At 40.1% G+C, this 72,089-nt stretch overlaps 1 protein-coding gene across 1 annotated transcript; it reads left to right on the top strand.

Annotated features, from left to right (window-relative positions):
* Window positions 1-34,029: 34,029 nt before the first annotated feature.
* On the top strand, window positions 34,030-66,747 carry BOD1L1 (biorientation of chromosomes in cell division 1 like 1). Its single transcript, XM_054391691.1, has 25 exons — window positions 34,030-34,233; window positions 34,729-34,853; window positions 36,095-36,285; window positions 37,400-38,014; window positions 38,505-38,654; window positions 39,787-39,956; window positions 41,015-41,138; window positions 41,503-41,647; window positions 42,299-42,374; window positions 42,715-48,796; window positions 49,437-49,504; window positions 50,938-51,010; window positions 53,663-53,706; window positions 54,602-54,689; window positions 55,630-55,709; window positions 56,310-56,394; window positions 57,361-57,434; window positions 58,281-58,356; window positions 58,440-58,474; window positions 60,335-60,377; window positions 62,082-62,116; window positions 62,230-62,314; window positions 62,753-62,906; window positions 64,583-64,726; window positions 65,927-66,747. Exons 1-25 carry the CDS (start codon window positions 34,030-34,032, stop codon window positions 66,033-66,035), a joined length of 9,075 nt encoding a protein of 3,024 aa, XP_054247666.1. The 3' UTR covers window positions 66,036-66,747.
* Window positions 66,748-72,089: the final 5,342 nt, after the last annotated feature.

Below are 72,089 nucleotides of genomic sequence, written 5' to 3'. Positions count from 1 at the left end.
ACACACACACACACACCCCCCAGCAACAAGCAGCCAGTTATTTATGAGGAAGAATCCACATGGTTATTATGGAGCCTGACTGCTCGTGCTTTTGAGATGTAAATATTAAAATTGCTTTTGGAAAAAAAGTAAAATGTAAAAGCAGTTAAAGTTCAGGAGTCCCTCTTTTCCTCTTCTTTTGATAAATGCATTTACATTTTAATTTTCAGTGTTTTCAATTTTCATCAGTGAAAGGCTGTATTTCTTTTTGAAAAGCACAATAATAAAATGTTCTCCAGTCCATAATTTTCTTGTAATTCACAGAAATTATCTGAGGGCATATAGCTTGTGACAATATATATTACAGTGTTCGGGGCTGCAATTTCAAACATATGTATATTAATGAACTGGCTCTGGCTTCATTAGAAATTCCTGCAGAGTTTTTTGCTGACACAGAGTCATCACTGCTGTAATCTTAAAAATCTGCAAAGATTGTCAGACCTGTGCCTGTTATTTCATTTATTCAATCAATATAAGTGTCAATGCCAATTACACTGCAGAAATCCATATAATAGTCCTTTTTTTTTTTTTCCCAAGTCCATATGGCACCACAGATTACGAAAGGATCAGAACAACACAACATGCTACAGCTTACATAATTTGGCAAAGCAGTTTGGCTGTATTTGTAAGAAGAGCATACTATCAATCCTTTCCTGCTTTTATTTTCATTTCTAATTTATTTATTTTATTTCAGTCAGCTCCCCTCCTGCACTGAAAACAGTAAAGCAGATTTTGCTAATGTTTAAAAAAAAAAGGCAACCAACAAACAAAGCAAACAAAAAAACAAACAACAAAACAAACAAAACCACAGACAAACAAACAAACAACTCTGGTCTTTATCCACAGCATGAGATAGATTTTAGCCACACATCTTAATCACTCTGGCTACTAGAAACTGAAGAAAAACTTATTGTAGCTTGCTGAAAAGACAACAGCATCTACAGTTAACAACCGTTCAACACAGTGCCCATTATAAAATGTAAGATTGATGTGCACAGCTATAAAACCCATACAGACTCTATTCTCCAGCAAAAATGGTAATCAATAAATAACATAACTTGGGAAACCAAAGGATAAGGCAAAGTACGTCAGAGGTCAACAAAAGTCTCCTAGATAAAGCTCAGAAGCGAGGCTGAAAACCGGCACAGAATGGAGAATGCAATCAGCATGCTGCTGAAGAATAGGGACAGGCTGCAAGTAATAACTTGGCTTCCTTGGGGGAGCTGCCATTTCATCTCAGCACAGGGAGCTTGCTGCTGTAGGGAAGTGTCCCTCTGCCCATGCTAAGGGAGCCCAGGGAGTCATTTGCAGGCTTGCCCTTTGGGGAGACTGCCGCATTCTTTATTGCAGATGCTGCAGCAGGGCAGGTTCTGCTTGCTGCAGACACCTTCCCCTGCTCATCTTCATGTCTTTTTCCCTCTCTAAAGCTTTATTTCTTTCTGTCTACATTTGCAGAAGCTCCCACCAACACTCCTTGCACTTAGTTTATTTAAGTCTTCTGATAAAGTTTCATTTTTCAGGTTTGGTCATCGTTCTCCATTCCACTTGGCTGTCAGGTTCATTAGCCTCATTCAGTGCAGAGAGATGGGACTAAGATGGACCTGTAGCCCTCTTTCCTTGAGCTCTGCTGCTGTTGAAGGCACTTCTCATAGATATTGTCCTCCACCTCCACACCATCCCCTCTGGGGAGAAGAGAATCTCTTTTAAAATAGAAGGTGAAGAGGTCTGGCCTTAGCAAGCCCATGAATAGGAGCTGGCTGCTTTCTGGAAATACGCCTAAGGACAAGCACCAGGAAAGTGTTTTTAAGCTGAAAGTTAGAACTGGCACTAACCTCATGGTTGTAAAGGAGGCATGAACCGTATTTTTTAAATAGGAATGAAGCATATTCACTTCTACAATAATTACTTCTCCTTATATTTACACATAGCTATTATTCTAAACACACTACCTGTGTAACCACTGACATAGTGACCCTGTCAGTATATTCTCCCTGAGAAAGTGTCTAGCAAATCAGTGCTGAAATCTGAGTCTTTCCGTGGCATTGAATACATTGCACTTGTTCACTCACAAGATCATGTCCTTCACATTTTGGAAACTTAGTCAAGATTGTTGTGTTCACTCATCCTAAATTTATTTGACCTTAATCCATGGTTGATGATGCACTGAGAAAGCCAAAAGGGACATAGCAGACATAATAAGAGATGTGCCTCACGGCAGGGAACAGTTTATTCTAATGATTATTTATAAACCCCTTCAGTTCCCTGAGATGTGCTTTAGCAGTTGATTATAGGGTTGTTTTTTTCAGCATTTTAGAAGCAGCTCCTAATAATGTGAAAGATTTTTCTAGCTATTAGAATTAAGTTTCTGCTTAGTTTTGTATCAGTTGTGATACAAAGAAAGTTGTGATAGCCAAAGAAAGGGAACTTCCCTGCAGAACACCCACCCCTAGTACAAGCAGGCAGTCAAGAGGTTCTCTAAGATAAAACTCCCTTTGATTTTTCCAGATACTTTTTTTTTCCCAAGTTAAGGCTGCAGGACTTGGCTGTGAGTTTGTTAAGTGCCAAGGAGCTGAACTGAGTTTTACTACTCCATTACTCATGTGTCTCTATTTTTCCCCAAACTCTTTATATAGCTGCCACAGTTCCTCTGCACCTTGCAAGAGATGGATGAGCCAAGAAACACCTCTTTAGCAATACCTGTAGCACTTTCCAAGTGCCAAGTCATCTATTTTCTGTAGGACATAAGCAGTAGCTCTTGAGTGCTAGACTGCAGGCCAACTGTCCTGTAAATAAATCCTGGTCTTTCCAAGTTGACCCTCTGCACACATTTAAACACTTCATCTTGCAGGACATAGGGCTGCACTGTGATGCACAGTGGCTGGAAGAAGGAGTTTGCAGGAAAGTACTTGGGAAAAGAGCAGAAATGGTTCCCAGAAAAGTTAATTACCAGAGTTACAATTAGAATTTGACCAATTCTGCCTCCATCCAGGAGATTGGTGCTCACTCCTCATGCCCAGGTTTGACTCTGGGATTACAGGAGCTGAGGTTTCCTTCACTGTGCTTCTAAGCAGCTAGCCACAATGGACAGAGAGTCCACAGTGGGACAAAAAAGGACAAGCAAAATAAATAGCAAGACAAGCTAAGGCTTGCTGTTACCTGCACATTGTATTCTCCACTACAAATGTTTGGCAGAGATATTTGTTTCTTAGGAACCACAGAAGCTATCTGCACACTGCTTGCACTGCAAAAGGACTGATTGTTCCTATTCATAGGGAGAGCTAATTTACCTTTCTGCCAAAGCAATTTTCATGGAAAACAGATTTTTAGACAACTGCAAAAAATACCTTCTTTAGAAAAAGACACAAGCAACAAGCAGTAACCTGCATGACCTTAGTCCAAGGACTCTGAAAAAAATCTATAATGGGTGAGGAGAGGGAAATCATGGCATCCTTTCAGGATTGATTTTTGCTCTTCCAACACCTACTACTCTGAGGAGCAGATCCTGCAGGATGACAGCAATTTCTGTAGTTGCGTGCTGCAGTGGCACTACTGGCCCAACAAGGTGAGATAAATTACAGGTCCCACATGAATGCTGTGGCCATTACATGCACAAAGACACTGAGTGTTTGCCTTGCAAAATCCTGGGGGATTTTATGGTATCGTTTCATTAGTGGCTGTGCAGTGTCTTTCTTCCAAGATCAAGTTCTCCCACACTTGGGCAAAGCTATGCCACAGCAAGCTGAAGGAATAGGCTTATAACGTGGAAACAGCTCCCACGATCAAAGTACAGTCCTGCTCTCACTGCAGCTGACTGCAAAACTACCTGACTTGAGCAGGATGGGCACTGTACTAAGCTCACTCTGTCTTCTGCAGCACTGTCACTTCTCCTGTACCTCCCCCTTCCCATTTAAGTGCAGACACAGAATATTCTTTCTCAGCTAAGGACGATCTCCTCAACCCACAGCCTGTTCAAAACATTTCAGCACATCTGAGCTGTGAATGTCTGCCCTCCCTGTGACCTTCTGCAGCCCATGCCCTGGCTTATCCCAGGAAGAATGTGAAGGAAAAAATACTTAGAGTGGTCTTGGGTTTTCTTAGTCTGTAGCTCCTGGATTTGGTGGGCTTTTTTGCTGGCAGTTCAGCTGACTTTCACAGCAAATAGCATAGATTAAGTTCTGTGCTCTGAGCAGGGATTTCTCATTTCATACATCATTTATGACTTTCTGCAGCGATTCCACAAAGTCAGTATCTCTCCATAACACAAAGATGAGAAGGATGGAAAATATAGCTGAAAAAGTGACAAACCTGCAAATTGCATTTGTGTAGAGTTCTGGTGCCACAAAGCTTCTACAGCAATTTTATGGAAACCTAGCAAGTTCAGTATAAATAAATGTACATTTTAGGAAAGTTATGCATTTATGGATTTTGGCACAGTGCCATATTACAGCTTAGAGATGCTAAATATCTCTCACACAAAATGGAAATTAAATCTGCTGTCCTATTCTGTCAGATCAGGTCTGTCCCTATGGTACACTGGGCATAGATTTCACTCCTTTTTCCCCTCACAGAAGCTGCAGTAGCAGTAAAAAAATCACACAAACAAAAGCCACTTTTGCAAAGGTTGCAGACACTGAGTACATCAGATGCTCTGTAACTGGCAAGTGATGTCTTTTCTCATTTTCTGCTTCTCTGGGACATTCCATCCATCACTCATTACCACAAAGTGCACAAAAGCTACTGCAGAAGAGCCTTGGTACATTTTGGTGACATCCTGATTCCAATGAAGAGGTTTTGTTAGAGCTACAAACTGCTCCTCTGTACTGAGTGCTTGTTTTTAAAGTCAGAGTCAGTAGTCAAACTGTCAGTCCTGAACCTGCTTTCATAGTTGCATAATCAGAATTTACTATGACCTTAGTGAAGTCAGGATGATGTAAATGACAGGGGAACTGGGGCCATCTGGCATGAATTTCCAGACACCAAAAAACAAGATGAAGAAGTGAGAGGTTTCCTTACCAGCCTTCAATTCCTAATGGGCAAAAATTCACAAAGAAAGTCCAGATGTGCCTGTTACCTGTATTTAACTGGATAGGAAATAATGCCAGTAGTGTACACAGACTCACAAGCACACATATGAAAACCTGAAATTGGATTCAGGCTGAAATGCTTTTTCTTTTCAGTACAGCATGTTGCCATCAGATAAAGAAAATATATATATTATTGTCTGTCTAGCTCTTCCAAAGGAAATAATACCAAAGGTTTAAGAACATGCATTGGCTTCCTTCCTGATAGGATTTAAAATGATCTTTTCCAATATAAGTGCAAAACTCAAGGTTGAAAACTTAAGGTTGAAAATCAAACACACAAGTCACGCACATTCAAAACTGATGTGAAAAACCTGGACCTGTTGAAGTCAGTGGCACAACTCCCACTGACTTCCACAGGGCCAAAATCCCATCCAGTGTTCCTAAGAGCACATTAAATTGGCCTCATTATGTATGTCAATTAATGGGCTACAGTAAGAGGCATGGTTTATTAAGATCTACATTCAACAAAGAAATCAACTAAAATGTGGAAAGCATTTAATGAATCTGTAACAATAGGACCTCGAAATTAGGCGGCATTCAAAATCTTAATTTTGGTACTGCCTGACTTCTTGCTTTCCAGAGAAGTATTGCAGTAAGGGAACGTTGAACTTTCTTTCCCTCTTTTCCTACAATAGAATCTCAAAGGTATCACTGAAAGAAAAGAAAGAAAGAAAAGAAAGAAAGAAAAGAAAGAAAGAAAGAAAGAAAGAAAGAAAGAAAGAAAGAAAGAAAGAAAGAAAGAAAGAAAGAAAGAAAGAAAGAAAGAAAGAAAGAAAGAAAGAAAGAAAGAAAGAAATAAAGAAAGAAAGAAAGAAAGAAAGAAAGAAAGAAAGAAAGAAAAGAAAGAAAGAAAGAAAGAAAGAAAGAAAGAAAGAAAGAAAGAAAGAAAGAAAGAAAGAAAGAAAGAGAGAAAGAAATAAAGAACGAAAGAAAGAGAGAGAGAAAGAGAGAAAGAGAGAAAGAGAGAAAGAAAGAAAGAAAGAAAGAAAGAAAGAAAGAAAGAAAGAAAGAAAGAAAGAGAAAGAAAGAAAGAAAGAAAGATTTTCAAATCAGAAGATATTCAAGAAGAAAATGTACAGATGTGAGTAAATTATTTTGTTCTTCTTTTTCTCAAACCAATTCCATGTTCATTTTTAACCCAAGTACAAGTCTACTGGCTGCAAGTAAAATTTGGATCCAAATCTTTCTGCTAACCAAGTGAAATTGTTTGGATAGTAAAGTCAAAAATTCTAATATCCTAATCAGGTTGCTTTCTGACCTTTTTAGTAATGAAAGTATTCAGGTACATTAAAACTGCAATTCTTTAAAGTCTAAGGCAAACACCATTATAAAATATCCATTTTTTTAGGATTTCATTGAAATTACTTCAAAAACCTATAGCAGTTAACAGATTGATCTACTTTCTGTAAGTTTTGCTGCATCTTAGGTAGGAGGATTGGAATTACATATTCTGTTATGCAGCCACTACACCTCCTAAAAGGTTATGAATTTCTTGTCACTTCACTGTGACCAGAACAGTCAAATACATCATTTAATTTGCTTTCCTATATTGCAAAGCTGGAACATTTTACTCATTTTGCTTTGTTCAGTACCATCATTTAGTCTCAGGCATCTCAGCAAGAGAGATACTAAGCTGTCATGCCCCACCAGTCACCCAAGGCTGGTCACATTCTCCTGCAGCCCTGCAAGAGTGGTGCATTGACAGGCAAGAGGTGGGCAGGCAATACCAGCACCCTTGGTGCTGCAAACCATGGGAGAAAAAGCTGAACCAGAGCACAAACTCAGCAGATTCCCAGTGTGGACAGCCATGGGTGCCATGCCATGCTGCAGGGCAGGTTGCTTCTGGGTGTCAGTAGGGGTTCAGACAAGAGCAGATCAGCCCCAAGTGCCGAGGCACAGCATGGAACATGAGCACCACAGTACCCAGGTGAGATGGGAACACCTTCCTCACCTCAAAAGTGACCATCAGGCAGACCCTGAATGCGTGGAAAGCCTGCACAAACCAACCGCTAAGAATGGTTTTAACTTACATGAGAAAAAAAATGCCACTCTTGTCCAGCCCCAAATAAAATATTCCCAAGCAAATCTGTACTGAAAGGAAAAAAAGTCTGACCACTGCAGGCAACTGTCAGAAACTTTAAATAATAAGATTGGGTTATAGGCATTTCTTAATGCAGAACAGCAGCAGCAATGAATATGCTAGGACAATGCAGTGAGGTTTATTCTCTTTCTGTGGAAGAAAATAAATGGAGAACTTCGTACATTCACTGGCTCCAAAGCCAAAAAAAAAATAATCATAACCATCCATTGCACAGGCAAGTTGTATAACTTCTTCTGAGTGCTTGATTAAATATTCTCCTCAAAGATGTGCTTTCCTTTTGCCATAAACACATCAAGAGATGCTGAATTTACCACATTGCTTGATAAATTATTTCTTTTCTCCCTGCTAAGAGACCACATCTTCTTTCAGGATTCATTTTATCTAACTTCAATTTGTAGCCATCTTGTTGTGCTTTTCTCAGCAAGATTGAAAAATCCTCAGCAAGAGCCTTGCTGAAGAACCATGCTGCATTTTTGCTGTGTGTTAAGCACCCTTCCTTCAAGCCATCTCTCAGCTTTCCCTTTGATAAGGAGTTCAATCTGTTTGCAGCTTCTCACATCATGACACTTGATGTCCAGCCACTGGATCTTGTTTGCAGCCCCTCTGCTTCATAGCCCTTGCAGTCCTGCTCTTGAAATAATGTTCCTGCCTTGTCTTGCATATGCTCTGTCCTTTGGGCTGCAAACTTCACAAACCAGGGGCATATTTCATCCAGCAAAGCTCTCACAGTAACTCATCTGTTAACCACTGAAACATGACCTTCTTCTGTGTCTCCCATGCCCTCTGAAGTGGCATGATAACAAGAAACTTTTATAGCAATTTCAGTATTCAGACCTATTTTAAACAGCATCAACTTGTTTTAAACCTCATCCTTGTGAACAGAGTGTGCCTTGGATCTCCTCTTGAAGCATCATGGGAGGTGCAGATCATCACCATCTGGATTCCCTTCTTTCCTTTCTGCTGCTTTTCCCAATCCTGACAGCTTCCCACCAGCATGATACAAGGGGAGGTTTGCTGATGAGGCTGGACAGGTACTGCCCTCCCTCACACACCTCTTCCCACCTGTCACAGATTCACCTGGCCACGGATATTTAATAACTCACACCCTCATTTTTCACAGAATCATATAGAATGGCTTGAGTTGAAAGGGACCTTAAGGATTACCTAGTTCCAGCCCCCCTGCCATTGGGCAGGGACACCTCCCACTAGACCATGTTGCTCAAACCCCCATCCAGCCTGGTCTTAAACACTTTCAAGGATAAGGCATTCACAGCTTCTATGGGCAACCTGTTCCAGTGTCTCACCACCCTCATAGTAAAGAACTTCTTCTTAATGTCCAATCTAAATCTACCCTGCTCTAGTTTAAAACCATTGCCCTTGTCTTATCACCACATGCCCTCATAGAAAGCATCTCTACAGCTTGCCTGTAGGCCCCCTGCAGGTACTGGGAGGCATCTTATAATGCCTTTTTTTATTCATCTGTGATTTTTTTTAAATGTTTTTTTTCACAGTGGAAAGAGAATGCAGTTTATTGGTTGGATCCTGTGGGGTATTTCTCAATATTACTAAAAAAAAAAGCCAATATTTTACCGACTAAAGGAAATTTATAAACAGCCAATTTCTAAATGAAACAGATGGCTTATTAAAAATGAGCAGTCACTTCTTTGGCATACAAAACCAGTTTTAACTCTTTTTGTATTATAATATTGCTGGCTTTGTGTATGTTACAAGGCAGGAAACTGACAGTTATCATAGACTCACCATGTTAGGCAACAAATAAAAAAAATGTCACTTACATGGTTTTGTTATAAATTGCAAAGATCTAATTACCTTCGCTTACATGCATGTAACAGAGCTAAGTAAAGAAATCAAGCTAGTACTGAACTGATGAACAACTGGTTTCATGTATTGTCAAACATTGGCAAAACTGACCCAAACCTGTTGGGCAGGAAAATCTCCATAATGGACTTCTGAAGTGACTGCTGACACCCTCGTGCCCCTTCTTCAACTGACTTAGGGTTAGATCATTCAGCCAGGATGTGAGTGATCTAAGGTAGCCTGAGACACAGAGAATTATGTTCTTAGACAGTGAGCAAAACCTCTTAGCACGTGAACAGAAACCTCAATAAGTCAGAGAGTCCAAACATGAAGCCTAACAAGCAATCATGTATGAGGCAATCTTAACTTCATACTTGCAAAAACAGATGAAGATGCATTTTCCTGCAGCACTGGACAAAAATCTGCAGGACTTTCACTTTTCATCAAAACTCTCCATGAAAAGTTTTGCATGAACTTCATCCATGTACATAGAACATTTATGTACTAGAAAGCTGTAGATGTGACATTAGCACACAGCTTTCATTTCTAAGTTAAGGAACTTGGTTTCTCTCTGTTTATTACACAGCAGAAGACTGGAAAGAGCACACTAGAATGAGTCAAAACCTCACAGGCCAAATATTTCCTAAGAGATAAAAATACATTAAAAGAAGACAAGCTTGCCTATTCCTCATCTAAAGATTGTGGCTGTTCCTCTGAACCAAACTCCTGAGCTATATCATGAAACTTGTGAGATTTCCTTTTATTCATCAGTGTAACGTAGGGGGAAGGAAATAAAAAAAGGCAGTTTTGAATAAATTTGTTTGAAACTGAAGAATATTACTGCCTGAGAATATTCATAAACTTAGAGAATATTCATACATCTATATCTAGGTGAAAGGTATGATAATTCACCAGGTGAAATCACTATTTGAGTTTTCTTCACAGATACAGAGCAAGCAAATGTTGACCTCTAAAATATTGTTGGCAGAAAAAGGAGGTCATTGCAAAAGCTACAAACATGCCAGCAAGCTATCATTTTTCATGGCCAGGGATTTGCATTTTTGTTGATTTTGAGGCATGTGCAGTTTCCAGAAACTTTAATCAAGAACTAGTCGTGGCAGAGGAAAAACTTACCACCTCAGTCACAGATATATTTCCATCATGGACAGCTTCCCCAGGCTTCCTGACTTAGCCTAAAATGTGCTTTTCTAGAGTGATGTTGCTGACACTATCATGAGGCATCAGTGCATTTAAAGTAAATCTGAAGATGTCAGAAGACTTTCAAAGAAACCTCATGACTTTCTACATCTGTGTCTCTGTCTTGATGCTATGAATAATGAATTTGCAGTAATTTCATTTAGAGAGAAGCAGAAAAAAAGGTCACTTCAAAGATGGGAAATTAGGCAATGTGATTCTATCAGAAATCATGTTGAAAGGACTCATTTCTTTAAAAAAAATTATAAAACAGCAGCTAAAAATATTAATCTTGTTCCATAGATCTTTGATAGAACAGAACACATGAAAGAAGCCCCCAGCCTGTAAAAGATACACTGCCACATCCAGTTTATGATTCAATTAGACCAAAAAGCCACATCTATGTAGGCTGCAGTTTTCTTCAGTTGTTGCCTCCCTTCCCTAGCACATAATGGTTTGGAAAAGCTGCAGCTGCTCAATGCCACACCAAAGGAAACAGTCTGGGCTCCCACTGCTGCAGGATTTTGTCCAGAATAGCTGAGGACACTGTGTCTTTATCTTGACACCTTTTCAAGCATTAGCAGAATAGTAGAGGGAAGCAGAGTACCAGAAGTCCTGACACATCACATGTATGGTGATCTGATTTTTTAAATGCCTTTAGCCAGCAGGACTGCAACTGAGGGCATTTCTAATGTGCTTTATCAGATCATCCTCTTTAAGCAGTAGCAGTTTTAGATGCTGATGTGTTTCTTCAGACCCTTCAGCAACTGGCCTCTTCTGTGATAAAACATGGTATTTTCTGTCTTGTAGCTGTTCTCCACCATACAAGGTTGACATTTTTGCATTGGCCATGCTGAATAACATTCATCCAGAGAAACAGGGATTGATATTTAAAAGTCCTAAAATACTAGCAACATTGCAAGCATCTAATTGCTGTATTTGGTCCAAAACCAGAAAGAATATCCAATCTGAGCTGAATTAAAAGCCAGACAGTGACAAAACCAAAAGGATGTGTGTGTGTGTGACAGTGCACTTGATTTATTGCCTCAGATTGCAAGAAGTAAAAGGTAGTGTCAGTACTCATTTTCAGGTGACAAAAGACATGAAGAGGTTATTATAAGGACTCCAACAGGTTTCTACAGGTCTGATCTGGGAGAAGATGGTAATGTTAGGTGTTACAAAGGGATGCAGCATTGACACAAGAGACTAACTGGCCACGGAGAAACTTCCCAGAAAGCAGCTGAGGTCTTCAACCCTTGAGAGCTGTATACACTCAAAATACAGATTTTTCAAAGCCTTTTTCTAGTTCTGAGGCATTTCAGCTGCTAACAAATAGTAAAGTTCCCAAGGCATGTAATGTTTTGCTTCTAGGAAAAAAAGCTATGCTCAGAAATGAAGAGCTCAGCCCTGAGCTCATGCCTTATGTCCAGCAGGACTGGCACAGTAAGCTCCCTTGTCTCCACTCCTGGTTCAGCCCCACAAGGTCACACATCCTGGGAATCTGTACCCCAAGCACAGCAGAGAGTGTACCCTTCAGGAGGGCTGTCAAGGGAAGCATTGACACTGGCACAACTCATTTCTCAGAGCAGGACCCCAGCATACAGCTCCAGAATACTCAGAGCTGAGACATTGGCAATAAAAATCAATGGCAAAATCTCAGCAGAGTCACATGTTTTACACTTGTCTCTTTTATGCTTTCAGTGGGCCCCTGAAAAACACAGGTAGTCAGTTAGGGTGGGTTTCACCTTATCTAATTTCAACTGTCTGAAAGTTAAGCACCTGTTCAAGGTGCTTAAGAGCAGTGTTACTCTCTTCAACACATCAGCAGATGTAAAACCCCTCCTCTTTGAAATAATCATTGTGTGCATGCTACATGGCACATACACATCAGCAGATGTAAGACCCCTCCTCTTTGCAACCATTGTGTGCATGCTACATGGCACATACACATCAGCAGATGTAAGACCCCTCCTCTTTGCAACCATTGTGTGCATGCTACATGGCACATACACATCAGCAGATGTAAGACCTCTCCTCTTTGCAACTATTGTGTGCATGCTACATGGCACATACACATCAGCAGATGTAAAACCTCTCCTCTTTGCAATAATCATTGTATGCATGCTCCATGGCACATAACACATCAGCAGATGTAAAACCTCTCCTCTTTGCAATCGTGTGCATGCTCCATGGCACATACACATCAGCAGATGTAAAACCTCTCCTCTTTGCAATCGTGTGCATGCTCCATGGCACATACACATCAGCAGATGTAAAACCTCTCCTCTTTGCAATCATTGTGTGCATGCTACATGGCACATACACACATAGCCTTGCCCAGGAGAAAAAGAGAAATCCACCTTCTGTGGAGCTGAGATCCTTAGAAAATACTGACTATGAAACAACCAAGTAGGAAGGGAACCAATCCTAGGGCTTAAGGAAAGAAGCATGAAGGTGCATATGCTGCCACTGCAGCTTTAAGAGAACATTTTCTCTTCTGGGGATGCAAACAGGACAGAGCCCCAAGGCCCACAGCTGGACTGACCCCACTATCTGTTCATCTCTTTGCACCTTTGTCACATGTTGTATGAAAAAAGAGGTCTGTACCACCTCCCTACAGCCTGTTCACTAGAGCGGTTCTGATTTACTGTGTCTGGTCAGTGAATGGTGCACTGAGCCAGGCAAGTCTTTGCAGCCAGGCAAGAAGCAGGACAGACAGGAACCTGGTGAGGCAGATCATTCTCAACAATAGTCTCTAATGCAGAATGAAGTGACAGAAACAGTACATTATGGATATTATGGTCATTATCTCTTGCTACCTCTAATAGGTTTTTATATCATTTTGCTCATTTTTATAGCTTGCTGGCTCAGAACTGACATTCTTCGTAATACAGTGGAAGAAATGCTTGATTTCAGCTCCCCTTGTTCTAACCATCCACAGAATGGATGAAATAAGGATGTGACCACTGGGGTAGAACAACCCTTTCTTGCATGATTCAGACTAAGACATTTCTAAAGAATGGTATTTTTTTTTACACACAAAGGGATAAAGGAAGCTTCCTTTTACATTTCTTTGGGGCTTTTTAAAATTTTATGTCATTTCTTTCTGCTGATGAAAAAAAAAAAAACACAGAAAGGTGCAAGCTGGGCAAAATGTGATCCTCATGAAGCTGCAAGGAGGGGTTCAGCAGTGAAAAAAAATCCCAGAAGACTATACCAAATGGCTGCACAACCCCCTGAACCAATATCTGTAGGGTTTTCCCAGAAGATACTGTCCTAACTGCCTCAGGACATGGAACAGAAAGATACCTCATTATGGAAATATAAATTATTCCAGCCCTTTTTATCATCTGAAAAAGAAACCCCTTGTGTGGGAAAGCTAACAACAGGTTAGCAATCTGTGTTATGATAGGAACATAAATACAAAATAATTTAAAATCACCACTGTCCTGCAGGATGTGCCAAGAGCCTGCATTGAGGCACTCTGGGGAGCGTGTGTGCTACCTCCTACCTCTTCCTTCAGCAGTTTATTGTTTTTCTCATCCATTTGCTGATATAAACAGTGCCCTGAGCTTCTATGTGCTCTGTAGGGACACAGACCCCGAGGAGGGGGCACAGGGAAAGCAGGAAAGTTCCAATTTGGGGACACTGAGGGGGAAAAGGGCCAATGAGCTATTGTAGAGCATTGGTAGGGGAAAGCAGAAGCACTGGGGCTGCAGAGTGGGAGCTGGACTGGGAGGAACATGGGAGCAGAGAGGACATGAGTGTGGGGCCCTGGGGGAGGAAAGTCAATCCTGGAAACACAGTGCAAACACAGGAGTTCAGTGGGAAAATGGCAATGTGCATTAAGTGCCTGAGGGGAATGAGGTGTGGGAACAGAGAGGATCTGCCATGGATAGAGGAGAAAGCTGGGATACAGCCACCAGCAAGCATACTGCAGTGCTAATGGACAGACAACTGCAGCCTGGGGATTAGCTGCTTGAAGAATTTTTACAAAATTTAGCTACCAAGTGTCATTACTGAAAGAGGCAGTTTCAGGTGTCTCATCCACTGCTGTTTCACACTGCTAAGCCTTCATTAGCCTGTCCACACATGTTCTTATTCCTGAGTTTCTGCTGGCCCTGCACTTATTACATTCAATCAGTATTTTTCAAAATGGTGGGCATTTGGTCTGCTGTGAGAAAGGAACCAAGAACTCCTTGGGGAGTGCAGGCACTGTATTCTTTTCCAGACCTCTTAATATCTTTTCTTATTTTTTTAAGGTAAGCACACTCAATTCCTTGCACTCTCACTTCTTTAGAGATTTCTCTTACGCTGTTTATTACTGACAGTGTTCTTTGCGAACCACCTCTAGCCCTACTTCCAGCTGGGCTGGGCCAGTATTGCTCCAGATGTTCTAGATGAGGTCCAACCAGAAGCATCCAGGGTGATGTGACATGACAGATGGCAGTCACACATACTGTACACACATCCATGTATATGTGTTCAGTGTCTAGTTTTGGCAGGAGTTTATGTATCATCTCTAAATGTTATTATGCAACTTAGACAAGCACAAAGACTTGCACTTGAGGAGGAAGATAGTAGGTTTGGGATTACCTTCATTTCTTGTGGGTGTTTGGTCTAATCTTAGACAGGCTGTCAAGAAATCTCTACTCCCAACATAGCCCAATGTAACCTTTATCTGTAGAGGGTCCTGTTGTGTCAGAGACATAGAAACCTTGAGCACAGTCTTTATCACAAAGCTTTAGCTAAGACTATATGTAAACTGAACCCCAGCCACTGGAGGTCTGAAGCGTGAGGTTCATAGCCTTGACTTTTCTTTGGGGCTCCACAGGTTGGTTTGAGGGAGAAAAAAGATACAGGTTGTGTGGGTTCAAGCTGTTTTCTGCAGCTTGCTGGAATGGCCAGAGTGCCAAGCCTTTCTATGCAGGTTTAGGGGATTGCCACTGCCTAGAGGAAAATGGAGTCCCAGAGAATGGGTTGATGTTTCTGAGATGGAGCAAGAGTCCCCAGGATAGCTGGAAATGATAGAAAGTTCCCTACTTGTACATTGTTATGCAAGAGCTTGTTTGAAGTCTATATATATGGCTGGCACTTGGGTGACTATTGTCTAACTTCTTGTTAAATAAGTTAAATAAGGCAGAGGGGGGGGAAATTTTGAAATCTCTATAATACCTATGAGAATACTGATTAATCCTATTAGTAAATCAATCAGATATAATTTTCAGCCTCAACAGTGGTACAGAATGATAGATACAATATGTTGCCAATCCAATTTCTTGATCATAGTTGACTGTCTTGGATAACACTGTAAGTAAGAAAACAGAATCACAGAATCACAGAATCAATAAGGTTGGAAAAGACCTCAAGGACCATCAAAGTCCAACCTGTCACTCAAGACCTCATGCTAAACCATGGCACCAAGTGCCACGTCCAATCCCCTCTTGACCACCTCCAGGGATGGTGACTCCACCACCTCCCTGGGCAGCACATTCCAACGGCTAACAACTCTCTCTGTGAAGAACTTTCTCCTCACCTCGAGCCTACACTTCCCCTGGTGCAGCACAAAGCATTCCTGTCTCATAGTAACGCCATGCTACTTTAATGCCAGTGAAGACTGTTGCTGAGAATCCTGATTTTAAAACTGACTGCATACAGCTCCATCCTAGGACACGTTTTTCAAGTTGTAATTATCTAATCATGCATTCATTCAACTTGAACTTTGTCTTCCCCTAAAAAGATACAATATGATACAGTTTGAAATAACACGTGGAGCTGTACCCATGTATTTCAGTTTTGCTTGCAATGCTAGAATACACACAGTCATGCTGGCTTTTGAGAGGCAGCACAAATTAAAAACTCACGTTATGAAATGCATTTCACGTGAATAACTGTCAAAGTGGCACGGTTTCACCTCTTGACTAAGCTAAAGAATTAATTGAATGCATTCAAATGAAGCTATGTAGATTACAATGAAGAAAATCTTAGCAGAGGATCAAATTCAGATTATTATTACCTGCCGTCCTACAGAGACTGTCTAAAAATTAAGGCTTCCATTTTCTTGTTTTTCTACTTCAACCCCCCAGCCATCCTGCTCACTTTAAGAAATCATACAGTTTGAGAAAGCTCTACTGGGTGGCAGATAGAGCCTGCACTTGCCTATGGGTGAGCTAGTAATGCAGAGTTGTTAAATCAAGAGAGCAGATCTTAGGAGCTACACTGCGCATTACAACCTCTGCATCACACAGCCCAGTGCCGTGACTGCAGGGGTACTGCAGACTGAGAGAACACCAGAGGTACAGCCCTGTTCACAAGCCCTTCACAGGACTTCACTAATAAAAATTATGGTTAGATAGGAAAGGAAAAAAAAATAGTAGAGTACCCCATGCCATGCTAACAAAATCTCCTACAGCAGGGATAAGCAGAATCTAAAATCTGCTGTGCTTTTTAAAGACAAGGAGAAAGAGCTAAGGCATCTGCACAGATACAGCAAGTAACTAATTTGGGAGTCTTTTTCCCTATCTGTATCTGGGAAAGACAAAAGTATTCACAGTAGAAGTCCCATTTTGGAAGCTTTTACCAGCAGAAAGATGTCCCAACACTATCTCATGGACACTAAAGGCACATATAAGATGAGAAGAAGCTAGATAAAATAGTTCAATTAATAGGAGAGCATACTGAGTTTAGCCATTCCCTTCATGAGCCTGAATCCCATTCAATCCATTAGGTAAAGGCACAAATAGATAAATAATAGCCCTTACTTAAGCCTCAGGTGCTCAGTTTGCTCAAGGGTGATAGAGAAGGAACTGTCTAGCCAACAGCCATTTATGCCTTCCTCCTGATCTACATACTGAAATGCATTTCCCACTATGTAGGCAGTCAGGGATGATTTTCCATGCACCTGCTTTGGGGACTTGCACAGCTCTGTAACCAGTTCAGCCAGAAAAGGGAAAGGCTATATGGAAGTTGGGTGTCATTGTTAAAGTTTTTAAAGCATTTATTAAGGTTACATGAGATCAGCTCTCATCTTAAAAGAGAATAAGACCAAACAATCATTGCTAAAAGATATGAGTATAGATATGAGTATTTTGGAGGGCAGGGGGGCGAAAGAGGCTTCTTCTTACAAAGAGCAAACAACAGAGACAGAAATTGCTTTCTGCTGAAAAAGAAAAAAAAAAAAAAGTACCACATATGCAAAACTGGAAGATGCCTAGGGGAAAAGACAAAGTTGGTATCAGTGTGAGTGGCATCTTGGGGAAAACCCCAGCTGACAGAAGGAGGCTGCATAGAGGGAAGAGTGCTGGGAACTACTAGACGACTGACTGGCACATATGTGGTTTCTGGTGATTAAAATAAGCCATTTAAAAACAGACCTGCTTGAAAAGCAAAAAAACTAAATGACATTATACTGGATGGAACAGCTACCAGATGGTCCAGTTACCAGCAGCTACTAGATTTTGGGTTTGTTTTTTTAAATCCACACATGCACTCACACGAGCAAACGCTCGTGGGCCAAACTGGACTGTAAAAGCCATCTGGCACTGTCTGTGTAAGTTTACTACACTGCAAAACCTCATTCTGCTTGACATTATTTGTGGTTAGAGGACTAATTCCAGTTTCAGCCAGGCAACTAGGCTGCAATCTGGAGCACGACAATCAGAGGGCATAGGAACAAAGCTGAGAGCCATAGGGTGGATTCTCAGCTGTGAAAAGAGAACTTCCAAAAGGAAAATGTGCTTCACTTTTTCTGGTCTTAGAGTAATGGGACAGTAAAAGGAAAATTCCCCTCATTCTTTGCTGTAAATCAAGACCTGTAAAAGCCTCCCCCCTCACCCTTTACACACAGCAGAGTTCCAATAAGGATTTATATTTTTACAGTCATTGCTGCTTTCTTCTGTCTTCTCCAACTCCTATCCATTATTAGGACATCACAGTATTTGATGACTTCCTATTCTCCATTCACTCATCTACTCCCAGTTCAGTTCCACTTCCCTGCTCTGGCACATTAAAGTCGTTGTGTCCAGGGAGGTGGTTGAAGCCCCTTTTCTGGAGATATCCAGGTGCCACCATGCAGAAATGATGCTTGATGTCATCACAAAACATTCATAAAATATGCTTATAGAACTCAATATATTAATATGTCCTGTACATCTTTTTCTTAAATGTAAGGAAGATCTTTAACAATGTCTTTTCCTAAAGGATCTCATTCTGGTAGTATATGGGCATTATTTTAATAAAATAATCAAAGCATTTAAAAAAAAAAAAAAAGTTGAATACCTATCATTGTACTAGAATATAGGAAGTTCCATCTAAACATGAGGAGGAACTTCTTTTCCTTGAGGGTAGCAGAGCACTGGAACAGGCTGCCCAGAGAGGCTGTGGGCTTTCCATCTCTGGAGTCATTCAGAATCCTCCTGGATGCCATCCTGTGCAACCTGCTCTGGATGAACGTGCTCTGGGAGGGGGATTGGACTTGATGATCTCCAGAGGATCTCTAGAGGTCCCTTCCAACCCCTATCATTCTGTGATTCTGTGATATGTGAGGCTCTTCCTAAGGAGGAGATAATCAGATGTGCCATAGCACTGCAGGCTCTGTTCCTGTGCTTCTGGGACCCCAGGTTACTTGATATGTCACCTCCTATTTAAAACTAAGTGCTCCCACCAAAAGAAAATACATTCATGGTTACCTCCACCATTCTGTAGGCATCTGCCTTGCCTTTTATGCTTGCAGTAGCAGGGCATTTTCTGGAGAGAGAAGAAAGGGTTAAAAGAAAAACAGTCTAATCTCCACTCACACATTTGTCACCTTCCCCAAAATAGCTGCAGAATTTGAGCCATTTTCCTCTTTGACAGGTTAATCCCTTTATTATTCATCCATTTAATGAAAATACTGTGTCTCCATGCTAAGAACAAAACCGAACCTCCAACAACACTGGTTCCCTTTAAATCATTTTCATAATATTGCACAATTTGATTTGTCTTTGAACCCAGCTTTATTTTTAACCATGAGTTGGAAGCAGGAAACCTATTTCTTCAGATTTCACATTGTTGCCTCTAGCCACATTTATGGAATGTTTTCTGGGTTTTGCAAAATTATCAGCATTTCATTACTGGCTTCTGCAACAGCCATGTACCTACTGTGAAAAAGGTCACTCAGAAGTTAATGAACCTCACACTTAGCCAAACTGCTCTTCTCCTGTGGGACAGAAATTTTCATGAAACTCTGCAAGGCTCATCTTGCAAACTTTCCTGAATGTACTCCAAAAAAAGAATAGTTAGTAAGTCATGGAGCAAATATGTCCCCTTTTCACTGGCTCTGTTAACCTTTCTGCAAAAACATGGGGCTTGACTTCTCAATGGCATGTTTTCTAAAGGAAAACCACAGCAGTGTTTTGAACCAGTCACAGAAGTATTACATCCATGTAGCTCTACAGAACAATCATATTCCCTTCCAGGCTTTAAATTCTTCTAGAAGATTCCCTATATCCACTGGAAGCACCTCTTTTGATGCACCACATATAGGGTTTTTTTCACAGATTCATCACATTAGAAGACTAGATTCATGATCCATTCAAGTAGTATGCCTAGATCTTTCTCCTCGGGCATTTCCTCAGGGTAACTATCTTGAATACAGAAGAATCATATAATATTGCATTGTGAACTACTGAATTTCAAACCACTCCTCTTACTCCAGTCATCATTTCCATCTTATATTCCAGGCTTTTTCTCTATGAACAGTGCCTCCCAACTGCAGCCTGCCAGCATGCTCCCCTGAGTTTCACAGATGGTATTAATCATAGAATGTTAGGGGTTGGAAGGGACCTTGAAAGATCATCTAGTCCAACACCCCTGCCAGAGCAGGATCATTAGAGTAGGTCACGCAGGAATGTATGGAAAAGGAAAAGGCTCATGAACAATATTTGATTGTTTCTCTGATTTTTTCCCTTGCCCAGCACTGACAACAGTTGTCATGTTCTCTGCCTTCCAGTTCCCTCACGTAGCCTCTACTCCAGCAGCTTCCACTCTGGGACCATACCAAGTATTTGCTTCTCTCAAGAAGTGACATCAGAGTAGTCCAGCAGAATCTTTTCTTCTCAGCCTGCTCTGTTATACCCCAATTCACCTTTCTTAGGTTCAGATATCAGAGAAAAATCTCTGACCACTCATTGCACTTTTAGCTGGAGGTCACAATATTCTTGAAACACTTTTGTGGAACCTGATGCTGTCTTGAAACACCACTTAGATTTTGAATCTGATCTACTGCTCAAACAGAATAACTGCATGAACAAATTGCTGAGAAAAGATTACTAGAATTTTATTTATTTACTTACTTTTTGAGGGAATGTTCTTGCACCAAGGAGTACATTCAAAATGAAAATATCATTAAAAAAAAAAAAAAGACAAGGGCATTTGGTTTGGGGTTCTTCTGCTCTGCATTACAGGCAAATCACTCCACAAAGAAAAAGTATGTTTTGTCTTTTTTACTCTTAGATGATATGATTGCAGTATTAAATGCCTATAGGTGAACTAGAAACAGAGAGCAAGACTTGGGTGTAACTGGAAAAGAAATCAGGGTGGGAAAACAGTTCTGTCTCCAGCTGCATTACCAAATCCTGATCTCCACCCTTGTGCAGGCCTCCCTGGGGCTTCATCCAGGGTCATGCTCTCCATGGTTTACCCAAAACTAATATGAGATAACAGCTCACAGAACTACTGTTGTCTGAAGCACACCTTGGAAATTAATAGTATGAGCAGAGGTGCAGCTCTTAGGGTCACAACTTGTAGATGCACAACGGGGCTTGACCACATTCAAGCCTTGAGGCATTGCAGCAGTTTGTGTGCACGATGACAACCACTCAGGATGGGAGGGACCTCCAGAGTGCTCTGGTCCAACCTTCATATTCAAAGCTGAGTCACCTGTGAGATCAGACCAGGTTGCTCAGGGGTTTATCTAGTTGAGTCATGAAAACCTCTGAGGATGGAGACTGCAGAACCTATCTAGCCAAAACATCTATTTTAAAACATCTGTTGATCAAGTGCTGCCTCAGAACAGCAGTTTCTCCAGGCCTGAATATCCCACTGGTTTTAAGTCAGCAACCGTTCCTACTTATCTGTCTTGACAGAAGTCGTCACCATGGTATCTAAGTACCTGGAACAATTACCTAAGGGACAATATGGAAATTGCAAGGCAGCTCCCAGCACAGCTAAAAGGACTCAAGTGCAACACAATGCCCAGTGTGTCTGCAGGCTGCCAGAGGCTAACAGCATGCTCTTGTTTCACCCCAAACCTGGGTGACTGTGCTCCAGCACTAAGCCTCCAGCTGCCTGCCTGCGGCAAGCATCAGGCACTTCCCAGGCAGCCAGCGGATGCTGGGGTGTCATCACAACCACAGAGACACTCAGGCACAGGCAGAGAGACAAGGCAGGTCATAAATGAAGTAGATGAGGTTCTTAAAAATAGCAACTCTCTTCAAGAGGTTAGGCTTGAAAAGGTAATGACTTGCACTTTTTTCTTTATCTGTTACTTTAACTACACAAACTCCAGAAAACCATCACTGTACTTCTTTAACTGAACAGAAATAAAGTTTCATACTCTGCTGTCAACATCATGAATCTGTGCAGGTTCATTTGTCCTGGTGGACTGCATGCCCTCAGCATAACTGTCTAACTTAGCTGTAACTTAACTTAGTTTCCTAATAAGCCTCATCACATTTCCTCAAGCTGTCATAATACAGTGTATATTTAAATAGAAGATTCTAGATATTAACAGTCCAGGGCAAATAGCAGTTAGGCAATGAAAAACTATTCTTTTTTTTTTCTTGCTAATGCCAATAGACAAGCAACCAGTAAGGCATTTTAGTTGGCTTGTGTCTCTCATAACAGCAAGGGTTAAATCAAAATACCTGCTGTAGAAAGACCCTCACACATCTCTCAGTTTCACAGAGAAATCCAAATTTCCCACAAAGCTTAGGCAAAAGGGGGAAAAATTAATATTTACTCCTTTTCATATGAAACTATGCACTGCTGCACATTTTGGTATGCAAAAGAGGTCTCAGAATGGGGCAGGGAGAGGGGATGCCAAGGCTGAAATAGCCTTAGAACTGCTATGCAAGACCTGGCACTTGCACAGCAGAGAGCTCAATGACTTGTTGACCTTGGGTATGCTACTGCGCAGTTGTTCCACAAGAAAAGGACATTAGATCTTTTGGACCTAATAAGCAAAGCAAACACTTAGCAACAGGCACGGAAGTACCTGTATTTTGTATCTCGTTCCATCATCTGCTCACAAGATTCATTTGAAATATTAGTAAGTGACATTAAGTCTGGATGCTAAAAGATGCAAGTTTATGAGGTCTAAGAACTGGCACGGTGATTAATGTCTGTGGTGATCACTCAAAGACTGGATACACACAACTCAGTTTCTGCAGCTCCTTGTGGTGTGGTGGGAGTTCCTGTCTGCGACTGAGAGCCAGAGTTGGGAACAACTCAGACTTGTAAAGCAATAGGATTTCCAAGCTCTGCTTTTAAAAATACTTTGATGACTAAGTAAGCGTTTAAATGTTAAGAGAGATTTGGAATGCGATCTCGCCCAGCTCCCAGGCAGAACACTAGATGAAAGCAGAAAGAGCTATTTGAATGGAGAATGTGTTGTGCACACACAACTTCGCCGAAGTTCAGACGAAAAGCAGAGATTGCCACCTGCTGCCCAAACGGAGAGTAGCAACTGGGACGGCAGGAAACGGACAAAATTAACGGGATTTCACCACTGGCTTCAGCACAGCCTGGATCTCACCCTTGCTCTTAACATGCCTCGCCAGCCACACCAAGACGTGTGCTCGTAACACCCCAAAGCTATCTACTTTATCTGCAAAAGACAACAGCTGACAGAACAAGACACATATTCAGCTCCCTGGTTCTGTCATACTCAGCTGATGAGCTCGTTTTTTCAGTCATAGGATCTCGTAGGGGTTTGGGTTAGAAAGGATATTAAAGTTCACCTAATCCCAACTGCCATACTATAGACAGGGAGATCTTTCACTAGATCAGGTTAGCCCCATCCAACCAAACTTTGAACACCTCCAAGAAGAGAGAATCCACAACTTCTCCGGGCAACCTGCTCCAGTGCCTCCCCACTCTCATCATAACAAATGTCTTCCTTAAGTCCAACCTAAACCTACCCTCTTTCGGTTTAAAATCACTGCCCTTTGTCCTGTCATTACAGGTCTTTGTAAAAAGTCTTTCTCTGCTTTTCTTGTAAGTGTTCTTCCTTCCTGCTTCCCTTTAGAATTCCTTCCTTCTGAATTCTTTCCTTCCTCCCATCCTTCCACCCTTCCTTCCTTCCTTCCAAATTGCTTCTGAATTCCTTCCAAATTCCTTCCTTCCTTCCTTCCTCCCTCCCTTTCTCCTTCCTTCCTTTGTATTAGCACAGGAGCGAGCTAGGAAAATGTAAACAGTGCATTAAATGAACAGAGATTTTGGATAAATGAAAAATACTAATTTTATGCTATTTTGGATCCCTTTGTTCATGGGCAGACAAAGGAAACTCACATTATGGCTACTAAAATTATTCCATATACTCATGTAGGCTTATTCTTCCATTCTTCAAACCAGCTCCCTGCAGACACATTTATATAAACAGAAGCAAGCTAATTAAAATTGCCAGGGAGACAGCATCTATTTAAAGTCTCAAAGCACAGTTTTACTTCTAGACTTCATATTGTGATCATGTAAAAGAGCAAAGTTTCTCCTCAAGGTTTAAATATAATGAAGTCCAAATTTTTGTTAAGTATGTGCTGTTTGGCTGCACGCTGCTCTTATCTCCTCTAACATGCACCTGATTTCTTTTCTATCTTGCCTTTGTTCGTTGTTAAATCTCCAGCGGTCTTTCATGTTTTTTAAAGGACTGCAAAACTCATTAAAACTTTGCAATTGTTTATTTCCTTCTGCTTTCTCATTTAACCCTCCTTTCACAGTTCCCTTGGTGTGACATGAAGTTACAAACTTTAAACAGTTTAGCTATACCACTGTCTACACTGGCAGTATCTACAGGTCTATTTCTTGCTATTTTACTTTCTTCTGCCAACATATATGCATGCATTTAATTCTTTTTTTTTCAACCTAATATCTTAATTTTCCACACAAGGATCATACAATTCCACATATTCTGGTCTGTAATAGTGGTCAGCACATTTTTTTCCCCAGGATGACAGTTCCATTAGTTTTTTTTTAATTTTGTTTTCTCCAAGATGCTGTGTCTAAGTCCCACCTTGGGGACAGCTGTGCAATTCAATAGCTAAGAATATTTGAACCTAACTTCTTGGGTCATCAGAGGAAGAAGCTTAACCATGCCAGGTGAATTTGCAGCCCTCTTTCTGGTGCAGCCTCCATGTTTGTCTGAGACAAAGCAGCGACATGCCCTTGACTGTGATCCAGTGCTGTCTCCCTCCGTCAGCCCCCTGGTATGGGGCCCTCATGGCAATATGGGATCCCAGTAATAAGATGTTTCCCCTCACTTGATCAGTTGGTAGATTAAAAATGGTTAGAAGCCATCAAGAAGCACTTGCAGCCCAAAAAGCCAACCATACCCAGAGCTTTATGAGAAGAAGCATGGCCGGTTCGGGAAGGGAAGGGAAGGGAAGGGAAGGGAAGGGAAGGGAAGGGAAGGGAAGGGAAGGGAAGGGAAGGGAAGGGAAGGGAAGGGAAGGGAAGGGAAGGGAAGGGAAGGGAAGGGAAGGGAAGGGAAGGGAAGGGAAGGGAAGGGAAGGGAAGGGAAGGGAAGGGAAGGGAAGGGAAGGGAAGGGAAGGGAAGGGAAGAGAAATATTTGAAATCCTTAGTCAGAAGAGTCTCTTTTTGGTACTTTAATCAAAAGAGTCTGAGGAGATTCTGAGAATATGTAGAGAATTTGAGAAGAGAGGAAAAAGGTGTGGGAGCCCCACCCCTTCCCATTTAATATCAGACCAGCAGTCTATAATAGACATCCCAGGAGAATCTAGAAATACTTTCACCTGCCCCAGAGATTTGAATTACTTGTCTAATAAATTATTTTAATCCATCCCTCAGGCAAACTGAGAAATTTGGCATATGAAAACTTTGCCTTTCCCTCCTCTGCGCTATATAAGGTAAAACCCCACTGCAATTCACACCTAACACTATACAATGGAACTGCAGCAGGGAAAGCCAAGGCTTAATCTAGTGCTATAGATGGGTTTCAGGAAGGGTAGATTTCATAAACTTCCACTATTACTTGCCTTTATTGAGTTCTGAAAGTTCATGTAGCTCTCTCCTGACTCCCTTCCTCTCTGGAGCTATTTTATTGCAGGCTTGTAAAGAAAGTTCTGTTATCCTGTATAGAATTTTAGTTTATGGGGAATGGGTGTACATCACATTTGTGATAACCTTGTCTCTTCAGACTCTTTTCAAGAAGCAGTAAATCACAAATTTGGCTGAAACAAGCAAGTACAGAAGGATATGGAAGACCTTTGGTTTACTTTTCAGATGGGGCTGATTGTAACAATCACTTAGTAGTCAAAGCTGAAGAAAATACCTCCAAGCTCATGGCAGGAGAGAGACACAGACCAGGATACAGAGAGTTCTTCTGTTTGTATCAATAGACAGATAGCGGGACAATCTAACAGACTGGTTTGGAAGAAGGACTTTGTAGCACTGCTCCTGAGAAGCTCCTTTCCTGTTTAAAATTCCAACAGATACACAGCTTCATGGTTTCTCTCCTTGTGACTTCAGAAAGCAAGAAAAAAGAGACTAAAGTATCTTTGTCCAGTGTGGGCAATTATTCATTCTGTCTCAGCAGAGGGAGAGTTGAAAGTTGATGCTTTTCTCATTAATGGACAGAAGTAGATGCAATCAAAACTCTGGAAAATTTCAGGCTCTGTTTTTTCACAAGAGAAATCAAACAGTCCTGGGAAAGGACTTCAGACTTATGGAAAGCTAAAGAAATAAATTCCCATCTACAGCCAACAGTCAGATTGAGAAAACTGTAACCACTCTATATCATTTCCTTCGATGTCGGCAGCTTTGGCAGGACTGGAATACTTTGCTATCAGTGATAAACACTGCATTTGTCACTTGAGGGCAGCAGTCTGAGGGCCAAGGAGAGTTTTCAGTGTTTCTCAAGCTAGGTGCCCCAGCTACCAGTCTCTGAACCTCACACACGTTTTCAGCATGACAAAAAACACCTTGACACTTGCCACATGCAGAAGCACTTCCTCCCCTCTATATAAACATCAAATAGACTAGCTGGAAACAGAGATGTTACTGTAATGGTGACAGAGAGATGGTGAGAGGGATTCTGCTCAGAAGTCCTTAGGACAGATAAAGTAGAGCTTAGGCTGTGGAGGAGAGCAGAGGGTCTATTTTAGTTCTCTAAGCCTTTCATTGTTTTTCCAAGCCTGCTGTCTTGAAGTCTGAACTGCTAAGACATTTTGGAGAACCAGAGCAAGCAAGTACTTTAGATGATCAGGTTTCCTTTGGTTGATCCACCATCACACAATAGCATACAGGAGAGAGGGGCATTGCCCAAAATTTTCCCAGCACCTCACTGATAAAAGTGAGGAACATGCCTTTTGAGTCGGTGCACAAGGAGAAAGAAATTAGCCCTGGCTTTATGTAAAGTGAATCATACAGCTGGTTAAAAGAGCCTGCAGCAAACAGAGAAAACTTTTATGTTTTTAACCACAAAAATAAATCCACTGAGTGCAATGTTGCTTTCTTAAGAATTACTTTTACAAAACAAGCTATATGGCATTACCAAAGCCAGTCAGGTGATGAGCATTAACACACAGTGACAAAGACCATGAAGTAAAATTAAAAAAAAAAAAAAAAGGACAGGTTTGTGATACCTGAGGCAAAGTCTGCAGAAGAGGCTGCAGGCAAAGCAGTTCTGCCCTCTGTGCTTTGAAGGGGCTGCAGACAAGCTGGTCGGATCCAGCAGCTTTTTGACAGTTGTGCTGTGCTTCAGCTGCCTGACCTCCTTCCAGCCAGCATACTCTTAAAACAGAAGAAAAAGTCTCTTGCAAAGTTTTTTTCTTGTGCTTTTTTTTTCTCCAGCTCCTTTTTTTCTGAGCACAAGAAAATTTTCAGTATTTTTTTACTAATCCCATGGCTGGAGCAAACATCATACTTATCCATTTCAGGAAGGTTTCAAACCTTGCTAGGAGCAAATAAAAGCTAAAAAACCCAACAGATTCAGATTTCTTACTCTCATACACATTCATGAGAATTAATTTTTAAAATGCTCTCTTTCTACTGTGAGATCAAACTCAGGATGCCCAAATGTTCAGTGTTAGCATTGGTAATATTGTTCATACTTTTCCCTGGCTTTCCATTTTCCTCTGGTTAAACAAATGAAATAGAAAATCTTGCATTTCTCACACTCCCCAGCATGAGTGAGTGAGCACGCTCATCTGGGATTGTTTCCCCTTGTCTGACTCCTACATCAGTTCCTATTCAGAAGGCAGCTGGTCTCTGAATATATTCAGAGCTGGTTATCTCCATATACAATATATCCTAGCAGAACTAGGCTTCTACTCTTTTTTTATCTCCCCAGGAAACAATTATTTCACTATTTGTCAGTCTTTCTTCAACCCCTGTCCCATAACTTTTGAAATGGTTGGCCAATTTTAATGAAATCTGGCAGAAAAGCAAGGCTCTTAAAGACATTAAATTTCTATCATCTTTGTGCAAATCAATAGGTGAGGAGGAAAGACTTGGAGCAAGCATTATTATTTCTGCTGTTTCACTGAAGATTTTTTTTTTTCCTCTCATGTTCCACCTTCTTTAGAATGAGTCTCAAGGGCTGCCCTTGGCCTTGAAGTACAATAGTCTGGGTATCCTATCTGGGTAGATAGGAAATCTCCAGGGTCCAGTTCAGGCATACCACCTGAATTTACAGTGGGAGCAGCCTCACGTGGGCAACAGTCTCCTCCTCTCTCCCCACTCAATGGACAGCCAGGAAAATACGCTAGGCATGCTGCTGGAGTATCCAATGGGATCTGCAGCAGACTAGGAATGAAGGAACATCCTTGACTGCACCCAACCCACAGCCTTGATTCGAAGCCAGACCAAACATGTGGTGTGTTTGACCTGTGGCTCCTTCACACCAGCCCTTGCTCTGCATGCTCCTGCCTCACCAATGACTTCAGCAAGAGCTCTCTTAATTGTCCTCTGTACAGGGAACCAAGCATGGAAAGTAGGTCAACAGCAACAAAATGACCCATGTCATTCCCACCCTCCACCCCACCTCTCCTAGAAGAATGCTGTTGAAAGTTGACTCACCATTCCATTTCCTCTGAAGGTGTGGCACTCCCAACACAAAAGAACAAGTCAAAAGCCCAAATAATTTCTTTTTTTTTTAAATTATTTTCCTAAACATTTCCAAAATTTTCCCCAGAACATACTATCTTTTACTAGATAAAATAACTCTAATTTTTACTTGAGAATTACAACCAAGGTTGCCAAAATGACAGCACGAGCAATTTTGAGCACCCTCTTATTTAGTGGCAAAGTCCTGCTTTGAGCTTTGATCCATCTCCCTGCTGACTTCAATGGAACTACACAAGGTATAAATTAAAGCAATATTCAGTCCATCAGCTCTACTTTAGGCTTCATGCATCCCATTTAAGCAATGCCCCCACCTTGATTTCACCTTGCTGCAGTCAGCAAAGAATACTGATATAAAAGGTGTCGTGCTCTCATGTATCCACTCATTCTGCTTTCATGTTTAAGCTGTACCATTTCACCTTACCATTAAAATCACATTTAGGCAAAAGTGGGAGAGGGTAGAAAGAGTGTATAGTCTCTTGTGCTCTCCAGAGAACAAGCCTCCATTAAGTTTTTCTCTGTCTCCCTGTACACAAATAGAAAAAACCATGCATTTTCCAGTCAAAAACAAACATCAAAGTAAAAAGTCTATTAAAGAGAGCACAGTCACTCACTCCAGCATTTTTCATCTGAATGGAGAAATAAAGTGGTATTTCTCCAGCAGACAGGAACCTACCTTTCAAAAAAAAAAAAAAAAAAAAAAGTGATGGTGAGATTGTCAGTCATATTACCAGAAATTAGATGTCCAATCCCTTAGCTGCCAATAACAATCATGTCAGCCATATTGCATCAATTAGCCATTGATTGCTTGTGATGAGGTAAAAAAGCTTTAGTGCTTCTCTCCCTTCTTTCATTACCATGGAAGAGTGCAGCACAAAGAACTGTACCAGGAGTTATACAGCCATAGCCACATGGGTGGCCTTTTTTCTCACTGGCATGTCAAGGCTCCATCTGCCATTGAAGATTTCTTCCTGGTTACAGAAAAAAAAAAAAAAAAAAAAAAAGTCTGTGGATTAAAGCTATTTGTGACCATATTTTTTTTTTTCTCTCAGAAGTCATCCTTTAAGCAGGCTCTACTTATCTTCTTGCAAAACTCAGGGATCCAGGAACTTATTCCTTGGCCTTCACAGACATAAAATGAGGAAAAGGGAGAAGAGGTATGGCTATGCCTTCAAAATAATGTATTTTAAAAGCATCATGTGCAAACTGAAGTTCTGAAACTGGAAAAAGTAACCTTTCAGAAAGAGTTACACTCAGAAGTGTAACTTCAAATCGTTTCTACATGTTAAAGCTAGGAAAATAAAGATGGGTTCATTTCTCTGAACATCAGTGAAAAAGCACTTTGTTGAAATGTGGTTTAGAAGATTTTACAAGGTTATTTTTCAAACCTTAACCAATCTTCCCAGTAAATACAAGTAGGAACATGAAAACCTTAGTATTTTTAAACAGCACCCCAGTCTATTTGATTAGACACTTTGAGCTGCCACCACGTGCTGTCTCCATTGAAGACAAGTGTCAGAGACAACAATCACCCTGCTCAGATACAGTGGGAGAACCAGCATCTTACAGTCACTTTTGTTTTGCTCAAGGAATCTCTTTAGAAGTGACCAAAAAGTTCTAGAGGTGTCAGCACAAGGTCTTGACAGGCTAGTTTAAATAAAAGTTTTCCTTTCATCACTTTAAAATGTGCTGTCCAGTCACTGATTTCATTTCTGCCAAGTCTTTACCTTGCCAAAGACTTGTCTGTGGAAAACACTCAGGACAGGCAGCCTCCTACTGAAACGGAACATATTTGCAATCCCACTGGATAATACCCTTAAGCCATCAAGCATCACCTTTTACACAGGTCCTATTTGCCAGTGCCAGATAAAAAACCTCTATGTATGTATATGTGTGCTTCAACAAATAAAAATACTACTAACAACCGGAAGAAAACATGGTTATAAAGACAGAAAGAGCACTCTTCAGAATGCAAGCTTCATTAAACAGCAAACAGTTTATCCAAATGTTCGTTATTAAAAAAAAAAAAAAAAATTATATCCTCCAGTCTTGGAGGTCCAAGAGCTTTTCACCCACCATGGCTATTGCCATATAAGAATGTGGATATCACTTTAATCACAACACAGATGAAAGTATATTCTGTACCTTGGCTACATTTTAGCCTTGCAACTAGAGCATTTCATGCCACAGCTCAGCTGAAGCCACATCTGTTGTTATGGACAAAGCATAAAACCTCAGCAATGCTGGCACCATTTCTCTGCTGTTTCAAAACAGTGTGGACTAGATAGTGATTACTGGTGATGCTCCTAGGAATAATAATTTTGCCTTTTTTGGAAAACTCATATCAGAAAACATCAGAAAATCTGAGAATTTCTTTAACTAGAGACAATCATAAAGTACACCATCCACGCACATGGAGAAGCAAATGTGAAACACGCATCAGGAAGTGCACACTTATACAACAGATCATCCCATCTATAATGGTTCTGAGTTTTATTGTGCAACAATAAACAACACATAAGCTGCACACCAAAAGAAAATAAGCCTCAGAGAATGGAGCAACAGTGCCAGATGGTGCAAGGCACAGATGTGTTACCACATAAGCAGAGGAAGAAGCGAGCAATGTACCCAGGACAGATCTCTAGCTGGTGTTGGGCAGCTTCAGAGTTTTTACTATCCACGAATCTGCTCAGGCATTTCATTGAAACCACAGAATCATAAAGGTTGGAAAAGATCTCTAAGATCATCAAGTCCAACCATCAACCCAACACTACCATGACCACTAAACCATTTCCTGAAGTGTCATGTTTACACGCTTTCTGACCACCTCCAGGAATGCTGCTTCATTTCAGTCATTCCTGCTGAAAAGTCATTCTTTTTCCTGGACAACTTGAATTGCTTCTAAATAGCTCCCTTTTCTATGTACTCTCATTAGTAAAGGTCTACAAAGATTTTATAGGAACATTATTCTGGTGAGCTATTCAGCCCTCTAACTCAACACTGCCAGCAACCTTTTATCTTTAGAGAGCATAGAACTCTCTAAAAGTGATATGTGCGCAAATTCAAGCCATAACAAAAATATAAGTTAGGAAAATCAGCTGAGACTATGAAAGTAAACAAAAGATTACTCAGCACAGAACAACAAAATACTGGGGGAAAAAATTATATATTCACTCCAAATTGTTAATTACCAGCTAAGTCTTTTCCAAACTGTTATCTCACAAATAAAACCATTTTACTAGCACAAGATACTAGGCATCACTGACTACATCAAATGACAGTAACAACCACAGTAAACTACAAAGGTAAATACTGAGTACAAAGTAAACAAGGACTGAATAGATTGAAATGATTGCACTTAAATATGTACATCCATTTGTGAACTCACTGTAAACACCAAGATGGCTAAACATTGAGTTGCACATTCATGATTCTTTGCATGGCTGTAGTATAATGCAACCAACAGATCATGTATCTTCTCATTGGCATACAAGATTTGATGTAATGCATCTCAACTGATGTAAGACTGCAAGACATCCTTAAACCAAACAGATAAAAAAAAGGGCTGATTTCATCATTCGAAATTCATTTTTATTTTCAGAAGGATTCCAGTTTCCTTTACAGCATCTCCCTGTAGGATAACTTACAGTTAGACCCAGACAACAAAAATGCCATTTTCAGACAACAGAAATGCCATTTTCAGACAATATATAAGGTAGAGATATTTGATGAATAAGGTATCAGTCAATCCTGCAACACTAAGTTGCATGACATATGGGATGATAGATAATTTAGAACACAGAACAATCTTTTACATTCAGCTGTTGAATCAGAGTATGGAGTTTCACTTCACTAGGCAGAACTGATTCCTGAGAGCCCTTAAATTTCCAAATCTCATTAATGGATTCCCACTCCCTACTTTGCATCCTTGACCCTGCATTCATTAAAAGCCACAGATATTCTAGGTTGTTCACAACATCTTTTATGTGTATGGTGTCTTAATCTGTGAGGCAGGTATCTTGATCATGCTGTTAAAAGAGGAATTATTTATTTTTTCTCATTTTCTTCACAACCCTTGATTTGGGGACACAGCCCAAACCAAACAAACATTTTAAAAAATCAAAAACCCAGGAACTTGCAGTGCCTTTTACTAACACAAAATTTTGAAAATATTAACTTCCTAGTAAAATCTTGGATTTTCATCATCACAGTACATCACACACTATTTCTGAAATAGTAGATGCATTTATTAATATGACAACCTTCAATTATGCCCTTCCTTGCTTACTGCTGCATGATCTTTAACTGGCAGTGAAGAAACTTTTTGTCAGTTTGGACACGTTTGGATTTACCATTAGGGCCTATACGAGGCTATGAGCTGCAGATTCCCGGCTCTTCACTTAGACTTGAGCAGTCTTTTAATACTTCTAGATCGTGCTGAGGGCCATGGTTTAGCACCAGACTCGGTAGAGTTAAATAATGGTTGGGATGTATTATCTTAAAGGTCTTTTCCGATCAAAAGGATTCTACGGGATTCCATACAAAGGCCCAAGCCTTCACTTAGGATCACGGCAGCAGCGACTCCTGAAGCTGAAAAGGGAAGACCGAGAAGGAAATAGGAAGTGTGCCCGTAGCGTTCGCTAGCAGCAAGTAACAACTCCCGGGCACCCTGAGGAGACAAAGCGTCCCACCAAAACCCTCCTACCACGCACCCACTAGCACGGGCAGCAGCGGCCAGCAGGCCCCAACTCTGCCGGCACCCAACCCCGTCCCAAGGCCCCGCCCACCGCCGCCGCGGCCCCGCCCCGCGCCTCAGGGAGGAAGCGCGCGGCACTGCCCCCATCGTGATGGCGGCCAGCGCAGGAAGGGGCGGGCCGCGGGGCGGAGCTGCGGGGGCACCGCCGGAGAGTGCGGCAGCGGCGCGGCGCTGCGCCGGGCGGCCGGGGCGGCCGCGAGCCCCTGGGAGCCCCCGCGCGCCCCCGCACTGCCCGCAGCGCCCCGCCGGGGCCGCGCTGCGCGGAGGAAAGGGCGGGGGGGGGGGCGGGCTGCCGGTGAGGCGGGTAGGGGCCAACGATTCGCGGCGGTTGCCCCTTGCCGCGCCGCGCTCCCCCCCCCACCTCCCCTTCCACTAGCTTCCCCCCCCACACCCCCTCTCCGCCGCCGGGTCGGGTCCCTACTGAAGCGGGCCGCGAGCGGCTCCACCCCCTCCGTGTCCTTAAAGGGCCCGCGGCTGCTGCGCGCGGCTCCGCCAGTGCCCGCCTGGCGCCGATGGCGCCGCTCTTGGCGGCGGCGTCCCTGCTTCCCTTCTGGCAGCCCGCCGCTTCCTCCCTCCGTTCCCTTTCGCTTCCGGGGTCAGTGCTGCCGCGGCCGCTGCTCGGTAACAAGCCCCGTCCCGGGGTCCGGCCGGGAGAGCCGGCAGCCGCGCGCAGCGCAGGCTGCGCTGTTTCGCTGCCTCCATGGCCACCAATCCCCAGCAGCAACCACCGCCGCCGCCCCCGCCGCCGCCCCCTCAGCAGCCTCCGCCGCTGCCGGGTGCTGGGGCCGCCGTGGGGGGCGGTGCGGCCGAGCCCGAGCTAGTCTCCATGATCGTCAACCACCTCAAGAGCCAGGGGCTTTTCGACCAGTTCCGCCGCGACTGCCTGGCCGACGTGGACACCAAGGTGGGGGCGGGCGGGCCCAGCGGCCGGCGCCTCAGGGGAGTCCGGGCGCCCCGCCGGTGGCTCTCCGCGGGCTCCGGGGTGTTGGGGAAGGCTGGGCCTGCCCCGGATCGGCGAGGCCCGGTCCGGGCCCAAGAGTGGCGATCTACTGTGGGGGAGCGCGTCCCGCGTTCGGGGGCGGGGAGCGGTCGTTTGGGCCCGCGCAGGGCTCCGGCTGGGCCCGCGGTCCGAGGACGCTTCTCGGCGTCCCTGGGGGTAAAGCTGGAGCCCCTGTTTTCAAAGGGAAGCGTGGGCTGGCTGGCAGTACAAACATGCCTGGTTTTATGGAGTGTTTCGTGTGACACAGGCGTGTTTAACATGCTGTGATCTCTGCAAGCGAGAGGGAGCAGATGCACCTTCAGTGAGTTACGGGGTGCAACGGGTCCTCCAGCTCGGCCTCCGGGAGGGTAACGGCTTATGGAAACCCTCCTGTCCAACCTCTCCGTTGTTGCTTTGTAGCCCGCCTACCAGAATCTGAGACAACGCGTTGACAACTTTGTTTCCAATCATTTGGCCACTCATACCTGGAGTCCTCATCTCAACAAGAACCAGCTGAGAAATAACATTAGGCAGCAGGTTCTCAAGTAAGTGACAGTTCTGGGGTTTCTCTGAACGTTGTCACATACCACAACAGGTGATGGAGGCTTTTTAGGTCAGTTGTAAAGCATATATTCGCTTCAAAGAAACTTTTGAAGAAGCTTGCTTGATTGGTTTTTTAGTGTTTAAAACATGGTATTATTTCAGATTGCAAGCTGCCATCAGAATTTGACAGCAAATACTATTTTGTCTGATCCAAGCTCATGCAGCGTTGAAAGCTCATTTCTAACTGGGGATGTAACATCCTTGCTAAAGTCTATTTTTGCAGTTTCTTTTAAGGGAGATACTAATAAGATTGTGCGTATCATTAATTTTTGAGCTACGGAAGATCAAAAGAATTTGACAGGCAAAGCTCTGCAGTGTTCAAAGCCAAATTCACAAACTGATTGTCCATCTGGCTAGACAAAAATGACATTTTTCAGAACTGCTGTTACATCAAAATTATGTCAGACACCCGATGTTATATTATTTCGTGGGGATTTTTCTAGTTTTTCCTTTTTCAAAACTTCATCATAAGAAATATTAGAAAGTTTCTTCAAAGTAGCATAAGTTTGAGTTAACTGGGTCAAACAAGGCATTTAGGAACAAACTTATTCTGTAGTGGTACTATTAACTGAGGAGCTATTTTGTTTTGGAGCAGGGGACTGGTTGTTTTCTGGGGATTTTTTTAGTTCTTTTTAAAGAAGCACTGAGGTTGAGAGAAAATGTGTGTTCCACAAAAGATTACAAAGGTCTAGACAAAGCCCATAGATATAAAGCTCTTTATGCTGTTCATTTGAATTTACTTTGGTGTTCTGTAAAGTTGCAGAACTCTGATCTGTATTGGTTGGTAGTCATTTGTTCCTCATGCCTTCTGCAATTCATCTGTTTTATGCCATGGGAATTGGTATCATCAAGTTGTTGAATATTTCACCAAGTGTTGCTTTTGCAGTTAGATAACACTTCTAGGCATAACCAAGAATGACATAACAGGCTGTTTGTTGTGTTAATTGCATGTGTGGGATTGCTTTCTTACTCTGGCATTTTTTTCTTAGCTGATAAGCATAGAGCAAGCTATTGATATACAGGCAGCTGGTTAAATTTGTAGCTGCAGTGATGCCCAGAAAATGCTTATGCTTTCACTGATGGTTCTTAAGACTGTTTATGTCACACCTAAATGAGAATGTTTCATTAAGATGTTCTTGAAAAGTAATTTTTCTTATGAAATATTCATGTAACTTTGTTCCAGGTCTGGAATGTTGGAGTCTGGAATTGAGAGAATAATTTCTCAGGTTGTGGATCCAAAGATCAACCACACATTTCGACCTCAGGTGGAAAAAGCTGTCCATGAATTTTTAGCCACATTGAATCACAAAGAGGTGGCAGGCCCCAGTACAGCTTCAAGTGAGGAGAAAACAGATGCTTCTATTACAGTACAAGGTACTGTACTATTCTACCATTTCTCTGAGCAGACAGTTTGCCACTGGCACAAAATTGTTAGCATCAATATGAACAAGCTGAGCCCAGGGCAGCATGCCATGACACTTGTTTCTTACTATAGGTATAAAGGTAAAAGGCAAGAGAAACCATGTCACACTGTTACTTCTGCTTGAGATTACAAGGGATTGGTTTACTGTAGGGAAAAATGTTGGTCTCAGGCTTTGGTCTTTTAAGTACTAGAAGATCAGATAAGACATAGCAGCAAAATAAGCCTGAATCAAATTTTTTATGAATAAGTAGATCAGAAGGAAAATTCCCTATGACACAGACAGTTACCTGTCTTAATGCATCTGCTGTGTGCCATAAAGTTTGAATGGCCACAGTCCTCTCAGGAGCTTAAACTGGCCTGTGAATCATCTGTCTTTGGTTTGTTTACAAACACAGTATTTTTTCTTCATGGTTTTCATTTTTGTTGCCTGATACCAACTTTTAAACACTCCTGCAGGTGATTGTCCATTCTTTCTCTTCCTGAGAAACCCCACAGCAGTCCATCTATTTGTAACCAGACCCTTTATTTAAATTCTAGCCCTTTTCCTGTGAGGCCCACTTCCTTTAAAGTAAGTGGGTTAACAAGCCAGCTGCAGTTCTTAGTGCTACTCCAGTTAACCCTTTCTCATCCCCCTTGAGAGCTGCTTCTGAGAGGATAGTGAAGTGATAAGGTATTTCTGATAGTCCTATTATTTTATAACTAATATGCTGACTCCAGTTTCTGTGTCATTTATGGAGATACCAGAGGGGTGAAATACAGACTTTCTGCTGCAGTAATTTGTATTGTGATTCTTCAGATTTGTCATCTCACTTGGGATGATGGTGAAATTAAACAAAGATTGTGTTCAGAACAGCCTTTCCATAGGCAATCCCTAGTTTTTCCAGGTTGATCTCAGGAACGGTGGTGTGTGGCAGAGCAAAATGCATCTCCAGAAATGAGACTAGAGTTACTGCAGGAATGCAACTTCTTCGTTATTCTTTTTCCTTTCACTTGCTTAACATTCTGTCTGAACAGAATTACAGAAACTAAGATGAACTAAAACCATTTTCTTTCTTACTATTCAAGGTGTCTCTGGTACAGCTCCTAGTGGGAACGTAGCTAATGATGCAATGTCCATTTTGGAAACAATAACTTCTCTTAACCAAGAAGCAAGTGCTGCCCGGGCTTCAACAGAGAACTCAAATACCAAGAACAATGACAGAGTTGCAAAAAGACTCTCATCTCAGCACAGTGTGGATGGTAGCACTGATAGAGAGAAAAATGTGGAGGACTTGTCAGACAGAGAGAGAGCAATGTATGATCCTTCTGGAGAAGGGGCTGAAACATTTGCAAGGTGTGAAGATTTAAATGAACTTTCTTGCCAAAGCGAGGAAATAAAAAATTCAGCAAAGGATACTAATAATTTGACTTTTATAAGTAAAGAAAATCATCAGGAAAGTGATGATCAAAAGAGTAAATTATTATTAGATAAATGGGACAAGAAAATAGAAAGCAGTGAAAAAGGTGAAAGAAGAAAAGAAAAGAAGGAAAGACTTGACAGGAAGTCTGACCATTCAAAGAAAAGTGATGATACTACAAAGTCAAAAGAAGAAAAGCAATCAAGAGAGTTGGAACCAGTGAAGCAGTTAGCTCCTGAGAGAAACAGCAATAAACATAGAACAACTGAAAGCATGAAAGAAGGTATGGTGTGGGCAATGCTCTTCCTTAAAATACTGATTTGAGGGGTTTAAGTGTATTCATGGGTTGAATCAGGAGTATGTTTGGAATGTAGATTCTCTGCTTATTCCTGCAGTTGCTGGTAAAATATGTTCAGCTAGCCAGAGATAGGTCTTGGTTCATCTCCCTTACTTACTCACACTGGGATATGATGTGTTGGTTCCTCAAGTGTGTGATTGATCATCTGCCTCACTCTGGCAAGTTCTGTCAACGATCCCAGTTTGCATTTAAAGTTTCTAGTTGTACTTCAGGGAGGGGATTTTATTGAGTAAACCAAAACTAGCCTAAGAACATTTCATTAGTGTTACATTTATTTTTTATTTTTCTTTCATGTTTCTTGTTCTTAATGATCATTTTGGTTTTGAGTGGCAAAATTACTGATTTTTTTTTTTAAGAAAAGTTTTTCAAATTCAGTATGTTGTATTACAGCTTTTCCTTTTTTTCCCTTTGCAAGAAAATACATCAATAGATTCAGATATGGATGTACTCAGTGACATCACTGTCAGCTCTGTCCATACCAGTGACCTTTCTTCCTTTGAAGAGGAGAGTGAAGAGGAGACTGTAATTTCTGACAGTACTGAAGAGGGAGAGATCACGTCAGATGGTAAAATAATTAGATTAAGTTGCAAGAAAGACTACACAACACTTTTGAGTGCATCATCATGGATTTGAGGTTTTGCAGTGTGTTCTGTTGTACTATTGTAATGGTTTATATTCTAAATATTTTATTTTGTACTGCAGTATTTCATAGGTGAGAAAAACACTCGTGTGTGAAGAATATGTCACTTTTCCATATTTTTTTTTCCCCTTCCCTTCTGCCATGAATTTGGTGTAACATTGGAGTGCTTTGTGACCCCAGGGTAGTGGTTGTTAGTTGAGTTTGCAAATTAGTTTGGTTTTGTTGATTGCAGGAATTTCCAACTGCTACCTAGCCATGGTAGAAGGAGTAGAAATGGATTTAGCTTTACATGTGGAATCACCAAATCTCTTCACTGTCTGGGCTATTTTTTTGTGTTCTTCTGACAGCAAACTTTGGATAAGGTGGCTTTTGCAGTTAATAAGATTTTCCACTTCATAATACACAGAGCCTTAGTACTTGAATGTGTTATCTCTGATGTGCTGTGATCTTATCTTTTCTGCTCTAAGAGTATTATTTGGAAGCACTGAATTACTTGTGTATTCTGTCTTTGGTGTTACCTCTAAGCAGGACAAATTGTGTTCAGTTATGACTAAATATTTGTAAAGTGAAAAGGAGCCTTAGGTATATTTCAGAGCTACAAGTAATTTGTATAGTATGGAGCACAAGTGGCTTTGTTTCTAACAATATTGATAAAACTGAAATATTTATTCTTACTTGAATAAGACATGAGTATAAACAATGTGTTTTGTGTGTGTATTTCAGTAAGCCTGTCTAGTTATTACATACTCAAATGTTGTATAAAAGCTTTTGGTCTAGGGAAGAAGCTTAATTACTACATAGCAGAAATTAGACTCTGACTTCTTACATGATGGTAACTACCAAGTACTATATGTAAAAAAGGCAGTGTGATCCCATTTGATTCTGGGGTTTTTATCATGTAATTTTTTGACTGAATGGTGTCTAGTGATATTTTGATCTTAAAAGGTTTGGTTTTGTTTTTAGAGTAAATAGTAATCCCTTTTGAGTCACTTTGCCTCCTCAGAAGTACTGCCCTAATTTATCAATACATCTCTACACTTCACTAACCTTTCTGCAGATGAGGAGGAGAAGAACAGTCACAGTAAGACAAAGCCTCATGGTAATGATCTGAGTGATGGGAAAGCCAAGCCCGTTCGTCACGCGTACGTTCGCAAGCCTTTCCTGTACTCCAAATACTTCAGCGATTCTGATGATGAACGAACTGTAGAGCAGCGCCGTCAGTCCATTGTAAGTGTGGGGTTTGTTACTGCTCACATTCTGGCTTCTTACAATTTTTCAGCACAGAAATTCTACATCTTATTTGGTGCTGGTTTGTGTGAGGAGGAGTGTTCTGTTTCTTCTCGCTTCATTCGCTGTAGTTTTTTTCCTTCCTTTGCGTTACATCTGCCCTTTCCTCAGACATCCACCAATATTGCATGATCTGCTCTCTAGCAATGCACACTGCTTGTGGTGAAACAACACTCTTTTCCCCCTCAGTCTAAAATGAACAGTCTTTTGGTGTTGACAGAACATTCACAAATTACATGCAGTGTCTTCACAGAATCACAGCAATAAGCAGATTCTTTCTCAAATGAGTGATTTGACAAGGAGAGTAAGAACTACTGCGTATACCAGAAACCTGGTCTTCAGTGGATTTCGAGTACATATTGACAATTTGGGTGGGAGAAGTAGTGTCTGTCTACTTGCAGCTTGTCTTCAGTGGGCTTTTGTGTATTTAAGGCTTGCCTTGACTGCTGCAGGCTGCTTCATCAGGTCATGTCTTTACAGATATAGTTCATGCTGCCCATGCTGTTGGTTTGTAGTATGTCTGCAACCACTGAGAATGGAAAGAGTTTTAAGTATATTCCCTGTGTTCTGTGGAAGAAGGACCAGCACACAGAAGAGGGAGCAGCAATTCTTTCATATCTTCTTTCTTCGGTTAAATATATGGGGGATTATATTTTTACATATATATGTGTGTATATATATATATATGTAAAATATATTAATATGTAGTAAGTGTATATTATGTAAATTTATTTATGTACATAAAATATGTATGTTCTTTGACAAGGTCTCATAGTCTCAATCTGTGCTGTTAAGGGACAATGAAATTGTGAAATTCAGCTAGTTTCACCTCATGGAAGTTTGGGAGGATTCCATTAACCTTCATATAATGATTTCTGGGGACTATTTCTTAGTTTGCTTCAAGCTACAGTGTTGCGCTTTCTGTGGGTTTTAAACGTACACTTATAGTCAAAAAATACTCTTTGTCCTAGTTGTTTTCTTTATTTTTGTATCTCAAGGCCAAAGAAAAAGAAGAGAGACTCCTACGAAGACAGATTAACAGAGAGAGGCTTGAAGAAAAACGTAAACAGAAGGCTGCAGAAAAAACAAAGTCCCTAAAAAATGGAAATCAGAATGCTAAAGGTATGTGAAGTTTAACATCAGCCCCCGATGTCCTGCTCTCGCTTGCTCATTCTGGGAAAAAAACAATTGAGCTTAAAATAATGGTAGTAGATCTCTAGTCATTTCCCTTAAAACCTTACTATTTCAACAGTGAAGTAACAAAATATTACAATGCAAATTATTAATACAAAATTCCATAGCTTCATTTTTTCGTACATCCTTTCATGTATCCTTACATTGCTTAAATGCAGTGAATACCTGTACACAGTAGTATTCTGTGCCATGTATTAGTACTCTTTGTACTGCTTCCAGTCATGTTTATACCTGAAACAGTGATAAAATGACATGCTTATGTATTATGTGTTTCATCATTTATATATTTTAGGAAAGAGCGGCTTAAACTTAGAAGAACTTTCATCAAGAAGCCTTGAGTCAAAAGCTACTGGCACCAGCATTAAGGACGTACTCAAAGAACAGAAATTTTTAGAAAAAAAAGTAGCCTTGAGCAGAAAAAGAAAAAGAGATTCAAGGTATTACTGGTTGCTCAAAAGGAATTAAGTTTTTGAATATTAATTTTTGCAGACTGAAAAGGTTCTCTTCAACTTTGCATTAGCCTTATCCATGTTAACAATTTCCTCTTAAAATATTCCAGTAATTTTTATTACTACTAAGCATGAAGTTCAGGCAGAAAATCAAATTATAGCTGCTTAAATTATTGCAGCTCAGACTGCAGTAGCAGCTTTTATGTGGCTTTTCACACACAGAATGGTAATAAATGCATGAGAAGGAAAGCTTTCAGATCTTTGTGCATCTAATATATCAGTCAGCTTGGCTTGGTCTTTAAAGTAATATTTTACATTGATACCCACACATGAACATGTATGTCTACACATGGATATATATAGGATAAAGAGATCTCTAGTCCATTTTACTGGGACAGCTGCATACTAATATTCTCTGCTTTAAAGCAATGATGTCTGGAGGATAGCCTAGAAGCCAGTACATTTTTCAAAGAGAAAAAAGCTTGGACAAATTGGCTAGTCAAAAGTTGTATGCTGATGTTCTATTTCAGTATTTTTAGTGTACATTTCTCTCAGTTCTTCAACTTTAAAAGCAGGAAGTTTACAAATTGATGTTAGGCTAATGTTTTCTTTTTTTAATTGTCAAAATACCTGTTTCAGGCATGCTGAAGACAGCTGCAAAAAGAAATATGAGCCATCTGAAGAAGATTCTAAAGAAATGAAGAAGGCAAATGAGGTATGTGTCTTGCAAATAGAAATCTTATGCTCTTCCTCTTGAATTGTAATAGTACTTGTTCACGTGTCCAGACCAGACCAGTTCAAACATACTGCTTAAGGTTAGCTTCCCAGTTTGGGTTTTTGGTTTTTCTTTTTAATTTTCCCACAATAGCAGATGAAATTAAAATGGCAAGTCTAATTTTCTTACTGAATATACTTTAAGTGAATTTTGATTACACTGTTAAGTGTATTCTCTGGTGTATTTTTTCATGGAGAGTTTGTGCTTTAACAATTCTCTTCAGTCATGTAGTGAAGGAACTGTGCAACATTTGCTTATGTATAAAAAATTTCTTTTGTAGACTTGTGAGAAAAATTCTTCCAAAGAACTGAAGCATAATCATGGGAAAAGTGAAACCTCCAAACAGCTTAGAAGACTTTCAGAGTCGGTGCATTCAACAGAGGAAAGCAAAAGTGATTTGAAGGCAGAAAAAGAACATAAAAGAAAAACCTCCACCTCTCTTCAGGGTGAAGGAGCCCAGCAGGACAGTGAAACAAGGGATCCAAAAAGACAACCGGATAGAGTAGAAGTCAATAGTGAAGAACTACAGAAGCAGAAATCCATATTTAAAAGTGAAAAACACCCTAAAAAAGATAGTGATGCAGAAATTCAACATGTGAGAAATGCTGCCAAAAAAGAATCCAAGTCTTACAGAGATAAAAATGATAAGGAAAGAACTGCTTCAGAAGATAAACTTTCTTTAAAGCACAAACATAAAGGAGATGGTCTTCACAAATCAAGTGAAGATGCTGAACTCCATTCATTTGAGAAGAGTTTGAAAGGTGAGGATAGTGGTCAGAAACATAATCAACAAATAAAGGTTTCAGATGACAAATCTGAAAGAAAAAGTAAACACCGAAGCGAACGGAAAATATCAGTAACAGGAAAAGATGGGAAAAATATTTCTGAATCAACCCTAAAAGCTGAAGAATTGCTGCGTAAGGAAACAAAAAAAGACAGACATCTCTCAACAGAAAAATCAAGATCAGAATATAAGTCCAAAAGATCCCTGAGTGATTCTAGGCCTCAAAAGGATTCCCTAAGTGCCTCAAAGCAGCTTGCTTCTGCATCACACAGAAGAAGCGAAAGCTACTCAGAAGATAAACATGAAATAGAATCAACTAACTCTGATAGTAATTTGAAACAAGAAGATGGTGTTCATAAAGATAGACGAAGATCTAAGAGCCTTATAGAAGACAAGATTTTGTTGAAGTCTAAGTCAAAGAGTCATAGTAAACAAGTCAAAGCATCTGAAACAGAATTACAGGAAAAAATAACAAAACAAGAGACTGGTCAGAAACTAGACAAAGATAAGAGCGTGGAGGAGAATGATTCCGATAAGCAACACAAATCCAAGAGTGAAGACAAGGTTGTTGAGGAGAGTAGTGCTGAGTTTGAGATTGTAAGTGGCACACAGTCAACTCAGGGATCACAAAAAGACTTCAGTCACAAAGTTAAGTTACATTCTAGCGAAAAAGGATCTGTAAAAGAGAAATACAGAGGAGGCAAAGATTCAGGTAATTCCAAACTTGAAAGAAGGTTCTCTGCTGAAGGTCACAAAAGCAGAAACTTAAAGCACAGCAACAAGGAAATCAAGAAGAAGGAAGAGCATGTCAAATCAGAAAATAAAGGTATTAAAGAAATTGACAGTGGGCATGAAAAGGTATTGAGCATTCCAGTGGCAGTGGATAAAAAGCAAAGTAAGAAGATACCCTGTGAAAATAGAAAAGGCAGCATGTCGAACCAAGCTTTACTTGGAGAGGAAAAGCAGTCAGCTAGCACAGCTACTAACAGCCGTGCTCCACCCCCTCAAAGGTCAAGTATGAATAATGATGACTTGCATTCTGTTCATGAGGAAGAGCTGATGGAGCTTGATTTGAAACGAACAAAAGTACAGGTAGCACCTAACATCGAAAGGAAGAACATTCAAAACTCAGTCCCAGCCACAGACGCCAAGTTTGCAGCAAATTCAAATAAGAAGTTAAAACACAGCTTGGCAGATGCTGAAGGTTGTGAATCACAATTTCCACCTACAGCTAAAAAAACTGTTAAACAAGAAGATATCTCTTATAAACAAGTTGGTGCCTTAAACGTTTTGTCCAAGCAAGCTTCCATGGATCAAGGATCCAATAAACAAGGGGCTTACAAAGCAAGCATTGCATACGAAACAAATGATAGATTCTTACGGAATGTTCCCAGTAAGGATCAAGCTCCACAAAATAGCAGAAGACCAAAGAATTTAAAAACTGTGATAAATTCTAATTCAGATGATGTTCCTTTAGCAATTAATTCTTCCAGAGAAGATGCTGCTGATGCAAAGTCTGTGGATATGGATATCTCAGATTTTACAGATTCTTTTGATAGTATGTCTAAAGAATACCATAATTCAGATGGGACTTCTCCATTGGAAGATACTTGCATTTTGAAGAGTGATGCAGTGCAGGTTGCATACATGGCACAGCAAGAGAGTGTGGTGCTGAATTCTATCATGAAAGATGATGGTGGCAGCACCTCTACGACACACAGTATAGAAAAAGATAATGAGGTGCCTCAACCTGATGAACAAGCAATGGAAGACAGTCAAGAAGATTACAATGAAGCAGCAAAGTCAGAAAGCACTCAGGGAAGAGATTTGAAAATAAAAGACTTGATGACTGACGTAACTGAAGATTGTGGAGATGTTACAACAAAAGAACTTCTAAAAAAAAGAGGGTGTTTGAATACTAATCCTTCCACAAAGGAAGAAAAGTGCACAATGGTGGATAATGTGGAAAAGAGTGAGGGGCATGATATTGATGATATGATAGAGTCTTCCTCTGTCTTAGTGCCTGAAAGAATTCCTGAGGAAACAGTTGAAGGCTCTTTTGTAGCCAGTGGGCAAGAAGGGAATGCTGTGCTTGGCATGGACGATAAAAATGAAAGCAATGCAGTAGGCACCAGTGCAGGAAATAGTAAACCTAGTTTGTCATGCAGCAGCCTGCAAACAAGTCCAGCCACTGTGATAGGAACTAGCATGGAAAAGATCATTGAGAGCACTGTAATAGCCACTAGCACAGGAGGAGAAAGAGCTGAGGGTGCTTCACATTCTGAAAAGGACAGTGATGCTACAACCACTTGCTCAGAAGAAGAAAGTGAGGTGACTGTATTCTGCACAAGCATAGAAGCTGATGAAGGTTACACAACAGGCATATGGGTAAAAAGCAGCGAGGGTGGCAGTTGCATCACAGGTACAGATGTTGGTGAATGTACTGTTGCTGCAGCTGAAGAAAGTGGGGGTGGTGGTGTCGTCACTGAAGGATTAGCAGAAAGTGAAAGTTTCCTAACAAGTACAAAAGGAGAAGAAAATGGTGACTGTGCCATGGTTGATGCAGAAGAAAGTGGTAAGGATTCAGTCAATGCAAGTGGAGTAGAAACTGAAGACAGTGTCAACAGTGCTGGAGCAGAAGAAAAAGACGATGCTGTGACTAGTGCAGGCTCTGAAGAAAAGCGAAAGACCTTAGCTTGTGTAGATGCAGGCAAATTTGAAAGTCCTGTATCCTGCTTGGGTGAAGTGGAGAGCGATGGAGCTGTAACTAGTGCAGGGACAGAAACAGGTGAAGGGTCAACAAGTGGTGACAGTCCAGGTGAATTTAGGGGCAGTGTGAGAGCTGGCCGGGTTAAGGAACATGAAAGTACTGTGACTTGCACAGGTGCAGAAGAAAGAGGTCATAACTTCATCATCTGCTCAGTGACTGGTACTGATGCCCAAGGAGAAAGCACTGTAACTGGTGCATGTATTGCAATGGTAGCAAACAATAGTGCCACAACTGGAACTAGTGGGGACAAATCTGAGGATACTGTCAATGGTGAAAGTGCAGTGACCAGCACAGGCATAAGCCCAGAAGATGATGCTGAAATTTCAGTTGTCTGCACAGGTCTAGAAGACAGCAATGAGGGGTTTGCAGTTTGTTTACAAGCTGAAAAATGTGAAAGTCTTATGGACAGTAGAAGGGCAGAAGAAGAAGCCAGTATCACTACGGTCAGTGTAGGCCTGTATGATGATGAAGGTTTTGTGACTAGTACAGGTTCAAAAGAAGAGGATGAAGAAGGTGAGGGCATTGTGACCAGTACAGGAAGAGGAAATGAAGAAAATGAGCATGCTTCTACTTGTACAGCAGCGGAAAGTGAAAATGCACTGATTTGTATAGGTGCAGAAGACAGTGAAAGTTCTGTTATCTGCATAGTTGCTGAACAAATGGAAGCTGAGTCAGGAGTGGCTGGCACAAACCCAAATAAGCTTACTGTGGACAGTATGACGAGTGCAGAGCAAGAAGCTAATTGTGGCACAAACCACAAAAGTGATAAAGGGATTGTTGAAAGCAGCGTAACCAGTGCAAGTGCTGCAGATGAGGGTGCCTTCACTGCCTGTGTAGGAACACATGAAGGTACCTTGATTGCCTTAGACGCTGAGGAATGTGAGGGTCCCATGACTAGTGCTATGGCTTTGCAAGAGAAGAGTCAGTCTGGTGCTGAGGGTGAACATGAGAACTCCATGACTTCCTTTGACAGCAGAGAATCTGATGCTTCTATAAGCAGTGCAGTTCCAAAGGAAAACGATTCTCTTATTCCTGTTGACGGAGAAGAAAAAGTAAAAGGTGATATCATCTCCACCAGCACAGCAGAAGAAAGTGATGCTCCCCTACATTCAGCCATGGATGCTGAAGAAGGTCCACTTGCTGCTGCAAGAGCAGGTGAAAGTGGGGAAAGCTCTATGATTTTAATGGACACTGAAGACACAGAGGTGCCTATGCCCAGTACGGCCGCAGAGTTTAAAGAATGTGTACATACTTTCAGCAGTAAGCAAGAGAAAGATGAGTGCACTATGATTTCCACCAGTATTGTGGAAGAGTTTGAGGCTCCTATGTCAAGTGCAGCTATTGAATATGATGGTCAGCTCCACTCCGTGAAAGCAGAAGAAATAAATGAGAATGCTATGGTTTCTGTAGATATGGAAGTGTATGAGGTCCCCATGCCTAGTGAATCCAGTGCAGGAGGAGATGATAATGATGATGAAAGTCACCCAACCGCTAGCGGTAAGGAAGAAAAAGATGAGTGTGCTATGATTTCCACAAGTGTTACGGAAGAACAAGTGATCCTAATGGCAGGAGGAGTCACAGAGGAGGTGATTCAACATGTGTCAGACACAGAGTCAAAAAATGAGACAGTAATGATCTCTACAAGTACAGCAGAATGTTCTGAAGCTCCAATGTCCAGCGTAGCTATGCAAGATGAAAACAAACTCCCTGCTGCAGAAACAGAAGGAAGATACGAAGGTGCTATGATCACCACAAGCATGACAGAAGAATGTGAGATAGTTTTGATCAGTGCAGAACCACAAGCTGAAAGTCAGCTTGTTGTAGCAGGAGATGAAGATGCTGTTGCCGCTCCAAACGCATCAGAGGAATGTAAGATTGTAGAGACCACTGCCACTGTAGATGAACAGTTTGGACTAGCTGCTTTCAATGCAGATGCAAAAAGCAAAGATTCTGTGATTTTTGTGGGAGAATGTGGAACTCCTGTGCTGAGAGTTGCCACCAACAGTGAAGATGAACACACTGCTTCAAGTATAGAAGATAAGGAGGGAGCAGTGATCACTCTGAGTACAATGGAAGAATGTGATAGTCTCTTCACCTTTACAGTCATAGAAGAAAGTCAGCTTGCTGCTGAGAGTACAGAAGTAAAAGACAAAAATGAGGAAATGTTTGATACTGCTAACCAAGTTGAATGTATCCTATCAACTACAGGCCCAGCAAAAAGCAGTAATTCTTTGGTTGTCATTGATGGAGAGAGCGAGACCCATGGCAGTGGAGTAAGGGAAGAACCAGCAGCATCTCAGACCACAGCAGACAGTGAAATCACAGAAACAGATGACAATTCAGTGAACCTCATGAGTGTAGATGAAGCCCTTTGTGTGGAGATTAGTACAGAGACTGCTATGAGTCCAAGTCCTTCCTCAGAGGCCAACGAGGATGATCAGCAAGCTGAAGATGTTTTGCGTGAGAATGTTACATCAGAACTCTCTTCTGTAGTCTCAGAAGCAGCAGTGGAGAGTGAAACTCTAAGGAACGTAAACCGTAAATTTAACTCAGACTTGCTTTTAGAAAGTGACTTTTCTGAACGAAGGACTCCCTTGCCTAGCACACAGGCTCTTGCCTTAGTTTCTGCAACTGAAGGGACTGTAAATACCAACCATGGTGAAGTGACAACAGAGGCAGAATTAGGCGAAAAAAGTGACTTGCCTTTGCATGTAGAAGAGCTATATGGCAGCAAAGACAAAACGAACTTGGTCAAAGTAGATGATAGTAGAGTTACTTTTCAAAAAAGTAACGCAGCCTTGAATTCAGGTGAGGATTTCTTTCTGTTAACTCTTCAATTTATAACCTGTCATAATTTCAGTAGTTACAATAGAATCATAGGAAGGGACCTTAGAGGTAATGTAGTTCCAACCCCTGTGCCATGGGCAGGGACACTTTCCACTAGACCAGGTTTCTCAAGATCCTGTCCAACCTGGCCTTGAATACCTTCAGGGGAGGAGTTATGGTTCTAGAGCTTATGGATTTAGTTCTGATTGTCGCTTAAAGAAAAATATTAACCTTAGTATGAACTCTTAGCTTGGCATTCATTAATAAAGAGGTAATTTGTGGTTAGGAGTTTGGTCTGAAAATCTGTTGGTAGCTTTTGGGTGTTTGTTTTGTTTTGAAATTCAAAGCAAGGAAGGCCAGAGTCAGAATTCATAAATAAGCTGTGGTAAATCCTGATAACCTATATTTTTCTATCTGTTTGTCTTTAAGGAAAACATAGAAGTAGTTGTGTACTTGTAGATGCCAGGTTGGGGTTTTCTGGTTTGTCTGGACTTGCTGTTGTTTCCTTTGCCTACAGGAAGGGATTACATTCATGTGCTGTGTTCACAAGGTGGTACTAAGAGCATGAGATAAATACAACATAATGGAATCTAATAACTTTAACATATTTGTATTTCATTAGGCAATAATGCAGCTTTACCAAAGTTGGCAGAAGAACTAGAATTTGAAAGTAACTTGAAAACCAACAAGGTATTTATGTTGTTTTGAAATTTTTGACTATACTGTTTCTTGTATAATTACACATCTTGCGGGGTTTCTTACTCTACAGTTTGATTTTTGTTCAGCAAAAATGGCATTTGAACTTCAAAAATTTTGAAGGGTTATTTTTCACAATTTTCAGCTGTACTTTTCTAAGCAGCTGGCATTTAAATCGTGGGCTGCCCATGTTGTTCTGTGGTAGAACCAATTCCCTCCCTCAGCCATGCTGCTTCTGTTACTATGACATCCAAGTTTGCTGGGATTTTTTTTAGGCTTGGTCATACTATATGCTTGTTGCTTATGATAGTACTTGTAAAATAGTCACAGAAGCCTTAGCTCTCAGAGTTGGCAATTGTTAGTTCAGTGCTTAGAAATAGTAAACATGCACTGCTGCTCCTTTCATTGTAACTGTCTTGCCAGACTTCAAGCTCTCTCATTGTCCATGTATTTGAGGAACATTTGCTGCTAATCTGTACTGAGATGACTGCAGTCCATTATCTGCTGCAACAGAAGCATAGGCATCCTGGGATAATCCAGGGTATTTGGCCTCATGGTCACCTATACCTCATGCAAGACCAAAGTAGAGCTTTCCTGTTTGTCTATGCTATGATCCGTACAAGCCAGGATTCCAGAGGAGTTAATTCTTCATTCAGATGTGGGAATAGATCTATCTATTAATACCTTTCTAAACTCTGATAGTAAGCATTTTGAGGGAGAACATGGCATTTATGAAAGTGTAGATCTGCACAGGGCTACTGGCTGCAGCTCCAGAGCAGACCTGATGGTTTGATGCCTGGGATGCACGTCAGAAAAATCCAAGTGTTGAGTTGAGTTCCACCTGCAAACAGCTGTACTGTTTGCCAGCATAAGATGATGCTAGAGTCAGTACAACCATGTTCATATGGCATGTATCTTGAGTTTACAATGTCCAGATCTGACTTAAGTACACTTATCTCCACAGAGCATTTTCTATGCATCAGTAAATTAGAGCTGAGCCACTACATGAATTAAAAAAAAAAAACCAAAAAAACGCAAGAGTTAAAAAGTTTCCTGTACTTTGTTGTACACTGCAGATACATGTTTTCTTTCTGTATATATGAACATTTCTAGGCTATTGCTCATATTTGAAGCTCATGGTAGACATTGCACTTTGACTTCCTGAAATTTCGTTTTTAAAACAACTAATCTCTAGTCCACTGTTAACTCTAAGGTCAAGGCTAGGCACTGCACCGTTTAACAGTAGTGTGATTCAGCTCTGATGGTGTTCTTTATTAATGTCTCTACTGCTGGCATAATAAGAAGGCTTTTGAAGATTTCTGTGGATTATTATAAGACAGCATTCACCATGACATGAGGGAGAGGAGTGAGACATACTTGTTCTAAATGTCTGTAATACTTTTTGTTTCTTCTGATTTTGTGTTTAGCCACAGCAGCCTGAAAGTCCAAGAAGTGAAGAGGAGGGATATGTGGATCTTCATACTAAAGAGTTTCAAAAAGGTGATTTTTATACTGATAGCAAATTCATTTTCATACTGTTTTGACTATTACTTTTGATGGAAGGGTTGTAGATTTGATATAGACTGTTTTCTATTTAGTTTAAAATTTTTAAGTAATGGGCAAGGGGGGTCAGAACTAGATGATCTTTAAGGTCCCTTTCAACCCAAACCATTCTGTGATTATGTGTAGAGGGACTGAAGCAAAGCATTCAGAAATCTTGAACTCTTTTGAAGAGCTCCTGTGGCTTAGCATTTGGTTTGTGGGAAAGAAAGGGGATGACCCTTTTGTTCCAATATGATATATTGAAAGAAAGGTGGAAAGCATTTAGGTTTTTCTATTTAGAATTGATAAAGAAGTAGGTTTGCCCTGGAAAGATACAGAAGCTTCCCAAAGAATGGCTTGCTTTCTCAGAAACTTAGAGCATCGTCATTTCAGGTCTTGAGACAGCCCCTGTGAGGATATGACAAGAATGAAAACTATTTGGCTTAAGTCACAGACTTTACAGACTGTGTGGGACTTTCTTGCTTTGGGTTTTGTTGTTGTTGGGTTGGTTTTTGTGGTTTGGGTTTTTTTTTTTGGTGGGGAGGAGGGGTGTTGCTTTTTTGTGTTTTGTTTTTTTTTTTTTTCTAGCTTTCTGTCCAGAAAATTGAAATATTTCTGGCCATCCACTGAAATTTAAAGGCCATTTATAAGTAGGTAATCACTTAACTAGATATCTGAATTGTCTTGGATCTATGCTCAGTAATTCCTTTTCCATGTATTAAATTTATCTTAACTAGGACCCAAAAAAAAAAAAAATCTGTTTCCCAAAACCCCATTATTTTAAAATGTGTTAGAATTTTCTGGCTTTCCTATTAAGGCAGAAACAAAGCCCTGCTTTGTTCCCTTCTTGATGGATTTTGCACACCAGATGCATTACAAAGATGTTTACAACACTGCCAGATGAGAGTTAATCCTCAGTTAATGGAGGAACAAGAAAAAAATCAAGTGAATTCCAAGAGGTCCCAATGATAGTGCTGCATGTAGAGCCCAGAGAGGTTAAAGATGCATTTCCCCTTATGGACAGTTGCAGCTGAAAGCCTAAATGCTATGAAAGGAGACACTGTTAAGCTCACTCCTTAATTTCTAGACAGGCATGGGAGTAAAGTGAGATATGAGCATCATTTTAAAATCTTGCATTCCTTTTCGTTCTTGGGGTAGGGCAAATTTACATACCTGCTCTAATGGTGTATAGCCATCTAAATGGTAAGAGGCAAGCTCAGCTTACAAGCAAGAAAATGTAAATCCTGAGAACAGCAGATCCAAAACCTGAACCAGTTTTTCCCCTACCCTGAGGTTTCTTTTTAAGTGTGTGAAAAACTCTGCCACTTCACATCACTCAGTCACCCAGACAGACAGTGCTTAACATACAAAATGTGCAGATTGAACTGGCTGTGATAATCTTGTTCCTTGAGAAATGTTTAACAAAAACCCATTTCTTGTGTAAATCATGTTAGATACGACATGCACTGAAGAGTAATGCTTTGTAGCTCTTGGTAGAGAGGGGTTTTTTTCCCCTCCCTCCCACCACACAATTATGTCTCTTACATATATATATACATACATATATACATAGAGCTCAGCGTACGTAAAAGGAAGTTGTTTAAAAGACAGATGTGTGTCCTGTCATGAGTATGAACAGCAGACACAGTAGTTTAGTAGTCCAAGATTCCTTGGAATGTAAACAAATCATTGCTGGTTGAGTGGGTAGGATCTAGCTCTTCGTTTGACACTGCTTTAAAAATTGAAAAATGCTGTGCGACTGAACAGTAGAGCTGTGGAAGGATTGTTGCTAAAACGTGTAGATGTAAAAAAAATCCTTAAAATTTTATGTCACATGGAGTGGGTTTATTGGATTATAGGTTTATGTTCTTACTGTAGCTGAAAGGAAAACTGCTTGGAATGTTTCAGCAGGTTTTTGGGTTTTTTTTCTAATTAAAATACTAATTCAGTGCCTTTATGAATCAGACCTCAGGGAGTTTATAGAACACTTAATGGAGCAGCTTTTTCATGCTTCTTTAATTGCATCTCTATGATGTGGCTTTGGAAGCTGCAGATTTCTTTCAAAAGTGCAGAGTGCTCATCAGATTCCATAATTCATAATGACTTTCCACATTTTTGTGATATGGAAGGCTGAGGTTCTACTTTATCAGACCTAGAGTACAGTATGGTGTAGCAATTGAACAATTTCCTTATGCACACTGCGTCAGCTGCAGGTCTCACTAGTACAATTATGCTAACTTCAATGTCACAGCATAGTTTCCATGACATTTTGCTTTGTCCCATGATCTAGGGTTGCAATGGATACAACTCTTAATTCATTCAAATGCTAGAACTATCTTTGAAATCTCAGAGCTACCATAGAGTACAAAGATGACAGCCTTCTGCCTGTATTTCAGCCCTACACTGCTTGTCAGAAATACCCATGCTCCATTATTTATTCATTTATTGAATATTGTTAAGTAGGAGATTGAATGCCTCTTATTTCCAACATCAAAAGTAAGTTTTACATACTTTCAGGCACTCTGGAATCCTTTGAGGGAGGTGAAGTAGATACTGTGACACTTTGCTCTTGCTTACCTTTTTCTGATTTTGTAATTATTTTTATAATAGATTTGCTGCAGAAGAACGCTGCTTTAGAAAAAGAAACTTTACATGTAAGTTCTTGGAGTTTAAATTTACTCTCTACATCTCTACTGCCTTTTTTTCTTACTTGAATTTGCTGCTATTTACATTAAATATTCTCTGCAGGAAAAGAGTATTTTTTATTGTATACTCAGAGCTTGTGTATATTGAGACTGTGCAGCTGTGTAGGTTGATGTCTAATACTCTTTCAAATTTGCCAGTATCAAATTTCTTGTATTGTTGTTCCACACTCTGTGACTACTTCAAGACTTGTTAATTGTCCTCTTTGAGAATAGAGGGCAAAAGTAGTGATTATTCTTGGAGCTTTTTGATCAGGACTACAAACCTGGTTTAGTGTAGTCTGCTGTGATTTCACAAGAACTTTGTACATAGAGGTATAAAAGGGGTGACTGAGAAAATTGCAATGTAAGTTGTTTCTTAAGAAGCAGAAGCAAGTCATATAACATGAGAAGTTTAAGAAACCTCTAACTTTCTAGCTTGAGTAGTAAATGTATTTATTAATACAGTGTAATGCTGGTTGGTCACATTTCTAGTGCTAGTGGGACACTTATTTCTACATGTAAGAGTGTGTCCTTCTAAATCTGGAAATACTTTGTATGAATTGCTGTAAGCTGCTTTTAAAGCACATAGTAGGTGCTTAATTAAAACTGAGACTGGTTTCATTCAAAATACTAATCAGAAATTCTGAAAATACTATGAGGCAGAAGTTCTTTCCTGGTGCTATCCAATAGTAGTAAATACTACTTGAGCTCTAGGAATAAATTGCTTTGGTAATAGTGCTGCTTTCCATTTTATTGCATGTTGTACTTAAAAGTTACAAGTAGGAAAAGCTTTCTTCCTTCTGTGTTTATAAACTTTATGGGGATAAAAGGAGGTAAGGAGTTACCTTTTGTATTTTATGTGTAGGGGGAAGACATGGATCCCCAGATAACTGAAGAACATAGATCTAGAGCAATACAATGTAAATCTTCAGGAACAATGCATAAAGACCAATGTAAGTGACACACAACTACATGAATTTGTGTAAAGCTTTTCTGCTGCAAAACCAAGTTCTGCTGCAAAACCAAGTTCTGCTGCTATTAGGCAATAAAATGGTATTTTGGAGAAAAGAATGGAACATGAGGAATTCCAAACTCCAGAGCAATTGCTCTTCCCAAAACAACTTTAAATATTACATTTAATATGCTTGATAAAAAGATGGTAATTTATTTTATACTGCATGGAAGAGTATTAGAGTAGCTGTTGGATTGGAAAGAACTAAGTTTTAGTATCAGCTTTTATCTCTCTAGAAGCAAAAAGTGTGAAGTCAGTCCAATGATTGGCATAAACATTCCTAAGTTAAAGTTGGATAGAGTTAACTTATTTCTAAGGTAGACATTTTGTTCATAGAGTGATTAGGAGTATGACTATGTAATAGCTGTTCAAGCTCTACCTTCAACTGCCTTTTTCCTTTTAGCATAAGAACAATTTTAAAACAATATATTAGGATACTTAATAATGTCGGTTTTTAATAACAGTTTTTATCCTGCTTCTACGAAATGTGATTTGATGAAGTGAGTAATTATAACCTATTAATTGTAGTGTCCCACAGAATTAACTTCTTTCTCTGTCTCTGGATGAGTTGAAGTTAAGGTTGATGTTTTATTTCTTGATGTGGTATCTGTCAAATTTAACTTTGAGATTATCTTTGAAAACAAACCAAACCAACCAACCAAACCCTACCTGTAACACAGAATAAACTTCTAATTCTTTTTTGTAATTGTTTTGTCTTCCTTAAGGCAGACATGACTTTCTGTTTATAGCTTTTAGATGAGATGCTGCTTTTTAGAATCTTTCAGATGGCACTAAGGATGAGCTGATATGAAAGTGGCATCAAAATCTGACAAATGCAGAAGGCACGTTTTTAACACTTCAGCTGTTGTTTGTTTTTGCAGGCAACCAGCTGACTTCTCAGGATATGAGAAAAGATGATGAACAAAGTCAGTGTTCCAAAACAAAACCTGATAACATCAAGGTAGTTTCAAGAACACTTTTTTTTTTTTTTTAATTGTTATGCCATTGTGAGTAAGATGGAAGTCTTAGGTTTTTCTTTCTATAGCAGTTTGGTTTGGGAGGTGTTTTCATTATGAACAGCGAACTACTTTTGCATTGTCTTGATACAAAATAACTGACTGTAGAATGATACTCAACTTTTCAAGGGGGAGACAAACTAAAAAGAAAAGACAGGAGTCTTGTGTTTGTTGTTCACAGCACTTGAATCCCTTTGGGTTGTGGTGAGCTGTTGGAGCATGGATGGTTCAGCATCCTCATGGTCATACTGATCTGGGATCTTGAAAGAGGGTATCAGATCTGGCCAAGTTCTGGGGGTTTCCCCTCTTCTCTTTAAAGTCAGAACAGGAATTCAGGACAAAATAGATGTTGCCTTTATGAGTACACACAGAATATTTGGGACTATTTTAAGAGATTCCAAAATCTTTGTGAATAAAATAATTCCTCCTATATTGAGGTCTGCAATTGGTTAGTGGTTTGGGCTTTTTTTTCCATGTAAATATCAGACAGTGGTCTTTAATTTGTAGTAAAAGTCTCATTTCTTTGTTATTTCAAAATAATATAGGAAGTCATATCAGATGGTAGAGCAGAAGTGTCCAAAGAAATGGATGTAAAGCATACACCTCCTAAAAGGACTCTGGAAGAAAAAGGTAATGAAATTGCCAATTCTGGACCATTTTTCTGTACTCACACTGAATGCTAATTTCATATAAATGATTCTGAGAGAAATTAAGATCTTGGTCTCACGTTGATCCCAGCAATATCTTGCATATATTATCTAATTGCTGTCTGTTCTATTAGAATTAATCCTAATTAATAGAATTAATCCTAATTCCTTTAATGGTGAGAGCACACTGATGTTTCCACTGTGTGTCCACCTATCCACTCCATGATTGCTTCATTCTGTACCTCAAGTAGGAAAGCTAATTGCAAATAAAGAGTTGGATAGGGAAATAACACAATTGAGGTGTGTGCCAAAAAGAACTTCTCCTAACTCTGACCACAAATAAGTGATGTCCTCTGTTAAGGAAAAAATAACATATTCACCATCAAAATCAGTCCTGGTTGTTTCTGTAGATAAACCAGACAGGAAAGAGTGCACAAAATTGCACTGTCATAATTAACTAACTAACTGCAGTAAAATTAATAAGAAAAGGTAGTAGGTTCACAGTGTTCATACTGGCTTTGTAACATCAGCCTGTCTGTGTGAACAGTATCTTCCCTGTTGTTAGTTTGCCCTATTCATAGTTCTGTCTATGAGTGAGCATGTTGACAAGTCTGAAACTGTTCTGCAATAATCCTCAGCTTCCTGTTTCATGGAATGTGGGAGAAAACTGAATAGTGATTTGCATTTATCTTACCGTTTTACACTGGGTCACACTCTTGAGCTTTTGTGTGTTTACCTTAAATTAGAAGACCTGTGTGAAATATCTGGTGTCAGGGAAAAATCCTGGCAAACCAATATATTGTTGCTACAAAGCAACTAATTTCTGATTAATTTTGGGCTACAGAATGAAGTCATGCTTTTAGTACAGAGGTAGTGACTTGTACTTTTTTCTTTGTCTAATAAAACAAAAGTGTACAGATTCTCTCTTTTCTTTTTTTTCTCTGTTAAGATGACTTTACCATCAACCAGGAAACATCAGAAAAGGACAGGCATGCTGTAGAATCAAATGAAAATTCACCAGAGGTGAGTGATCTTATTTATGTTAATTCACTAAGATAAGACAGCTTCATGCTAAAAATGAGTACTTTGTATTTTGTTGACAGCAATATTAAAAATCACTTCACCAGCACAGAAATAGCTGTGAAAACTTGGTTCACTCATGTTTGACTCCTGTAGTTCGGTATAAGCTCACCACAAGACATCAGTGGCTGGTTACTGAAATACAACTCACTTACTACATTTAAACTTAATAAATGGTTAATGTTTATTCACTTGGCTTAAGTCACTAAGATCCATTGCTAGGGGAGACATTGCTAGGGGCTGGACTTCAGTAAATGCTGAATGAAGCACTTAACCGTCTTTCCTTGTAAGCAGTAGAAAGGGGGGTTTTTGATCTGAGGTTGGAGATCCTTATGATCTAAACATCTGATAACTAGGAAACTGACTTGTTCAATAGCACCTGCTCAGCTGTTACAAGGTACAGCCTCTGCCATATGGCATTGAGAAAAAGGGCTCTCACGATACCAAGTCTGGAGTTCTTGTAAGACTGAAAAGATGTAGCTGGACAGTTAGGGTAGGCCAGCAGCATTTATGAGGCCAAGTAGAGGAGTTGTTGGGGAGAAGGGGCAGAAGACACTCTGTTCTCAGGCATGCTTTGTGCCCTTATTCTTTCCAGCTGTATCAATGGATTTCATAGCAGGCAGTGTCTCTTACTGTGAAACCTTCCTCATCTGTGTTTTTTTAACCAAAGAACACTTATTTCCCTCACTATCACATCATGAAGCTAGCAGCAGTCCTTGTATCACATTCCTCAAATGCCAGAAGTCAATTACAGTAACTAAAGAATTTTTTTCCTTTCCCATTCAATAGGGAAATCAGCCCATAATAGTGAAACGGAAAAGGGGAAGGCCTCGCAAATACCCTCTCGAAGCTGTACAGCCTGGTGGTAAGTAGTTCTTAATACCCGTGTGGAAAAACAAGGAGAAAAACAGTGACTTTCAAGTTCTGAATTCGTATTTCTTCCCTCAGGTGGGGAGTCAAAAGCTGATATCAGCACTGGGAATGTAAGTGCCTTTATTTTGTTTGGGTGCATTTAAACACGGTAATTCGAGAGCCATTTATCTGTTTACTGGTATTTCAGGAACATCTTGTGGAAAACTTGATCATTGAGTTCACTCTAAGCAAGCAAAAACTATTCATAGTATCTCCTAATACAACTGAACTTAGTAAGCAAAATAGACTATTAAATCAGAACACCAGCAAATATCCTGATAAGATCGAGCTCAGTACAATGCAAATCTGTGCTGCACTGCCTAGAAACATACTTGTACACAGGGTGAAATTCTGTTTGTGTGTACATGGGATTTACAGCTTGTGCTGAGAGTAATTTTGGCCTGAAGGTCAAGAATGGCTTTGTTTTGAAAACTTCAGATTAATTTTTTTCCTCTACTGAACCTGTCATAGCTCACAGTAATTCTTAATATCTGTGAAATAAAGTGTCTCAGTTGTATCTGCTATGTTACAATGTGTACAGTTCATTCCAATGATAGGGACATGCTGGTTAGTAACTTAAGAGCCCAAGCCCATGAAGCATACTTCTGTCTTTATAGCTCAGCAATATCTTAATTTCTTAACCCTTGGGAAGTATATTCCTGCTAAGAAAATATTGTTGAGATTGCTTCTGCAGTCCAGTGGATTACAGCACAGGGTAGTAATGGATCAGGGTATTTGAGAAGTACAACTAATTGGCTTTCTGGGAGAAGGCTTCTCTCTCAGAAATTCCTGTCTGCTATAATCAGTGTTACTGCATAGAAAAGAGATGATTTTTAAAAGCCACATTGTACTGAAACTTAAGCTTTCTGCCTGCTTGCCTGGTGAAACACCAGCTGACATAGGTGTCAGAAGCCTTAGGAATTTCTCTAGGCTATAAACAGGAGTTCTTGCCCCTGCTTGTTCTGTGCTTGCAGCATTTCAGGCAGCCCTTTGAGTCCTGTCCCTTCCACAGGTCTAATGGAGCTTTGTTTTGCAATTTCTAGTCTTTCCTAATCAACTTTCTTTTTCCCAATATTAATTTATTAATTGTAATTTGAACTGGTGGGGTTTGTGGGGAAGAGGTGTTTATGTTGATGGGCTTGGTTTTCAGTGGGTTTTTTTTTTTTTTTTCATCAAATAAGAATGAAAACTAATTCAAATCCCCTGCAGAAGCAGATATAGTTTGCAACTCAGTAGTGGAATAGATTCATCTTGTTCTAGTTGACTATTTTAAAGATCTTGTACCTCTTAGTGATGACTAATTGGTGTGTCAGTCAGGTACAGGCTGGCTGGCTCCAGGAGGAGCAATATCTGCCCTTCATCTGAGATAAGGATTCTGTAAAGTGAGATAGGACCTTGGCATGAGTTTCCCCTGGGCTGATTGGGAACAAGTTGCTATTTCAAAGGAAGCATAGACCATCCTAGTGTAGTCATTCAGTGATGAAAGCAAGTAGATTTTTTGGGTAGTCATCATAAGAGATTGTGAATTCTATTTAGCTTTTTCTGCATTCTGTGCAAATACAAAATCCTGGTGATCTCTAAATCTGATCTCTGTGTGTGTGATTCATAGAGTCACTGCACTCAACTGTTTTGTATTACTGATAAATGTATTTGAAACTGATTTTAACTTTGTTTTATTGTGATGACTTTGTCAACTAGGTTACTGAAACTGCTGCTTTCTTTAGTTTATGGGCTGATTTGACTCATTTCAAATATCAAATGGAAAACAGTGTAAACTTTCTGTATGCTCCTTAGTATTCATGCTTTCTAGATTGGCAGATATGTGCTGCTATGAATGAGAGCAAGTTGCTATGTTTATGTAATACAGTCCTGGATCTTTCTGATTTTCTTGAAATTAAAAGACACCCCCCCCTTTTTTTTTTTAATTTCAGCTGCAGCTTCCTGTATTTGCAAGTAGAAAAACACCTCAAGCAGGTAAGATGTACTTTAAGTAAGTAAAATAAAGTTAGATGCTTTTCTATTTTTTACTCCTGTTCAAACATCTGGGGTTGAAAACTTCTGGCAGTGAAAAGAAAAAGTGGAATCCCTCTGTGCAGTTCACTTACTGTAATTTTGGGATGTTCCTCACAAGGGTTTGCAACAGGGACAGATTGAACGTAGAATGTGGGGAGCAGAAAGTTTTGTTTCACTCAGTATAACTCATGCAGTTAAGAAGGCAGCATCCTCCTGTGACACTGACACTGAACTTGAAAATAAAATTATTTTGCACTTATCTGTGGTTGCTGCTGTAAAATTGGTAAGGTTTTTAAATTTTTGTTTATTTTTATACTTGTTTTGAGGGAAAAGTGCTACATTTTCCCATCCTAGCAAGAGGATTGTGTCTGTTAAGGCTTGCCTTGTGCTTACATGGAGTGTTTTTCAGTCAAAAAACAAAATGCCACAAATTTGCCAAAACATACCAAGATTTTGAAGAGTCTGTCTCTGTCTTTTGAACACAGCAGAACTAGTAAATGTTGGTTATCTGTTAGCATCATTTTGTGTAAATACTTAATGCTGTGGGCAGTCCTATGTGTCACTGCATTTCTTTACTGACTAGTTAAACATCTTTGCATTTTGTTTGCCCCATAACCTTAATGGCAAAAAAACTCGTGTGAATTTTAGAGTAGGTTTCTGCTTTTTGAAATATATTTTTAATCAGTTGCATTAACATTCTTCTGCTTGTTCTGTCAGCCTAATGGTGAGGGGGTTAGAATTTTTATCATCTTTTGTGCTTCTTTCAGAAAACAAAAGTAGGGAGCAATTTTATGGTAGGGAGAAAACGTACAAAAACTTCCTTTTGTTTTGCTTTGCTCCCTTTATTGCTAAGGATCTTTATCCTTGCAGTGTTGCAGGTAATTCCATTTGCCAAGGCTCAAAAGCCTTATAAAAGAATCTTTTTGTTATCATAGATTTGGTCAGGGTAGAAGTGGTAAGCATCTGCTTACAAGGGGTGAGGCCTTGTTGAAAGATAGAAAGATGGGTTGTTGGGTAATGAATGTACTTCAAAATACAGAGGCCAGCCTGTAAGAAGGACTGACCTGAAGGTAAGAAGTACTTCAACAGAAAGTCACATCATTTGCATGCCAGATGTTAGACAGATTTTAAGTACTGTCTTTTTGAGCTACACCCATTTGGTGCTTCAACGTTGACAGCTAAGCACTAGAACAGACTGCTTAAAGGGATCACGTTTTTTGGAGACTTTAAAAATTGAACAAGATCTTGAACAGTGTGAATTCATATAGCTATGGTCTTAACAAGAGGTTGGACTAGATGACCTCCAGAGGCCCCTTCCAAGCTAAATTTTTCTGTGATTCTGTAACTGGTTGACAGTAGTTTAAAAGGATAAGGAACTTTGCTTTTCCATTAAAACAAAATAGCATGTGCAAAAAGCGATAAATAACAGCAGTCATACAAAGCCTTACTACTTTAAAAAAAAATTAATAATTGCCTCAGTCTCTGTATATAGCAAAATACAACAAAGCCATATTGTAAATTAGGTAGAGACTTGATATTTTTTCTGTGTTTCTGAGATGTTTATGCAAAGTTGACAGAGTTGGAAACAACTCCCTTGTAAGTTGATTGGCGAAAGATTTGAAGTTCAGAATTAAATTGTGGGGTGTGTTTTTTTTCTCTTCTTAGGTACAGACATATCTAATAAGAAAGAAACAACAAATGTAAGTGCAGTCATTTTCACTTGGAAGTTTATAAGCACTATATAATGAAAAATGTCTGTCTTCTATTTAAATTAAATTGTTCTTGCCTTACTTTCTTGCATTTCATTTTACAGGAAGATGATGCTGAGAAGGCAGAGATGATTGTGCGTAAAAGGGGAAGGAAGCCCAGGCGTGCTCTGCTTCAATCAGAGGAAACTGGTAAAAACATGAAAAACTCTGCTACTCCCAGCAGAATGTGGAGATACTACTGTGCCTTTCTGTTTACTAATAGCAACAAGATAAGCTTTATTCTATTTTCCCTCCTTGAGGAAAAATCATTGAGTTCCAGCTAGTGTAAATATTACGTAAATATGTGTCAATTGCTGTAATCTCATGTCAAAATTGCAACATCCCAGATGCTTCTATACAGCCTCATGAATTCTCTGTGAATTCTGGCTACAAGCTGCATAAGTAAACTATGGTGAATGTGTTTAGCAAGATTAAATCAAACAAGTGTGAATTACAAATGTTGAAGCATAAAGGAGATGGAAAATTACTTACTTACAATGGGATTTGTGATTAGAATACCTTTTCTAAACTAAGTGTCCACATCCGTTTGGAAAATTATAGCACATGTGTAAAATTTTACATGGGCAGAAACACTGGAGCCAGAAAGAAAGCGGCAGAAATTAACATCTTCTGAAGATGAACTCAAAGAGCAGGAGGAAGGCGAGGAAGAAGACGGTGAGGAAGATGATGAAGCACATTCCGGAGCCACAACTAGATCAGCCACAAGATTAGAGGCTCAGAGGTAACTGTTTATGGAGACACCGGTAGCAGGACTTTTTCCTATGTTGTTCTCAGCTGTTGTGGGTTTTGTTGCTTGGGGGGTTTTGGGGTGGTTGGTTTGTTCAATTCTTAAATTGATGAGAACTTCGAAAATCATTTTGGTTCTGATTCTAGTACCACTCCTCTAGAGGTGAAGAGACAAGAGGGGAGATTGGGAAACTGTTAGGTTTCAAAAGACATTTTTAAATACATCAGAAGGTAAGAACTGGTCCTGTTGGTAGTCTTCACCCTAGTCATATCTCAGAAGATGATTCTAAGAACACTTAGTTCTGATAGGTAAAAGTGAGCTCTGATTTGACTGCAATCTGCCATTCGATGCTTGGAATTAGATCAAGGTGAAAATGTCATTTTCCCTGGTTAGTTTTCCAAAATTTTTTTTTTCAAGTTAAGTATATGAATCTGCAGAACTGGAGGACTTCTGTCTGGTGATCTGCAAGCTCAGAAAGCAATCTTCCTGCAGAAGATACCGTGGCAGCAAGAGATGTTTTCAAGAAGCTGTTCTTAGTACAAGTCTCCATAGCCTTAGGCCTGCCTTTTGGAAGGCAAACTGAATTATCACAAAGCTCCTCCTTTTGACTTTGTTGTGGAATCAGCTTTGGGAAGTTTTAATTTCTGTTGCTGCCTATCCAGAACAGAGTTGGGAGTCCAGGCTTTGTTTTTATGTTCATGGTGAGATTTCTGTAAATTCACTGGATTTGCTTCCTTCCGAAGGATATATTATATGTTAGTCTTTGGGACTTATTCACAGTGTGCTCTTGAATTCATAATGTCAGAGCTGAATCAGAAAGCAGTTATTTAGTCTTCATTTAAATGAAAACTCTGAAGGTTTGCCACACTACACTTTGCAAACAGCAACTTTGTTTTGGTAAAGGCTAGGGGACTTCCTTTGGTCTTGCATAACTGTTAACTCTAAAAATGTAAGGAAAGTTTTTAGATTTTAGTGTTTCCATTCTGATTGCTTGTGGGAACATTTACTTTTTTTCTATTTATACATGTGTGTGTATGGTTTTGTATCTCAGATTTCCAGTGCTATCTTTCTAGCACAGGCTGTAACACAGCATCTCTATCTTACAGTGCTGCAAGGAGTATAAAACAGCATTTTAGAAGTAGCATTTGGGAGTAATTCTGTGGAAGGAGCTGCTTCTTCAGCATTGTAGGATTATCAGTTTTTATGATTTAAGTAACCTGTCTTCCAAACTGTGAACTAAATCACCAGTAACCAGTTCTTCATGTTTCTGAACTGGTGGATACTGGATAAGCAAACTTTCTTTCCTGCTGCAGTCCACTCTCCTCTGCTTATTTTGGTTTTCTGCTGTTCTTCCAAGCTATTTTGTTAAACATGAACACTTACAATGAGAATGACTGCAGATTTGGAACCAGGATTAAATGATAAATACTGTCAGTGAAGTAGCCTTTTGACTCCACATTTAATAGGGAAACACTCAGCCTGACATTGCAGTTTGTGTCCCAAAACATGCAAGTGGTTTGTGTTTTGTTTTTACTGTTTCTTTTGGCAGCTTTGGTTTACTTGTTGCAAATACTCTGCAGTCCTAATTTTCTGCTTGTGGAATTCAAGAGGAAAGTCACTTGGTAAAAGCATTTTGTTGTATATACATTCATCATTCTTTTGTATTACAGAAAGCAGCCCAGCAAGCCAACCACACGTGCAACTTCTAAAGGCAGCAGTCCAAGTTCAGTTTCTCCCAGAAAACGACAGAACCTAGCAGCAAAAAAAAGATCTCCAAGTGATACAAAAATGAATAAATCTGCTCCATTGACACAGTAAGTATTAAAGTTGAATCCACTTCTGGTATTTGTTTTGGAAGCCGCTGCGTTGGTTCTTTCCTTACATGTAATATACTGCTTCAGAATCTCAGCAGCAGTCTAGCTTTGCTCTGTTCTGTTCTCTTGTGATACATAAAAGCTTTTAAAGGATTTTCTTCTGTTTACTTTTTTTTTTCTTTCTTTCTTTTACATTTGGAAGTCTAGATTTTATTTTTCTTTATGTCCTCAAAAACCTCTTGGGAGAATCTGAAAATGCTGTTATGAAGTATTTTAGCTTGAGCTGTGATTCCTTCCTGAATGAGGGGAAGAACAGCTGTAGTTCAGGTTAAAGCAACATATGATGACACAATCCTAATGCTTCGAAGTTCTTTCTGAGTTCAGCTGATAAAAGAGAAGCTCTGAGAGTCCTTCTGTCAACTTCTGAAAATATTTACCTTTCCCTCCTTCCCTCTACACTTTTTAATATTTAAATTTGAGGTCAGAGTATAAAATCCTAAGGGAATAATAGATGTGAAATGCAGTTGCTATTTGTCTTGTAAATATGTTTACTTGTAAATAGTTTACTTGTAAAATGGGTTATATGCCAGACAAACTTAGTTGTCCTCTGCTCTGAAATGTGGCAGTGTCTTCAGACTGAGCCTTGGGAACGTGACAGTCCACCTCCTGTTAATTGCTTTGTATGCTTATGAATGGCCAAGAGTTTAAGCCAAATTACAACTGGTTACAGCTAAAATGTGATGGGCTCATATATGGATACTTAAATAAGAGAGATGGGTACCTGATACCTGTGCTTCACTTCCTGTTGTGCATGTGAGATTTAAGGCACTTAACTGCTGTTCTAATGTCTTTGTACGACAGGGTACAAAGTAATGCAGCTTGTTATATTCTGTTACAAAACACAAGGCTTCATGAAAGAAAAGGAGGAAGCTCTAGCCCCAAATGCTGCATCTGGAGCATTCTCCAACGTACAGAATTAGCACACAGCACACCCTGCTAAGATGCAGTGGGAGTGTGCAGGGTCTCCCTGTGGCCTGTGCTGGCATACAATGTTTGAGCAGTAAACTTTTAAGTAACACCCTGGTAATTTATCAGAGATGGGCAATCAAGTTTCATCCTCTAAATAGGATTGTGCCTGCACACCCTTTTTGTTTTACAGGTCCTACCATTATTAACATGATTATTCTTACTGCTTTTCAGGTTAAAGGTGCAGTCTATCAAGCGTAAAAGGGAAGAGAGTCCAACAGTGGTACGGAGAAAAGGCCAGCAGAAAACAGAGGAGACACCAGTAAAGAAAGCAAAACGATAATCTCTACCAGATAGTACTGTTCATGGCAGAGTCAAGAGAGTCAAAACAACCACAAACATCTGTGCTTCTATTTTTATTTCATTTTGTAAAGCAAAGGGATTTGCACGTGCTTGTTTCAGAGCTCTAAGTTAATCAATGCAGTACTTTTAAGTTCCATTTTAAACAGCTTTATAAACTATTGTTTATACAGAATATTATGTACATTTATTTCAGATGAAAAAGAATAAGTTTACTTTGTATCAGAATGAGAAAAAAAAAAAACAAAGCAAAGGAAAAAAAAGAAAGTAATTATATATTTTATCACTGATTTGGAAAGTTGGGGTTTCCCAATTGACATGCTAATGCAGATGCTTCCAACCCATGAGGCCACCCCATGGGCCTCCTAATACACTTTGTATATAAACTTGTAAAAATAGGTTGTATTTTACTCTGTGTATGAATCTAATCAACGATGGACATTTTATTTATTATATGGAAGGCATTGGTCTGTAAACTTTAGTATATACCTTAGGTTTTTTTAATTATATATTTTACATTCTATGCAGATGTCAGTAGGAAACTTCCCCTCTGCTCCCCCAGGGTGTCTAAAAACCTGAAGTTCTCTGAAAGATTCTCAGACAGTTGGTATTTTTCTCGCATGCATTGAAGTAGTTTAGCATAGTGAAAGGGACTTGGTTCCTTTCTGGTCACATTTGTGACAAAGTATATTAAAAAAAAATAAATTCAAATGTAATCTTGCTAAATTATATTTTCACTTGGGAATTTACTACCAACCTGAAGAAATAAATAAATAGTATTAGGTTAGATTTATTCACAGTGAGCCAACACTACCCTGAACTGAAACAGTTTTGTTTTGCAACTGAACACCAGTTCTTTCAGTATTTGTCTTTGTTTTCAACAAAGAGGGACCGATTGAAATCAAATGTCACTTCTCCTAACTCTAGAGCTTCAGCATTTTATGTTACATTTTATACACAGGTATTAATAATAGAACCTGGCATTATTGCCAGAATCTTTTTTTAATGTATATTAACTCTAGTAAGAGCAAATGTTCAAGTGAAGTTGTATATAAAGTTAAACTTTTCTTATGATCAAATGTGTCTCTTGTTATGATGTGATGAGTTGCCAAACAGTCTGAGATTATTTTAAGTGTTTTGTTGATATTCTGGTTTATAATTAAAAAAAAAAAAAGACTCGGGGGGGGTTGGAATTTTACCCTTTTTTTGTTTTCTTTTGTTTTGTTTGTTTCTTTTTTTCTTTTGTGAGTTTGTTTTTGTTTCTTTTTTTAACTTGTTGTAAGGCAGATGTTTCCGTCAGATATTCTGCTTGGTTTCTTACTGAGATTTTTATATAAAAATTACAAAATGTTTGCCAAAACTCTGAGTTGCCATATTGTATTATTATTTCATTGTATTGCTGTGGAACTTGTCTTCAGAGAATCACTAAGATTTTTAGGATCAAATCCAGCCCTAACCCAACTACCCTGACCACTAAACTATATCCTGAAGCATCACCTCTACAGCTTCTTGAACACCTCCAGGGGTAGTGACTCCATCACCTTTCTGTGCAGCCTGTTCCAATGCCTGACCACTCAGTAAAGTTTTTCCTTATGTCGAATCTAAACCTCCCCTGGCACAACTTAAACCCATTTCCTCTGGTCCTACTGCTGGTTATTTGGGAGAAGAGACCAACACCAGCCTCACTCCAACCTCTTTCAGGTAGCTGTAGAGAGCAATAAGATCTCCCCTTAGCCTTCTCTTTTCCAGTCTAAACAGCCTCAGCTCCTTCAGCTGCTCCTTGTAGGACATGCCCTTCAAAACCCTCACCAGTCTCCTTGCTCTATGTGGTTGGAGTCACATCTACAAGCTTTACCTGATTGATGTCTTACATTAGGCACATAAACAGAGGGGGTAGGACCTCTTTGCCAGGCTTAAGATACTCTATAAAAGCAGGTGAATACTGTTACACTTTACAGGTGCAGTAGTAGTCTGCTGTGTTTAACTTAGGCCTTGAAGGTTTGCCATGCCCAGCTTCTTCATACACTCTCCCTCCTAGAGATAAAAGAGAAGTCTGGTTTCTGTTGGGTGCAGCAGGAGACACATCCATCTTGTTCACAAGTTAGGTTTGTGGTACCAGCTTGGACCTTGACATGCATAAAGCAACTATACTTTCCTATTCTGGGCAAATTTAGAGTTCAGGGGGAAAGCACTGTTCCACACCATGACCAAACAGTGTCTTGAAAGCTTTATGGAGACATTTGCTCAGGGCAGTTTGTTGCTACCTTTAGAGCAAGAATGTGTTTACCCTGCAACTGAAATAAATCAAATGGGTGGGTTTTCTTCCAGTTCCTTCTGTTGGAACTGCTTCATTTCTCTGAATATTGAAATTCTGAGTGAACCAGAAATGTTCTGGTGGAAGATGGAGTTCCAGGCCTCCTGTTCAGTTTTATAGAAGACCTCAAGTCCTGCTTACTATTCCTCAGCTGCCTGGTTAACCAGTGGACTGTTGGCTAGTTGTCAGTATCTCTGCATGGTTTCTACTGCATTATACTAAAGGTTCTCTACATCTCTACTGTCTTCAATGAAAAATACTATATACAGATTTTAAGTCATGCAAATGTATTTGGTTCAGTTTGAGTTGGTTTTGGTTTTGGTTTTTTTTTTAATCAACTGAAAGGTCATCATTAAAAAAAGTTCATTAGCAGTTTTCATTTTTTGATGGGGTCTGGCAAGACTGCTGCTTCACTGCAACCAGTGAAATTTCCCTCTTGATCCAAAGTCAGTAGGTGGATGCAGCAGCTGGGGCAAAGTTTTTGTTAATACTGGCAGATCTCTGAATGCCTCAATTTTCTATTCCAACATCTACTTCTCCTTTGGTTGGCTCTTTTTTTTTTTTTTTTTTCATCTGTGACATCTATCCCAAATACACATGCCCTCTGTTTCTTCTCAGCTGACATCCTGAGAGCATCATGTGCACAGAATAACCTCTGGCCCTGATCCCTCAGAGGCTGCATACTGTCCTGAGCTGCCTTCATATGCCCTCTTGGACTCAGTAAAAATTTATCCTGTAGAACCTGGCAAGCAAGAGCAGCAAATGCTGCTCAGAGTGACTATCAACAGGCATCCACTTAGGATGCAAGTCCAACACTGATTAGATGCAAACACTGTAAGTGGTCAAAATCTGCTACTTGTATCAAATACTGCATTGGAAAAAGATCTTTGGTCACCACAGATTCTTGTCACTTCTTGCTACTGGAAGAGGCAATGGGACCTCTGTGAGGCTGACAGTCATGGCTGACCTGAAGCTGGGATACAGAATGAATACTCCGTGTCCTTCCAAAGCAGCATTTGATTTCCTTGGAATTGTACCTGTTTATGTTGCAAAGAATGAATTTAACTGGTAGATTTTTTGTTCTCTTCCCATTAAAGTCATTCCATGTGAAGTGTTTCCAGTTCCAAGATTTAATGTGAACATCTGAGCAAAGGTGACTGCAGGTTCATGGAGCAGACATCTACTCCCAGCTCTTGGTAACTTCGGTATTCTCAGCATCACTGCCTGGTCATTTCATGTACCAGCTCAGAAGACTCTTATCTTCACAACTTCAACAGCCTTCCATTGATTTAATTTGCCTCTAGCTCCAGTTCAGAGGAAATTGCCCATGTCAGCCTTCTGCAGGTTTTGGCAACTTCTGAAAGACACTGTGCTTGCTTCTTCCAGTAGATTCCTTGTCCCAGCTATGTATGTCACACTCCATTACTTCCATCAGTTTCTCAAAAATCCTGAGTCTGTTGCAAGCAGGGTGGGTTTTTTCTATTAAAACACGAATGTCTAAACACCAAGGAAATTCTATCTCCATTTTAGTCTTTGTTTCCAGAACCTGATGTTTAACCAAAATTCCTTGAAAAGCAATTTGTGATTTAAGCCTCTTTCCTCTTTCAAAAGTCAGCTTTTTAGCTCTTTTCCTTGCTGGCTTTGTGAATGAAGTCCAAAAGAAAAGCATAATAAAAATAAATGTTTCTCTGGGAGTCCCTAGATAGCTGTATTTAAAGCTAGGAACATAACACTCTTGCCAAACAACCAGGGAAGAAAAATATGGTTTGAAATGGCTATAACTGAGTAAGGCAAGAATAGATTTTTGGCACTGGCTGTGCAATCAATTAGCCCAAGGTGGAGTTTCATGGTCAGGCTGTGACAGCAAGGCACCCTTCACCTTTCTTCTTCTGCCTCTTGGTCAGTGCCTTCCTCCATGCCAGTGTTGAGTTGAACAGTCACAGACTGCTGGACCAGGAAGCCTAAAGTTTCCCCTACAAGAGAAATCTGCAGGTTAGTTTTTAATTTGGTCAGTGTGTTAAACCAACTGCTGCAGTGCAAATACTGCTGCCCACACTAAGAAGATGGCCACATGGTAGAGGGGGTTGTGGAACTGCCCTTCCTTTATATCATGGATTTGGGTACACCTAAACTGGTCCTCCAGGTGCACTATGAACGCTTGCACACATTTGTGGTACCTCTGTACAAGTAATTGGGGTATAAATGGACAGTCAGCTAATTTGTGGGGTTTATCTTTTCCTAGTGACAAAACAAGGTTTCCTGCAAGAAACATGAACTATCCAACATGAATTATCAGGGACCCTTGCTGTCTACCATGTGCCAAGAAGAGATGATGCAATTTTTGAAAGCAGACAGATTCAGATTAGATATGACATGCTGGCTCACTTCTCAGCAGTGCAGGCAGTCAACAATGAAGTGACTTGCAGGGGTGTGATGGGTTGTCTCCTAGTGGGATGCTTTCATTTCTGACATGGGACAAGATTTTTCAGAGCTCTAGGAATTGAAGCCACATATCTGAAACTGATGTAAATTTTGGAGTTGTGCTCCAAGACTGAACTGAGTTTAATGTTGAAGCACTTGAATTTTAACTAATAGTCCCCCTGGAGAAGTTAGGAATCCAAAGGAAGCATCAAAACTTCCTGTATTAGGAGATTTAGATCCTCAGATGCAATCTACAGAGCTGAGCAAGCTGTGCTGGAATCTGACAGCACTGACCTGTAGGAAACATCTAGGATTAGCTCCTCAAGAACAAGGATGTAGAGCTGGAAGAAGATATCTATCCTCTGCTTAGGTTTCCCCAAGAATGGACCTTTGTTGGCCTTTCTTCCACAGACACAAAGGAAGAAGGGTGGTTGTATGCTGTGGTTGGACCATGGTGGGACTTGAACCCACACATCTGGGTGGGGTATCTAAAGGTGAATACTAATTTCTCTCCTGTTAGGATATTTCATATGCCATGGTGTATCCCACTTGCTGAAGCAGGAGCTAGGTACTGGGTCTCACTGAATACCAGATGACTCAGAGAGTTCTACTCCATAGCATATTGAGGAAATGGATGTTAGGGGCATACAAGTTCCACCACTTCATTCAGAGCTTGTCAAAAAGAAATGTTCAGGCTTTTAATCCCAAGGTAGGCTTCATGTCTGTGGCTCCTTATCAGGACGAGGCATCTCCTTCCACCCCAAGTTAGGTGCTAAATCAAAGCTGTTGGTCATATTGCCAGCTGGCCAGCTTAACCCTCTAACAATGTCCCTTCCTTGTCTAGGTTTTATTGTAATGTCACACATGCTCTGCAATGGCTTAATGTATGTCAACATACATTAAGATGAATGAATAGAGGACCACATAAGAGGAAAATGCTCAGCAATCACATTCATGATACTCCAGCACCAGTTCCAGTATATAAATATAAAAATGTTAAAATTAAATAGTCATTCCTGCTTCTGTGCCCAAAACAAACTGGATCTGGAATGTGACTTTCCTTTCAGACAATGGTAGGTTCACTCTGCACTTTTTATATAAACAAGAGCTAAGAATTGCTGGGTAATATACTGCTTATTTAACCCTCTTCAGCCAGGATTTTTCAGGCTAAGTAAATAGGCAATATAAAGCCACTTAAGAAAAAATTAAGCCAATGATAAAACTTCTTTCAACCAATTTTGAACTTAGAACTGTATTGGCCCTCAAGCACAGAAAATATCATTTTGGGGAAGCTTTAAGCAA

This window comes from Indicator indicator, chromosome 23 (genome assembly GCF_027791375.1).
Source record: "Indicator indicator isolate 239-I01 chromosome 23, UM_Iind_1.1, whole genome shotgun sequence".
Taxonomy (NCBI): domain Eukaryota; kingdom Metazoa; phylum Chordata; class Aves; order Piciformes; family Indicatoridae; genus Indicator; species Indicator indicator.
The sequence above is the reverse complement of the archived record's forward strand: the minus strand, read 5'-3'. Positions and strand labels throughout refer to the sequence as shown.

What these genes read in the sequence shown, in the direction of transcription:
- BOD1L1 (XM_054391691.1), top strand. Translation starts at nt 34,030, where the DNA reads ATGGCCACCAATCCCCAGCAGCAACCACCGCCGCCGCCCCCGCCGCCG. An exon ending in ATTAGGCAGCAGGTTCTCAA is followed by an intron (nt 34,854 to 36,094) that starts GTAAGTGACAGT and finishes ACTTTGTTCCAG; the next exon opens with GTCTGGAATGTTGGAGTCTG. An exon ending in TAACGCAGCCTTGAATTCAG is followed by an intron (nt 48,797 to 49,436) that starts GTGAGGATTTCT and finishes GTATTTCATTAG; the next exon opens with GCAATAATGCAGCTTTACCA.